The sequence below is a fragment of the Phascolarctos cinereus genome, unplaced genomic scaffold (assembly GCF_003287225.1).
Source record: "Phascolarctos cinereus isolate Bilbo 61053 unplaced genomic scaffold, phaCin_HiC Scaffold_2;HRSCAF=192, whole genome shotgun sequence".
NCBI classification, from domain to species: domain Eukaryota; kingdom Metazoa; phylum Chordata; class Mammalia; order Diprotodontia; family Phascolarctidae; genus Phascolarctos; species Phascolarctos cinereus.
In genome coordinates this window covers 316,374,466-316,446,554 of record NW_027555625.1, presented here as the reverse complement: position 1 = coordinate 316,446,554, position 72,089 = coordinate 316,374,466, and the positions used below count along the sequence as shown (strand labels likewise).

Here is a 72,089-nt window from a genome sequence, read left to right as displayed (position 1 = left end):
CTAATGAAGACAGACATCAGTTTCACTTCAAAGAAAAGTTTACTAAAAATTAAAGCCACCCTGCCTGTTCTAACTCAGGAGATGAGTCAATTAGTCAATAAACATTTATTAAGTACATACTATATTCCAGGCACTATACTAAGTGCTGGGAATGCAAGAGGGGTCAAAAGACAGTCCCTGCCCTCAAGGAGATCATAATCTAATAGGAGAGAAAACAAGCAAACACATATGTACAAACAAGGATGAATGGGAAATCACTAACAAAGAGAAGGCACTGGAATGAAGAGGAGTTAGGAAAGGCTTCCTGTAAAACTTGGGATTTTAGTTGGGGCTTAAAGGAAGCTGGGGAGTTAGTAGGTGGACTTGAGGAGGGAGAGAGCTCCAGGCATAAGGGACAACCAGAGAAAATGCTCAGAGATGGATTGGCTTGTTCATGGAACAGCAAAGAGGACAGGTTACTAGATGGAGAATATGCATCAACGAATAAAGGATAAGAAGATTGGAAAGGTAGGAGAAGGCTAGATTATGAAGGGCTTTGAATGCCAAACAAAGCATTTTGTATTTGATCTTGGAGGCAACAGGGAGTCACTGGAGTTTATTGAATAAGAAGGTGACATGGTCAGACCTGCACTTTTGGAAAAGCACTTTGGTTGCTGAATCACTTTGGCTGCTGAACAGAGGATGGATTGGAGTGGAGAGAGACTTGAGGCAGGCAGATGCACCATCAGCTACAGCAAAATCCAGGCTTGAGGTGATGAGGGCCTGCACTATGGTGGTGACAAGGTCAGAGGAGAAAAGGGGGCATATTTAAGAGATGTTGCGGAGGTAAAACCAACAGGTATTGGCAACGGATTGGATACTGAGGGTGAGAGATAGTGAGGGATCCTGGATGACTCCTAGATTGCAAGCATGAGGTATTGCTAAGAAGATGGTGTTGTCTTCTGCTCTAATTAAGGGAAGGTAGGAGGGTGTGGTTAGGGGGAAAGATAGTGAATTATGTTTTAGACATGTTGAATTTAAGATCTAATTTTAAGACATCTAGTTAGATGAAAGGCAGTTGGAGATGAGAGATAGGAGGTCAGCGGAGAGATTAAGGCAGGATATGTAAATTTGAGAATCAGCAGCATAGAGATGGTAATTAAATCCATGGGAGCTGATGAGATCACCAAGTGAAATAATATAGAGGGTTAAGAGAAGGGATCCCAAGACAGAATGCTGCGGAACACCTATGAGTAGAGGGCGTGGTCTGGATGAGAGGGCAGCAAAGGAGAAAAAAGAGTGGTCAAATGGGTAGGAGGAGAACCAGGAGACAGTAGTGTCCTGAAAACCTAGAGAGCGGAGAGTATCAAGATGGAGAGAGTGATGGACAGTGTCAAAGGCTGCAGAGAGGTCAAGAAGGTTAAGGACTGAGAAAAGGTAAGGAGTTCCCCATCACTGGAGGACAGGTTAGGGGGACACAAAAAGTCAATATTTCTATACTGCTCCTGGAACCAAGAATCATGATCATCTTCATCATCATCATCATCATCCATAATGATCATATTAGAGTATAATGTCCTCAAGGGAAAGAACTGTACATGTATTATAATTCTCATTTACATGGAAAGTGAGACTCAAAATGATTGACACAAGGTCATGTGGTTAGAGGCCATATTCATTTACATATTCTTTCATACAACAAATATGTATTTGTTATTTACTTACCTATGTGTGACTCCACACTAGATGGGGGAAATGCTGTTCCTTTTTTTCCTCTGAGTCGTCTGCCTTTAAATAGAGTCCAACTGTCTCTACTCCTTGCCTTGGTATTAGCTATTTCCCATGCCTGGAAGGCTCTCCTTCCCTTCTTCCAGCCCACAGCTCAGCTCAAGGTCCGTGTCCTCCAGGAGGTAGTTGAATGAATGAGTGAAGTTCTGGAGATGCCTAGGGTGGAGGAGCAGGTCCCTTTCCTTGCTCTCTTTTGAAATGATGGATGGTTTCTTGGATTGATAGGGTTTCTCCTTTAAAAGTCTATGTTGGCATTGAAAAACAAACAGTGCTTCTCCATGCCAGCAAAGGTCCCTCTCTTGACTAAGCGTGATACCAGTTCTACCTTGGATCTACCTTAATCTTACTACAGCTGCAGGAGGCCAGATTGGACCAAATCAAGGGACACTAGCTCCTAGAATCAGGCCATGGCAAATTCCTCATGGTATTCAATTCAATTAAACAAATGTTTAATAGGCACTAAGGATACAATCAATCAATTAACAAGCATTATTGAGCTCTTATTATATATAAGACACTGTGCTAAATTTGGGGGATGCAAAGGGAAAAAAACCCCAGTCCCTGCCCTCATGATGCTTACCTTCTAATAGGGGAGATAACAATTAAAATGTGACCGTACAAGGTAAATGCAGAGTAGCTAGAAGGCAGCCTTAGAAAGGATGACGTTAGAACTGGGATGGGAGTGGGGGAACCAGAAAAGACCTAACTGAGCTGAACATTGAAGAATACAAAGATGAAATCAGTCCTTGTCCCTGCCTTCATGGAGTTTAGAGTCTATGTGTCTCAAATTTGAAAAGGCACCTTGGTGTAGTGGAAAGATCAAAGGACTTAGAATCTAGAGGTGTGGGTTAAAGCTCAGTGCATTACCATGTATTCCCTGTGTGGCTATGGACAAGTCCTCCGGGGACCTCCTGGCTTCATCTAGGAAACAAGGATGTTAGATCATCATTTCTATGGTCCCTTCCACATAAGAGAATCTATCATCTCATGGTCCCAAGTCCTTTAAGTTTTTCTGGAAGGCTTCAGCTTCCACTGTGGTCATGGGCGTATTCACTTTTGCATTACTCATTTTACCAGATATATTTTGAGGTTGGTGCTTTTTAATGGTAAAGTGCTATTACATAAATGTGTGATTCCTCCCTCCCCTGCATAGTGAAAGTCAACTTGGATGGAATCGCTGGAATCGATTATTCCTTGATACAGCCTCCAAAATCCAGGGGCTACCACCTGGACATTCCTCTGAAGGTGAGTGTCAGTAAAAGCAGGAAGGTTTTCCTGCTCAACAGACTCCAGGGAGTGAGGATCTAAGGGACTGAGACTGGCTGCTTCTCTCAAAGCTGATTTTCTCTATGCATCTTTGGACTCAGATTCATGGGTTCTATTTGCAGCAGTGGGACAGGCCATGGTGTCTTTGTCTAGGTTTCATTTGTAAAATGAACAGAGCCCTAAATATCTTCTGAGAATTTAAAACTCAGTCTAAGTTGTGCTTTGGGATCTTACTCTACAAGCCATGAAAGAGATTCATAGACAAAGAGGTGTGTCTTCCTTTTCCACTGATTCCAATGATCAGGGAGCCTGCTGCAAAAAAGGAAATAGAAATGAGAGATGTAAGAGCTGGCATATAATCCCAACTCTGCTGGGTGGCCTTGGACAATCTCTAAGATGCCTCAGTTTGTATTTAGAGCATGAAAATATCTGCCCAGAGAATGGAGGCTCTCCCAAAAATGTAATTTCTGGGATGCTTTAACTCCATTTCTGATTGATCTTCAAAAGCGGTAGGCCCTAATATGTGAATTTGAATTTTCTCTTAAACCTCTCAGTTTCCTTCAGGTCAAGTAGTCAGTCAGTTACCTATAAATAAAACTTAACAGCAAGGATGTGGGGGGTTATTTTTTCCTTTTAAATGAAGTATGTGTTGGGGCAGCTAGGTGGTACAGTGGATAGAGCACCAGCCCTGGAGTCAGGAGGACCTGAGCTCAAATCTGGCCTCAGACACTTGACACTAGCTGTGTGACTCTGGGCAAGTCACTTAACCCCAAATGCTTCACAAAAAAAAAAAATGAAGTATGTGGATAAGTCCCTTTGCAATGTGAATAACTACCCGGAATTTGTTTCAAAAATCCAGAATTTTCTATTGTAAATGAACTTACTATGTAGTAGTAAAAAGAAGAGAGCACTTCTCCAGTAGTCAAAGGACCTGGGTCTGAATCCTAGCTCTACTTCCAAGTAGTTGTATGACCTTCATCTCTGTGGGCCTCAACTTCTCCCTTTGTAAAATGGGAAGATTGGACCAGATATTCTCTTAAAGTTCCCTTCTAACTCAAAATTCTGTGGTGTGATCACTGGATCAGTCAATAAATATCGATGAAACTCCTACTATGTGCCAGGCACTATGTTACATGCTGGGAATAGAAGGAAAAAGCAAAAACAGTCCCTGCCCTCAAGGAGCTTATATTCTAAGGAAGTGGTGGGGACAGAAAGTGAATGTAAATAGACACATTCAAGATACATAGAAGGAAGATAACCTTAGAGGCATAGGCACTAGTAGTAGGGGGGTGAGGTGTGTGTGTGTGTTTGGGAGGGGGAGACAGCTTACAGAGAGTAAAGGGATTAATAAAATCCTCCAGGAGGAAATGATGCTGGAGCTCATCTTGGTGATGTGGTATGGTGGAAAAAGCAATCAACTTGGAGCTCCAAGAAGGTGGACACTTACTTGGGCAGGGATAAAGTCTGTTAATATCTCTGAGTGTCTCTCTGAAATGAGGACAGTACCTGTGATGCCTTACTCACAGGCTTGTTCTAAGGGGTGTGTGTGTGTGTGTTACACACACACACACACACACACACACACACACACACACACATACCTTAAAACACTGTGAGTCAGATATTCTTGTAATTATAATTATTAGATTGAGCATCTTGGGTACTTTTCCCAGCCCTGCCACCAATGAGTTCTGTTACTTTGGACCAGTCACTTGGACAAGTCCACTCTCTAGACCGTGTGTTCTCAAGCTATAAAGCTATATAAATATATATTATATATGTTCATATTTATATAAATTAATATAACAACAATAAAATATATAATTATATAATAGTAATATAATTATATATTGTAATTTATATAAATATATATTTACATAGCTCACACTATATAAAATGAAGTACTAATCTCTACTGTGCCTAATAATGACCATAACCAATAACTTTTCTCTTTTGAAAAAAGAGCCCATGCGGGGGTGTGCTGGCAAATATTTTTTAACCAGCTTTCCCCCAAAAATGTATCTATGAGACACTTTTAAGTTTAATCTGCATTATTAACATTTTCTCCATCACTTTCTTAAGTCTAAACAGTCAACAAAACAATAAATGAAGCCCTGATTTGTAGCCTTTGTTGATTTCTGAGGTTTAAACATACACATCGAAAAATTTAACAATCGGTTTGGGAGAGGTTAAGAGTTGGCTTCAGCATGTCCCTGAGCCCATGCTTCCTTGCCAGAGCTCTTATGAAGATAAAACAAAATTCGGGCAGCTAGGTGACACAGTGAATAGAGCTCTGGCCTTGAAGTCAGGAGGACCTGAGTTCAAATCCAGCCTCAGACACTTAGCACTTACTAGCTGTGTGACCCTGGGCAAGTCACTTAACCCTGATCGCTTCACCTAAAAAAAAAAGATTAAACAAAATTCAGGATAAGAACAATCTTTGAAAAATATAAAGTAAGGCATTGTCATGCTCCCTTTTTAATTTCTGAAAAACAGGTATGATTCAGGTGTTAAGAGGGGGTAGGAAAAAGAGAGGGAAAATATTTAGCTAGTAGGGATTAGAAAGAAAAAAGAAAGCCAATTTTACTTAATCCCTTTTTTGGCTTTCCCTTCCTTCCTTCTTCAAGATGGACTGGGAGAGTTTCCTATAGTCCGGCCAACTGAATTTTCCATGGCATCCCTATGTTATCCAGCAGATTCTGGGCAGCCTGCCTTCAAACCAGCTAGTGTTTGCACAGAAAACACAATTCCTTTAGCATCTACCAAGAAAAGCATATGAAGTCAAAGTCACCTTACTTGGTGATTCAGAGAAATGTGGAATGTTAGAACTGGAAGAAACCTAAGAATGAAAAATGTGTGAGCTGGGAGAGACTATCTAGTCCTACCCTCTCAACAGAGGAAACTGAAGCCTAGAAAGAGGAATAGCCAGGTTCATATAGTTTGTAAATAAACTACAGTTATCTCTTCCACAAAGTGACTTTCTCCATCGTGGTTCTGATAGATCGCAGGTTGGTATAAGAAATTAAATAGGAATTTGGGAGGAGCTTTGTGGAAGACACAGACAATATGCAAAGGCCAGCAGATGACACAGAAAAAGGTTAGAAACTCAGAAACACACAAATGTATGTATGATATTTAGTAATATCAACATATTTTATCTTTTAATATAATAATGATTCAGACTTCTTCTCTGGTATAAAGGGAGGGCCAAAAAATTTTACTCAGATTTTTCCAGGTCATGCTCTTAAACCCCCACCACTTATGTGGAAGGCATAACTGTAATTTTAAAAAAACCCATAAATGAATTCTAGGGGCAAATAGAGAATTAGAATTTTCTTTTGTTTTGGGGTTGTTTATAACCCCCTGCCATTCCCCTACTCCCAGACCCTTAACATGGTAGTTACTCACTTTGCATTTTTTCTAATACATCATAAAAATGCTTTATAAAATTAACATTGAATATAAATACAACTAAACTTGCTTAGAACTATTTATAATTAAATTAATCCAGTACATAAATTATCATAACACCTTTTCAATCATAACCTCTAAGTCCTCACAAGGTTTTTTCGCAATTTATTCTTATCTAGCTTTCCTCATGTGTTTGTAGATTACATTTCATTTTGAGAATTCCCACTTTTTTCTTTCTTTGTTTTTTTTTTTTACTTTGCATTAATTTACAAATGCCTCTATAGTCTCTCCTAGTTCTAAAATCTATGATCCTAGAAGTCTTTCCAGATTTCTTTGTACTCCTCAGGTCAGTAATACTAGTATTGTAGTGGTCTATTACATTAATGAGTTATAATTCATTTAACCCTCTATTGTCAGATATTCAGATTGTTTAAAATTTTTTTGCAATTACGTATAATGTGGGTATGAAATTTCTGAACAGATAACTCTTTTTAAAAAATCAGGGTATAGTCTTAATAATGGAATTATTGGAATAAAGGTTAAGATCAAAGGGTTATGGTTATTTTTATATATTTTGCTGTGCACCACCAGACTGTTCTTTAAAGATTTTAAAAGTTAGCAATTCTACCAGCAATGTATGAGTGTACCTGTTGGTATATACCTTTACTTTTAATTATTTTTGCCAATTTGATCAGTGTAAGTTAGTGATTGAAATGTATTTCAATTCTCTTTGTTTATAAGTGGGTTGAATACTTTCCCCAGTGATTAGTAACCATATGTATTTCCTTTTTTGGGGGGTAGAGATTGATTGTACCTAAAAGTTGATTACTTTCTGTGGGAAGTCCTTGTCCTTGATTGTATTCTCTCTTGCATTCACTCCTAGGGCCAGTTTTTCAGCTTGACTCATCATACCTCATTCCCCTTTTCTCCTTCTGCTGTGAGTTTCCGTAGCAGCCAACTACAGATGGTCTATTTCGGAGTCTCACATTCCTTCTTCGATTCAGCCATACATGTTTACAAAAATGCTGGAATCAAATCCCTCCAAACGAATAGTTCCATGGTAAGGCAGAGCAGGTGGAATTAATTATAGCATCCCAGAGCTAGAGAGAAGCCCAAAGGTCATTTAGTGCAGCCTGTACCTAAACAAGAACCCCTTCTATCTCGTTGACACTCCCAGTAAAGGACAATCACTAGCCCTGAAGTCACTACTTCCATTTGATTTTTGGACAGCTCTTATTGTTAGGAAGTTTTTCCTTATGTGGATCCAAATCTCGTTCCTCTAGAACTTCTATCTGTTGGAGGGGGATGATTGGAATGAGTAAAGCCAAGATTCCTCGCCATTGCTCCCAATCAAGTTAAACCAAATGAGACTTTTATAAAATACCTAGCATGTGCTAGGCACTTCTGGAGGTATAAAGAAAAAGTGGCAAACAGCTATACAAAAAACAAGACATATGAAGGACAAACTGGAAGTAAACAACAGAGGGATGGTGCTAGAATTGAGGATGATCACGAATGGCTTTGATTAGAAGACGGGATTTTAGCTGAGACTTGAAAGAGTCCAGGGAAGCCAAGAGGCAGAGATGAAGAGGGAGGAAGTTTAAGGCAACGCCTAAAGACAGCCAGTGAAAATACTCTGAGTCAGGAAAAGGAGTGTGTTGGGGTTTCTCAGCATAGTGATAGTGATGGAGGGTTGAGGGAGAGTAGTATGCGGGCAGACAAGCTCTGAGTGCTGTAGCCTAAAGCCCTGGTGTCTTGAATATAGTTATCTCAGGAGCAGGTGGTATGTGTGGCTGGGATCACGGACTGTGCTGTTCTTAGTTTCTGGGAAGATGTGGCTGCTCAAAGGGGGTGTGTGGCTGAGCCATGTCTACTACCCAAAACAGAATTTTTGGCTCTCCCATACAGCCAGACTGCAAGTCTCAAGATTCCTTGCTTTTTCTTTTACTACAGGTTCCAAAGGACTCCAAATACACTTTGTCGACCGACTACTATGGAATTCTGATCCCTCAGGTAAGTTGTTCATCTCTTGTTGAAACAGTTCTTTGAACCAGCCTGGGAAGGAGGGGATTAGGTAAGCTACTAAAACCATCATGACATCAGGGTGGCAGATGCTAAGCTCATAGTGATTACAAGGGGGTACCAGGACAGGGTGGGCATGGATTGAGGCAACTCTCCCCCCTACCCACCTATTATTGAGAAACCACTTCAAAGTACATGGTAGGCCAATAGAATCATCTTTATCTATGAGATGTGACCAACAGGGCCCACTTGAGGTTCAGCTTATATTGACAGCCTCATATCAATGCAATGAGGTGCTGTTAAAAAGCTACAGAGACATCATTGAGCACATCCTGATGTCAGTGGAAACAACCTAGGTGCCTTCTCATAGTTCCTTCTTGGTCCCTCTGTTACTGACTTTGGAGAAGGGGGGAAACATTTATATGGTGCCTACTACGTGTAATTTTTTTTTTACAAATATTATCTCATTTGATCCTCACAACAACCCTGAGAGGTAGGTGCTATTATTATTCTCATTTTGCAATTGGGGAAACTGAGGCAGTCAGTGGTAAAATGACTTGCCCAGGGTTGCATAGTTAGTGAATGCTTCAGGTCGTATTTGAACTCAAGTCTTGCTGACTATAAGCCCAGAGCTTTATTCACTGATCCACCCGCTGCCTCTAAGCCATCTACCACGTCTGGAAACACTCTCTGCCTATAGAAACCCCTCCCTTCAAGGTCCCGCTGGAAGTGACCTCTCCTGACTTGAACCTTCTCTCCTTCTGCTCTGTATGAATAAATGAATGAATCAATGAGCATTTCTTAAGTGCTACCTATAAGCAAAACACTGTGCTAAGCACAGAGCGTATACCTCTAGAAAGGTAAGATGGTTCCTTGCTCCCAAGGAACTCATTCTGATGGGAGAGAGAACACACATGCACAGTTTTGGCTGCAGGGCAGATGGAAAGGTTCCATGGTCCTTGGTGGGCTATATGCTGGAGCCAACTCATACCAGTTCATGAGAGCCAATTATTAGATTTTCATTGTGAGCATTTATACTTTGGAAATGGCAAATACTACAAATCAGGGCTTGATTCATTGTTTTGTTGGTTATCTAGACTCAAGAAAGTGATGAAGAAAATGTTAATAATGCAAATTAAATATAAAACTGTGTCTTAATTACATCTTTTTCTGGAGAGCTGATTGGTAAACATTGACCAACATACCCTCATCCTTGGGGATCAGTAGCAAAGCTACTGCTAATGATGCTTATCCTGTAGTGTCATTTCCATTGACAAAAACAACATCTGATGCTGAGACATTTGACAATGCCAGGGACTTTGGTGAGAATTTTCTTTTCTGGTTAAAGCTGTGGCTTCAAGCCCCTTCTGGCAGGGACTGTAGCAGCCACAGAGGCACTGGGCAGACTGTGTCTCTACAAGGGTTGCTCCTCTGAAGGATGGTTGGGGACCATGGAGGCTGAAAGCAGAACTAGTGATTTGACTATGGCAGGGAGCTGCTCCTCCTGGGGCTCTGGGGTGCAGAGTCTTAGACTACCTGGGGTCTGAGGACTTGGTTGATGGGTTGGCTGGTTTCCCTGAACTGTTTTTTTTTTCCCCTCCCTCTTTTCTATTTTTCAAAAAATTATTATAAGGGATGATTTTTGGGAAGCAATGTAGGGACATATTGAAAAATGAAGGTGCTATAAAAACAAGTCCCCGATAAAAAAGTGAAATGTTTTTTGTCCTCAAGGGGGACATTCTACTTGTGGAAACAATGTATACACAGATAAGTAAATCTATTCAGAACAAATACAAAGTAATTATGGAGGAGCATTAAGAAATAAGACAGCAAGGAAGGCCTCTTGTAGGAGATAGCCCTAGAACTGAGCCTTCAAGGGTCTAGATGAAGAGAGAGAACCCTTCTAGACACAGAGGACAAACTGCAAAGGCCCAGAGATACAACCCAGCACGTAGGGAAAACAAAGGCAGTTTGACAGGATCTTGAGTGAATGAGACTGAATAGGGGGAAATCATCCAGGAAATATAGTTCAGAGACAGATTGTAAATGGCTTGACATTAGTTTTGAATGATTGGAATTGAACAGAGTAGGGAAAGTGTGTTGGAGAGGTGCCCAGCCACAGTCATTAGGATCCTACCAGCAATGGGGCTTATGTAAAAGTCTAGCCCAGAGGCAAGCGGGGGTGGGAGGAGGGTGGGGGGAAACCTGCAGCCTTGAGGTCACCAAACAAATCCCCTTCATAAAAGGATTTGTTCTGTAAAACTTGGATTCAGTCAAAAGGCCGCACCCAAGGACCTAGAGGGCCTCAAGGATGCAGGTTCCCCTCCCCTGGGCTAGCCCATCTCTTCAAGGATTTGTGAGAACCAAGGGCTTCATCTGCAGCCTCTTTTTTTTTTTTTTTTGTATTTGCAGCTGTCCAAGGACTTCCCTAGCATGGCAATGACAATCGACATTGACTTTCCCTCCTCCGCACCAACCATCTTCGTTGACTCTAGAATGAAACTGAGCCTCATGTCTTCACTTTCAACCCACGTCTTTGTGGTTTTCTCCAACTCTTCTCAGACCCCCCTCTTTACACTGAAACTGGTCAGTTTGGATTAGGCTGGGAAAACTCATGGGTGGTGGCACAGCCCAGCTGGGTGAGCTCTGGTCCGTCCTCATGTGTAGTGCCATGAAAACAAACAAAAACCAATAATCCAGAAGGCAGGACGTAGAGTCAGGGACCTTGGTTCTAGTCCAGGGATGGGGAGCCAGGCTGCAAGCCTGAAGGCCACAGGGTCTCCACCCCATTCCAGTCTTTGCTCTGACACAAGTATTGGATCTGGAGGCAGAGGGCCTGGCTTTAAATCCCACATACTATGACCTTGGGCAAGTCCCCTTCCTCTCTAGGCCCTTGTTTCTTCCTCTATAAAATGAAGAATGCCCTTGACTTCCTTTATGAACTTGGGCAATACACGTTGCTTCTCTGGACCTGTTTCTTCATTTGGATTGGGAAATAAAAAAATCACAAATTTACATCAGGAATATGGATTAAGAGCAGAGGAACCTTAAGGATTCTCAAGTCCACCTTCCTATCTCCTCTCTCCCTCCCATTTTGCAGATGAGAAAACTGATAAGTGGTTTAGTGACTTGCCCAGGATCACGCAATTAGTAAAGCATTTGAGGCAGAATTTGAACCCAGGTTTCCTAATTCTAAGTCTATTGCTAGATCCATTAAGCCAGAGGCTCTTTTCCTGAGGCCTGTGAATTTTTTTTTAATTTGAGAGCTATTTAAATGTAATTGATTTCCTTTACAATCCTACATATCTCACATATTTAAAAACGTTGTTCTGAAAATAGGTCCATAGGATTCACATGACTGATAAAGGGATTCAGGACACATAAAGAAATTAAGAACTATTTTAAACCATACTGCCTTTTGTCAGAGGAGCAGAGTTCAAATCCATGCTCTGCTGCTACCTATCAGTGAGGCTCTAAGCAAGTCACATGACCTCTCTGCATCGCAGTTTACTTATCTGCAAAATGAGAGTGTTTGTACTAGAAGACTTACAGGATCCTTTCTAATTCCAAATTCCTGAGCCAATGATCAAAATAATGAGGTAAATAATAACTGGCTCACTGGATCGATGTGTGGGTCAAATCAGATAATGTAATGAAAGCCCTTTTGACAGTGAAAAACACTATTCCCAAGAGGAAGCTGAGACCAATACTGAGGTGACCTCCTGGGTTTTTTTGGGCCAGGCATTGAGATGTGTAAATGATAACACTCTCATGCCACATTGACATTGTGCTTCATCACTTACAATGAGATTTACAGTCAATGTCTCACTGGATTCCCCCAACAGCCATGGGGAGAGAGGTAGAGAAAAAGTGACTGACTCTATCTTACAGCTGAAGAAACTTCACCCAAACTAGTGATGTGACTTGCCCCCAGTTATTCCCATAATGAGTGGCAAGGGCAGGATTGGAGCACAGGTCTTTGGATCAATAAGCCAATCAATGAATTAATAACCTACTATGTGGCAGGCACTGTGCATACAAAAAGAGGCAAAAGACAGGCCCAGTCTTCAGGGAGCTCAGAGTCTAATGATTCCAATGCTCTTCTGACTCCTCCTTAAAGGTTGGTCCCCAAGTCAGAAGGATTGAAGAGCTGGGGGAATGAAAAGTCAAGAATGACAAGCCATAATTCTTACTTGGGGTTGCTGGGGTGGGAGAGAATGACTATTTTTTTTCTTCAGGTTAGGAGGCCCTTAGTTCCTGAACGATATATATATATATATATATATATATATATATATATGTATGTATGTATGTATGTATATGTGTATATATGTATATATGTGTATGTATGTATATATGTACATGTATGTATATTTTCCTTTTAGACTAGACCTATGATTTTATTAGTATATGGAATACCCATTGAGCTAACTCCCTGTACTCATGTAAATCTGTATCTGCTCTGCATTTATAGTTTTAGAGAGTTGCCTGGGGGTGCTGAGAAGTTAAATTACTTGTCCAGGGTCACATAGCAAGCATGTGTCAGAGGGTTGATCAACCCTGAACTCAAGTTTCCCCTGACTCTGAGGTCAGCTCTCTCCTGAGCCCTATTTCCAAGATGATCCCCAGTATATCCTCAGTACTGCCTCAGACCCAACTATGCCACAAGAGAGGGGGCAGAATTCACTTTTCAGAATCTTTGGTAATGAGATGGAAGGAATCAATCAACATTTTCAAAGCATTTATTAAGTGCCTGATCTTGTGCTGCTGAGGAGAGAGAGAGAGAGAGAGAGAGAGAGAGAGAGAGAGAGAGAGAATAGTCCCTGCCCCCCAAGGAGATTCCATTCTAAATGAGGGAAGGGCTGGCACACCCCTAGTTGAGTTTGCTAATTAAACAACCTGCCCCATTCCCACCCCTTCCGGAGCTCTGTAGCCCTAGAATGGCTCAAAGGCAAGTTGGGGAGGAAAAATTTATTATTGTTTAATCAGTCTTTTAATTGCCCCAATCAGATTATCTCTAGTGCTCCCTTGAAGAAGGTTCTAATTTATTGACTATGCCAAGAAAGTGCTTTTCATGGGCTTTGCTGATTTTTCAAAGTCTTTTACAGGTCAAAAATTTCCTGATAATAGGAGCTAATATGACAATATCATTTGCTGTTTTCATTCTAGAAAACCACTGTTACCCTCTATATTGCAGTTAAGGATGGTACCATTTTGGGGCGCATGACATTGGAAAGGTAAGATGACCCAGGAGGGTTTTTGGAATCTAGGCTCTTCCTCCTCCTCACCCTACGAACTTGAACAATTCAGTGCTCCTTGAGGACTGCCAGTTCTCTTAAAAAAATATTTTTAACAGTCTTTTCTTTTAAAATTTTGAGTTTCAAATTCTCTCCCTCCTTCCCCCATCTCCCCCACCCACCAAGAAGACAAGCAATAAGATATCAATTATACAAGTGAAGTCATGCAAAACATTTTTCCGTATTAGCCATATTTCAAAAAGAAAGCAAGGAAAATAAACAGAAAATTATATTTCAGTTTGAACTCAGAGTTTATCAGTTCCCTCTCTGGAGGTAGACAGCACTTTTTTTTTTAGTCATGAATGCTTTGGAATTATCTTGGATTACTGCATTGATCAGAGTAGCCAAGTCTTTCACAGTTAATGATCATTACAACATTGCTATTACTGTGCACAATGATCACTTGGTTCTTCTCACTTCACTTTGCATCAGTTCATGTAGGTCTTGCCAGGTTTTTTTTCCCTGAAACTACTCCCCTTGTCATTTCTTATAGCACAATTGTATGCCATCACAATTATATGCCACAACTTGTTCAACTATTACACAATTGATGGGCATCCCCTATATTTCCAATTCTTTGCCACCACAAAAAGAGCTGCTATAAATATTTTTGTACATACGGGTCCTTTTCCTTTTTCTTTGCTCCATTTGGGATATAGACCTGGTAGAAATATTGCTGGGTCCAAGGACAGGCACAGTTTTATAGCCCTTTGAGCACCGTTCTAAATTGTTTTCCAAAATGGTTGGACCAGTTCACAACTCCACCAACAATTCATTAATGCACCTATTTTCCCTCATCCCCTCCAGCATTTATCATTTCTGATAGGTGTAAAGTGGTACCTCAGAGTTGTTTTAATTTGTATTTTTTTTAATCAATTGGGATTAAGAGCATTTTTTATATGACTATAAATAGCTTTGATTTCTTCTTCTAAAAACTGCCTGTTTATATCCTTTGATCATTTGCCAATTGGGGAATGGTTCTTATTTTTTAAAATTTGACTTGGTTAAATCTATACTCAGTATATATTTGAAAAATGTGGTCTTTCTCATAAAAAACTTTCTATAAAAATTTTTATATGGCTTCATTGTCTATGGTACCTGTTAGCAAAATGTAGTTTCCCTGACTGTCTCTTTTAATTAGGTCTATTTTTGCTTTTGCTTTGTCTTTGAGCTCATGATTGCTACCCCTGTCTTTTTTTTTTTACTTCAGCTGAAGCATATTAGATTCTGCTCCAACCCCTTATTTTAATTCTCTGTGTGTTTTTCTGTTTCAAGTGTGACTCTTGTAAGCAACATATTGTTGGACTCTGGTTTCTAATGCACTCTGCTATCTCCTTCTGTTTCGTGGGTGACCTTATCCCATTCACACTCATAGTTATGATTACTAACTGTATTTCCTTCCATCCAATTTTCTTCTGTTTATCCTTCTTTGAATCAATTCCAATGAGAGGTTCAAGCATTGCCTGCCAACCTCCAATACATTTTCCCATCCATTGTAAAAGCTCTTCTTTACATATCTCTTTTATGTGGGAAGATTTTTCCCTATTCTACTTCTTTCTTCTCCCTTTCATTTTTTTGTATCCCTTACCCTTTCATTTTTTTGGAGATCATTCCAATTTAATTGACCCATACTCATGCCTTCTGTCTATGTAAACTCCTTTTAACTGCCTTAATGATAAAGTTCTTAGAAGTTGCGTGTATCATCTTCCCACATAGGAATACAAACCGTATATGCTGAATCCCTCCAAGTAGAATGCAAATTACATGAAGACAAGAACCACTTCTTTTTTTACCTTTGTATCTCCAGGGCTCAACACTGTGTCTGACACATAGTTGATGCTTAATATATTTCTGATGAATAGAATTAAATGTGGTGAAGCCTTCATTCAGAACCTATTACTATTCTATTTCTTCCCAACATCATTTTGACAACATCATTTTGCTATGATGCATGGACTTAATATCCTTTGGGTTTTTCTTTGGCATAGTAGAGCTTGGGGTAAATATAGCTGTGAATCTGCTAAGCATAGAATATGTGGTGGCAAGGTCCCACATTTTTGAGAGAATAAACTACATCTTGAAACACCAATGTAAATGGGAGCTATTATTATTTTTACTATTCTTTCTTCAGATACAAGTGGTCCTTGAGGGGGAAGGAGGAAGGAATAGGGAGGCTCTTGATGACCACAGGTTTCCAGGATGGAGCAGGGAACTGGCCAGGCAGCTAGCTATACTTTCCTCCTTACTGAAAAGCATAGCAAATGATGGAGTTAGAGACTTGGTAGTGGAAATGAGCTTGAACCTTTATCAGCAAGAATAATAGTGGATATTCCTATGCTACGCTCAGGCCCTTGTAACTGGGCTGTGAGTTCAGTGGTGCAGTTATTACCCCTGTTTTATAGATAAGAAAAAAGTCTCAGCAATGGGAAGTGACTTGACTTAAATGGCAGAGCTGGGATGCTGGACTAAGTGTTTTGATATAAGTGCTATATCTCCAGTTTGGTTGGCTGATCCTACTCTATTAGGCAGGAACCCTTTATCTACAGGAGGCTTTATGAGAATTAAGTATTTCTAATTTCTCTCTTCTGCCCCTGCTTCTTTTCAGTTTGAACTCCAAACCAATTTGAACACTTTCCTCTAATTCCCAAAGTCTGCCCCTCTATGTATTCTGATACTTGAAAGATCTGGAATTCAACTATCTCCTTTTCTCCTCTCCCTGCTCTACCTTTTCTATAGCCTCAGCATGGAATTGAAGAAATCATATATTGGCCATTTCCAGGTGAGTCTAAGGGAGAATCAGCAGGTTTCTGGACTCAAGGCTGGGAGGGGAAAGCACCTTGTAAACTATTAAGTGCTGTAGAGATGTGAGCAGCTTTTGCTATTTCATGGTCTCCATGGGGACTGCTCTGAGGACCACATCCAGCTTTATGAAAAAAAAAAATTAGAATGGGGCATGGAGAGTAAGTGCATGGAGAGATTTCTTGGGAATACATGAACTTGGATTAGAAAAAAGAAAATCTCATTTTCATTTTCACTAACCTCTAACTGAAATTTGGCATTTCCTTCAATTATGAATTAAAAAAAAATTCTGAGGGGAAGCTAGGTGGCACAGTGGATACAGCACTGGCCCTGAATTCAGGAGGACCTGAGTTCAAATCCGGCCTCAGGCACATAACACTTACTAACTGTGTGACCCTGGGCAAGTTACTTCACCCCATTGCCTGTGCCCCACCCCCCAAAAAAAACCCAAAACCAAAAAAAAAAACCCAATAAAAATATTCTGGGAAGGTTTCATCAGAGTGAAACTTGTTCTTTCCCAGACTACCAGAGGAGTCCATGACATCCAAAAGCTTTAGAACCCCTGAATTAGTTAATCTTTAAATTCTTTTCCACTCTAAATACTACGGTTTTTGAGATTATAGACAAAATAATTGAGTGATTGAATTTTTCATTTCTTTTTACTGGGGTAAAATGGATTTAGGGAATCTTGGTGACATAGTGGATAGAGTACTAGGCCTGGGGTAAAGACCTCAGTTCAAATCCGGTTCAGACATTTACTAGCTGTGTGACCTTGGGTAAATCACTTAATCCTGTTTGCCTCAGTTTCCTCATCTGTAAAATGAACCAGAGAAGGAAATGGCAAACCACTCCAATATCTGCTAAGAAATACCCAAATGGAGTCGTGAAGAATAAGACACAACTGAAATGACTGAACAAAAACAACAGCAAAAATAGATTTAGAGCTGGAAGAGAAGTAAGAAGTGATCTAACACACTTTATTCTATAGATAAGGAACCTGAGGACCAGGGGCTTAAGTAACTGGCCCAAGGTCACACAGATAATAAGTCACAGAGGCAGGAGTTGAACCTAGATCTTGCAACCCAAACCAGAATACTATGGGGCCCCAGCAGTGCTTTGAACACCGAAGATATGTTCTTTTTTTTTTTTCTTCAGAATCAAGCACACATACTTATTTTACATATAATCTATATATTTTTAATTATGTGGATAACTGCATAATAAGTAGTCTAAGGCTGATTGTTTCTGTGGTTCACATTTGATGCTCATGAGACTGAGGTCATGGGCTTGATTGGATCTGCCCTGTGGCCACAGGCTACATCTTTGACTAGGCCAGTCTCCTCACAAATGTGTGACAGAACTGCCTGATCTAATCCAAACCAGCTCAGTAGCATTTATTATGTGGTTACTCTGTGCATAATCATGCTAGGCATTGGGGATACCTAAGAAAATGGAAAACAGTCTCTGTCCTCAAGGAGCTTATGTTCCATTGCCATGAATCACAAAGAGACACTGAGTGAGCGCACCACATTTCCACTGCATGGAAAACAGCTTGAAGTGCTGATGATGGGTCAGTAGAGTCCTCTCTCTAGCCAATGGACAACTCCGTGTTGAATTAGGGAGGTTACTCTATCATTGCTTGCATTTTCTTGACATTCCTGCTTGTCTTCAAATCCCAGATTTGGAAGGGAACCCAGAAGTGGTCTTATTTAAAGTTAGTTATCTCTACAGTATCTCAAACACATGGTTCCTTTTCTCCTGGGTTTAAGCCAATCAATTCATTGTAATTATAAATTGCTATAATATAAACCTTATAGCAATAGCATTTTCCATTTCACAAAGAAATTTACTCCTGACAGGCAGCTAGGTGACTCAATGGACGAAGTGCCAGGCCTGAAGTCAGGAAAACTCATCTTCCTGAGTTCAAATCTGGCCTCAGGCGCTTATTAGCTGTGTGGTCCTGAGCAAGTCACTTAACCCTATTTGCCTCAGTTTCTTCATTTGTAAAATAAGATGGAGAAGGAAATGATAAACTGCTCTATTATCTTTGCCAAGAAAACCCCAAAAGGGGTCATAAAGAGTTGGACATGACTGAAACAAGTGAACAACAAAAATTACTGGTGATAACTTGGTGAGGAAAGGGGTGAAAGTATTATTACCCTCATCCCACAGTTTTTGTAAATTTATAACTTGACTTCTCTCATTCAAATGTAAGCTCCTTGAAGGCAGCAGTGGTCTTTCTTTCTATTTTTATTTGTCTTCACAGAATTTTGTGGATAAGAGTTCTGGGCCTGGAGTCAGGAAGACCTGAGTTCAAATCCAACCTCAAACACTTCCTAACTGTGTGACCATGAGCAAGTCATTTAATCTCTGCTTGCCTCAGTTTCCTCATCTGGAAAATGAGGATAGTAAGACCATCTACTTCCCATGGTTGTTGTGAGGATAAAATGAGATAATAATTTCAAAGCACTTAGCACAGTGCCTGGCACATAGTAAGTGCTATAGAAACGTTAATTAGGATCATTATCATTGCACAGCGCCCAACACTGAGTAAATGATCAATAAATGCTTGTTAAATGATAGTTGGGAAAACTGGGAAAGAGAGTTGCCAAAGGTCACACAACCAGGAAGGGGAAGAACCAGGATTTAAACTAGGTCTCCTGTCTCATGGTGGTGGTGGGGGGTTCTTATGTACTCTACTGCTTTGTGCTCTAAGCTGAAAGTTCGGTTCTTCCCTTCATTTGATGGTATTGACCTGGGGGGTGGGGAGGCACAATCTGTAATCTCTTTTGGGACAGGGCTGAAGCTCTTGGGGAGAGGGGGAATGAGGAACAGAGGTACTAGAATTGCCTGGTTGGGGACTTTGGGCATTAACATCTCTTCTTTCTCCTTTCTCTTCCCAGGCATCTCTGCTGCAGGACCCTTTTACCTATTACATGTCCAAAGTTTGGCTCCCTATTATTAATGGTAAGGAGCATTGGAGAATTGGTTGGCCTTAGGTCCAAATGGACCCCATGGAAATAGTAGAATCCTCTACCTATCCTCCTCTTCCCCCAGTCTCTAGCTAATGATCCCTATTTCTACAGTTCTCTAATATTTATCAAGCACTTTCCTAACAACAACCCTGTGAGATAAGTGATACAAATATTATTATCCCCATTTTGTAAATCAATAGATCAATTACTAAGCCTTTATTAAGCATCTTCTATGTGCCAGGCATTGTGCTAAATTCTGGAGATGAAAAAGACAGACCCTGCCTTCAGGGAGCTTACATTCTATTGGGGAAGACAACACATGCACATAGAAGTTTAAACAAAATATATCCAATGGCACTGAAAGCTGGGGTAGAGGTGGGGAAAACATCCCCTTAAGGACACATGTGGCTTCCAGGTCCTTAAGGGTGGCATTTTTTTGGTCAAAAGGATGCCCTTGAGGACCTGGAAGCCACATATGGCATTAAGGCCAATTTTTTCCCACCCCTAAGCTGGGGGATGGTGGGAGAGTGGCAGAGGATCCTGAAAGGCCTTATATAGGAGGTGAGCTAAACTTAGAAATTCTAACAGGCAGAGAAAACTAAGAGAGGAGCAGTAAGTGGACTCAGTGAATTCCTGGTCCACTGGTTCAGTACCACTCTGAGCAGTACCACAATGAGAAGCTCACAACACTGGGCTTTCTTTGTTTTCACTGCTGTGCAGTTGCCAGAGGTTGTCCATCTGTGCTATGTGACATTGGATGGGTTAGTGAAAATAGGTCTGTCTACTCACAGTGCTAGGTACCAAAAACAGGTTTTATGCCTGGGTATTCATTCCTGGTGAAGATTTAGCTGATCACTTTAAGGTATTACATGCTACCTAGCTGGAAGGCCCAATTCAAGTGCTTCTTCTGTGATGACGCCGTCACTGATTTCCCCTCTCCGTTACTCACTCCCCAACCTCCTCAGTACAAAATATGCAGTACCATGCAGCAAAGCTATCTGTTATAACATATTACCCCAGTGAACTCCAAGAGGGCCAGGGCCTGGTTCTCAGCCAAGATCACACAATTAATAATTTTGTGCCTAGCATAGGGTTCTACATGCAGTAGGTGCTAGATGTTGGACGTCCAAAGTGCTAGGTTAGGAGTCAGAAGATTTGGGTTCAAATCCTGGTTCTTCTGCTCACTTCCTATATAACTTGGCAAGTTATTAACTTCACTAGACCTCAATTTCTTCCCAACTGTAAAATGATGGGGTTGGACTAGAACAGGGGTAGGGAACCTGTGGCCCTCTAGGTCCTCAAGTGTGGTCTTTTGACTGAATCCAAACTGGACTAGAAGTCACTCTCTGGTGCTAAATCTAGACTCCTAAGACATGAGTTGCCTCTAAGGGGTGTTAATAGAGGACTCCGGCAGACAAGAAAGATCTCCAGACTCAAAGGTGCATCCCTGCCTCCCTTTGCCTCCCCAGCTCCCGATGAGAAAATATTTCCTTTCAGGAGCTGCCAGCCTGGTAAAAAAAAATTAAGTCTGTAGAATCTGCTTGCAGCACCTCTTGCGGCACTGTTTCTTGTATCCTCTCCATCCTTCTCACTTTGTCCTCTATTTTCCTTTACAGGGAGGCTGGAGCAAGGCTATCCTTTACCTGTACCGGCTAATCTCCACTTCTCCGACTATATCGTATATCCTCATAAGGTTAGTAAATGCCCTTTGTAGACTCAGACAGTTATAACCATCCTAGAATAGCATATTAAAATGTAGGTTTCCATCAGTGGAAGACCTTAGAGGTTACCTCATCCTACCCTTTCTTTTAATTGAGGAGTCAATCAAGGGGAAAGGACTCAGCCAAGATCACGCAATTAATAAAAAATAGATGAGCTATGATTTGAACCCAGACCTAAAGTATTCTAAGGTCAGTGCTGTTTTTACCACAGTGTACCCACACTTATCTACATATAGTGACAATATAGCTCTTTTACTATTTAAAGGCAGTCAAAGAACAAGTTATAAAATATCTAAATTGAGAGTTCATCAACCTATACTTGGTAGGTATCACTCAGCCCTGAGATGGTAGAAGGTTAGATTGGGTGGAGGCAAACCTGATGCATAGATCTGTGCCCATGTAGAACTATTGATCCAGCTGGGGAGATAAGACGCACACCAAGTAAAAAGAATAATTTTAAAAAATCTAAATTATACAATTAAAACCTCTCTCCCCCTCACCCGCACAGCAACAAGGACAATAGACTGAAAGAAGAGAGACATCTCTTGGGGCAGTGTTGGTTGGCCAGGAGCTATTTTGTAGTTTGAAACCAGGTCTTTTGATGGGCAACATGGAATAGTAGAAAGAACCTTGAGTTCAACTTCCAGGTCTATCACTACCTGCATTGCATTGGGCAGGTCATTGAAACTTTCTGTGCCTCAGATCCTTCATCTGTGAAATGAAGGACTTCTAGAGATTGTATATCTAGAGCTGAAAGGGAACCCATCTAGTCCAATCCCTTCATTTTACGGATGAGAAAACTGAGACCCAGAGGTGTTAAGCAACTTGTGCAAAGTCACACCCGTTCTTTGACTCCAAATCTATCTCTCTTTCCATTACACCATGTTAGACTGGACGAGCTATAAAATTCCTTCTAGGACTTTTACATATGGTCCTAGGATTCCAAATTCAGTATGTTTCCCTATGGGACATGAAAGCATTGGCCACTTGGGAGGCCTTGGTGCTTATGATGAAGCAAGGGAAAAGAAGGCGTCCAAGAGGACTCTGAGGTTTTAGGTCCAGAAGAAAAATGGTAGAACCCTAAGGATGGTGGCAGGGGCCAGCTGGCTTAGGTAGATAGAGAGGAAGATTGATTTTCATAGGATTATGGGAGTGGTACTAGAGGAGAATTTAGATATCGTTAAAATGCTAGCTTCTCCTCCTCCCTCTTACTCTCCTCCAACAAAGAAGGAAGCTAAAGCTTCAAGAAGCTAAATTTTAGCCATCTAGAATTTGACATGACAAGTAGATTATCCAAGTGAAGTGCCCTTTAGGAAACAAAGGGACTATTGCAACTTGTCAAGACAAGAATGGTGACGTGTGAGCACACAATATAGCAGTACCTGAATGTTCCACGTTGTGCAAACAGATAGCCATTTATGTGTAGGTGAATGGCTGAGCAAAAAAGATGCTCATGCATGCCCTTCTTCCCTCTTCCCAAAATTCCTCCAAAGTTAGCCTGAGAATTCTCTACCTCAGAGCTGTTAACTGCGGTTTAAGGAAGTTCTGAGTGATGGAAAAGAAAAAGAGGGAAGGTTTTACCACCTTGACTAAAGCACAGATTCCTGTAAGGGCTGTCATAAGCAGAGATGAAAAATGGAGACCAGAACAATTAATCCCTAACACTCTAGGAAGAACAGTCACCTGCTAGGTTTGCAGCAAATCCACTATGACAAAAGACTACCCCAGCTCCCTGACCAATGTGGGCTCCTTCAGACCAGCCTGGCTTCCCAGCTGTAATTAGAGCCTTCATTTCCCATAGTCATTGGGATCCTGCTGTATCTTCTCCACTCCCAACACATGGGCTGATAGTATTTCTTCTATAAAAACAACGCATGACAATGAGAAAAAGAAAGATCTTTCCAGTGAACTGAATTTCCATCTCTCTTTAGCATTTCCTGGTGTTTGGGACAGATTTTATTTATTCTTGAGAGAGGCTGGCTGACTGCCGTGGTCATCCGCACATCATCTCCACCCTGGCTACCATTACTGACCATTACTCTGGAACTTGACCCACCAAGAGACACTTACAAAAGCCTCCGGATTTATAACTGGTGAATGAACTGGAGAAATGACAGTGAAAAGGGGACAATGTTCAGTGGGAGGGCTTTTGTTTTGTTAAAAAGCAAGTGAAAATTTTCATTGGGGTGGGAGGTTGGCAGGTTGGAGGGAATCCATTGAGGTTTTCTTAAGGCAATGTTTTTCATTATTATCTTAATATACCTTTTCCCAATAAACACAAAACCTTGACTCTCTCTTGTTAACACGCCCTGGTATATAGAAATCCTGAGCTCTACCGGCCAAGCCCTTTGGTGAAGTGTGAGGTTCTGTAATGCCTGTGTGTGGGTTGGGTGGGCATAATGGGGGAGGGATAAGGAATTGTACACAAATGGAATGGAAAAGCATTTATTAGGCACTTACTATATTTTAGGAGTGCGGCAGATAGATGGCACAGTGAAGAAAGTGCCAGGCCTGGAGTCAGAAAGCCTCAATTTTGTGAGTTCAAATCTAGGCTCAGACACTTACTAGCTAAGTTACCCTGGACAAGTCACTTAACCCTGTTTGCTTCAGTTTCCTCATCGGTAAAATGTGTTTGAGAAGGAAATGGCAAACCACCCTAATATTTTTTGTCAAGAAAACTCCGAATAGGGTCACAAAGAGTAAGATATGACTGAAACGACTGGACTGACAGAACAACTAAGATGTTATAGGAATTGTGCTAAATGCTTGCAATACAAATATAAGCAAGACAGTGCCTGCCCTCAGGCAGTTTACATTCTCATAAGGGAAGATGACACAAATGGGGGAGTGGTGGCCCTAGCGTTTTGATGGTGTTGATTTGATTACTGTTCTTACTAGAGAAGAAACAGAGGGGGTAGGGTATAGGAAGGGCACACATGTGGCAGCATGACATGAAGATAGCTAGGTGGTAGTATGGTGGTGCTGGGTCTATGGTATATGTTCACCAATCAGAAACCTAGAGTCCCAGGGCAGGAACTTAGAGTGCCCTTTTGGAAGCAGAGGCTGGAGCAAAGGAAGATGGCAGCTTGAGGATGGCTAGGCTATCATGAGCAGCTTCAACAGGCACTAGAAAACATGGTATCCTCTTATGAGCTACTCATCCATAGTCCTCTATAGTTCCTCCATAGAGGATCAGCTGAATGAGTTGGACATCTTCTAGATCTGTTTACATTTTTGGTTACTGGTGTTCAGCCTATCTAGTCTAACCCTCTCATTTTATAGAGGGGAAAACTAAGGTGTAAGAGAGGTTAAGTAAGTGACTTGCCCAAGGTTCCTTGTCTTCAAATCCAGTTCTCTTGGTCCATCAATTATTCCTTCCTGTGGATATGATATTTGCCCACCTCCTTAATCTTGATGTTACACCTCAGTCATTCTATCTGTCAATTTATGAAATAACTACCATGTGCCAAGAGCTGGGGAATCAAAGATGAAAAATGAATTAATTTTTGCATTCAAGGAGCTTATATCCTATTTGAAGAAGGAACAGGTACATAAATACATACAAAATAAATATAAGATGATGGAGGAACAAGAAAGGCCTCCTATAGAAGGTAGTGTTTAGATTAAAGTTTGAAGGAAACTAGGGATTCTAAGAGGCAGAGGTGAGGAGGAAGATCATTGTAGGCATGGAGGACATCCAATGGTACAAAGTTAAGGGCCATGAAATGAAGCGCCATGTGTAAGGAGCAGCCATTTTGGCTGAACTGTATAATGTGGAAGGAGGGGGGAGAGGAGAATGGACAGTGTCTCAATGTATCCCTTGTCACATTTTGTGTGTAGGTCTTTGGAAACATGTTGTGCCCACCATGCTTCTCTCCACTGCACATATAACATTAAAGAACATTACAAGGCAGCCATATGAGAGATGATTTACAAGCATCTGAAAACCTGTCACATCAAAGAGGGATTAGACTTGTTCTATTTCATTCTAGAAAGCAAGAGTAGGATGGGTGGCTGAAGATGCAGAAGGGCTGATATTGGCTCAATATAAGGAGATAAGACAAATAAAGAAGCGAACAAACACACATTTTCTCACAGAGCTCTCTAAAGGGAAGAGGGAGTTGGAGTGAGTGGCCTTTCACTGGAGGTTGTCCATCAGAGGGTATATGAACACTTGTCAGGGACATCATAAAGGGGGTTCTCGTTGTGGGTAGAGGTTGGGTTAGATCACCTTAGAAGTCGCCAGCAACTCTAAGATTCGGAGTCATAAGATAATACATTTGAACACAGGAGTTAGAGCTGAAGGAACCTCCTTAGTGATCTAAGATTCTAGATGTAGAGCTGGAAGGGACCTCAGAGGCCATCTAGTTCTATCCCCTTATTGGACAGATGGAGAAACTGAGGCTTTGTGTGTGACTTACCTGGGGTCACACAGGGAACAAGTAACAGAGCTAGGATTTGATCCCAAATCCAATGCTTTTCCCACAATCCTATGTTACCTTCATAAGCTATGTCAAATGAGGGCTATAGGAACTTGGGGGATGGAGAGATCTCTCAGGGTTCAAATGATTAAGGAAAGGTATTAGAAAGTGCTTTGAACCTAGCTCTACATCTAAATCAATTATAGAATATTAAAGGGATGAGTAAGGACATTTCAGTATGTTCCTGGGCCCTGGCACCCCTTGATCCTTGATAGCTATCTTATGACTGTCATTGGTTACAGAGGGAAGGGAGTGGGGAAAATGAATGTTGATGACTCAGTGTTGTTCATCTCCACTTCTGGGAACACAACTCATTTTTATGCTCTTGAGAATACATTGACTCTCCACTACATCTTAGCTCCAAAGCCAATTTCACTCTTGCGGAATCTGGCTCTTAAAGCCAGGGCCAACCTGCTTCTTCCTAAATGAATGAGCTCTCATGTCCTGTGGAAGCTGCTTGTCATGTATCCCAAACTGTCCTTTCCTTTTCTTTTCCCTGTCCTATAGTGCTGGCCCGTAAGGCCAGACAACAGCAAATAGAAGCTTAACCTTTGCCTTCTCCTGCCTACTCTCCATAATGAAGGGAAATCTCCCTGCCTCTCCTCTCTCTAGACACACAAACAGCTAATGGGAATCACAACTCTGAAAAGGTTGGTGACCGTTAGTTTAAATAATAATGTTTTCTTTAAACACAAACACACGTGTTCTTAGGGGAATTACTATAATTTACAAAATTATCCTGAGAGTAATAGGCTAATCGATTTTTTTGGAGAGGGCAGAGCAATCAGGATTAAGTAACTTGGCCATGGTCACACAGCTAGTAAATGACTGAGGTCACATTTGACCTTGGGTCCTCCTGACTCCAGGGTGGTGCTGTGTCCACTGTGCCACCTAGCTTCCCCAGACTAATTGATTTTTAAAGGAATACTGAAACTTATAGTTCATGTAGTTTGAACCCTGCCTCTACTTCACATTTTGCAGAGGAGGCCAGTGAGGCACAAAGGGGGAAAATGACTTGCCTAGGATCATAGAACTAGTAAATAGTATAGATCCACAATTCTTTTTTTTAATCTTTCTCCTCTTTATCTTTATCTTTCTCATTCTCTACTTACTTTCTTTATGAGGCAGTATAACGTATAGTGGAAAAAACAAACAAACAAACAAACATTAGATTTGAAGTCTGAAGACCAGAGATCTAATGAGAACTCTGCTTATCCTTATACTTATCCTCTTTGATACTTACTAGCGGAGAGACCTTGGGCAAGTCACTTCCTGTAGATTTCAGTTTCCTCATTGAATGAAATGAGGTTGGATTAGAAATCTTAGGTCCCTTCCAGCCCCAAATTCTTTGATCCTTCCTTGCCTACTTTATGGGCTTCCTGTTTGATTATGATGGGAATAGCTGAATCAGGCTTGACTGAGAGTTGAATAGGTTGCCTGGTTCTGAGTTGAAGGTGTAATCGATGGAGACACTGTAAGCAAAAATAGTAATAAACTCACATTTTTAGCTATAAGATTTACAAATGCTTCCCTCAAAACCATCTGTGATGTGGGTAGTATCAATATTATTGTCCCCATAGAATCATAGACAGAGCTGGAAGGGACTTGGACTTTAGAAGCCATCTAGCCCAAGCTTCTGATTTTACAGATGAGGAAACTAAGGCTGGGAGAGCTTAAGTGACTTAAGTCACACAGCTAGTAAATCTGTGAGGTAGGATATGAACCCAGGTGTTCCTGATTATTAGACAAGTCTAATGCTATATACTATGCCTCACAAAAACTAAGTCATTCAAGTGAAGTGACTTGCCCACAGTCACATAGCTAACCAGTGTCAAAAGCAGGTTACAAACCTTGGTTTCCTGACTGCAAAATCTGTCCTCTTTCCATTCTTCCAGACTGTCTGTGTTGGGGAGCGTACAGGGCTAGGAGGCAGCAGGAGGGGATTTGAGTTTGGTTTTTGCTACATTGATTGTGGTTCATGGATCAAATCCCAAAGCTTCTGTGTGCTTCTTCTGTAGAATGGGCATGATAAAAACCTGTCCTAACCACCTCACTGCAGGGTTCAACGTAGCCTTGTAGAGACTTGCTCACTGTAATAGGAAATGCCTACGGAAAATGTAGAGGGATAACATATCATCCACCTCCAGAGCAAATTTCCTGTGAAAGGCTGTCAGACTGATGCTAGTTTTCCATAACAATGATTATAGTTGAACTTTGCCTTTGTGGGAGTTGATCAGACACAGCTGATCAATTGATTTTATAGAATAAGATCATAGATTTATAGTTGGAAGGGACCATGGAGGCCATTAAGCCCAACCCCCTCATTTGACACATGAAGAAACTGACTCTTCTATTCTCCAACCTTCAACCCCTCTTAATGTGACATGATCTCAAGGTCTTGCACCATCTGGGTGTATTTCTTTGGATGTCCTCCAGCTTATGAATGTTCTTTCTAAAATGTGCCAGAGCTGGATACAGTACCTTAAATGTGGTCTGAGGAGGGCAAATCAAAGAAGGCTATTATTATTATTTGTATTTATTTAATATTAATACTTAATATTAATATTTAAATAGTTATTGACCTCTTTAGTTTTTATATTATCTATATTTTCCAGTGTATCCCCTGCTCTCAGAGATCCATTCTTATAATAAAAGGGGAAAAAGTGAAAAAAGAAAAAAGAGTTCAGCAAAACTAATCAATGTATTGAAAGAGTTTGATATCACATGAATGTTCCACACCAACAGTCCCCCACCTCTGCAAAGAGGCAAAGGGAGGTGCCTTCTTAAATACCTACTTTGGGTCCAAGCCTGGTCATTATAATGTCACAACACTCAGTTTCTATAATTTTGTGGGGGTTATTCTTTCCTTTTCCATTGTCATTGTTGTTTTGTATATCATTTTCTTGGCTCCACTTACTTTCACTTTTCATTAATTCATGCATCTTCCTATACTTCTCTATAGTTACCATTTTCAGAATTTCTCACGGCACAGTAACATTCTATTACATTCACATCGCACAATTTGTTTAGCCGGTGGGCACCTACTTTGTTTCTAGTTCTTTGCTTCCTCAAAAAGGGCCAGTATAAGTACTTTGGAGTAAAGGGTGACTTTCTTTTTTGTAATTGACCTCTTTGGAGCACATGCCAGACAGCTGGAATCTCTGCGTTAAAGTAACACTTTAGTTCCTCTTCCTGTTATTCCAAATTGCTTTCCAGAAGGTTATTACCCACTGTATTCTAGATACCACAACCCTCTTGGTGCTACCCATGATTTCATTAGCCTTTTTGGCCCTAGTCACACTTATGACTCACACTGAGCCTACAGTCCAATAACCTCCAGGCCTGATGTTCTATTTCTCTGTCCTAAGAATATCCTTAACATTCTACTTCTCTTCCAGTTCTGACATTTTGGGTTCTATCTTCTAAGTGCTCTTCCCACTCTGATCTCTATTTTCCAAGGTTCATTTCAGCTTTAACATTGTGTGTTTAAACCTAGAGTTCTAACTGAAAATTCACCTAGGGCAAAACATGTTGAGGAAGGCAATACCAGGTATCCCAAAGGACTATCTCAGGAGAGATGAGTACAGTCTTACCAGAAAAGGGGCTAATTCATCCCCAGAGAATGTGGTGCTCATGCTGTACTTACGAAAGAAGGAAGGCCTGGGAGAGAGGTATGTTAGTTCTAGGTCACTAAGTCTGTACAGATGCTATGGGGATGGGAGACTGGGGGAGGAAGAACAGTTTCTCTTCACTGCTTCTCTTCCCCGCTCCTAGTATCTTAGCATTTCTTTAGTTAGATTGGAATACAGGCATATTGGATAGCATGCTTTTTGTACCTGAGCCTGGACCCTATCCTTCCTAATTGAGCAGGAGTGGCTTTGTGATCTGGGATGTTTTGTCTCTCCTCTGAACCCCTAACCTTTCCACACCCTGTGAAGTACTTTGAACTGGCAGTGATTAGGGCAAAATAGATAGCCTTAGTTGAAGGAGAAGTAAGGCAAAGCAGAAAGGAGCAGCCAGCAGCTTAGTGTAATGGATAGAGCACTGGTCTTAAATTTGGGAGATCCAGAGTCCAGTCCTATCTCTGCTGCTGACTTGCTGTGTCAAGGAAAGTCACTTTATTTTTTGGACAGGCAGTTGGGGTTAAGTGACTTGCCTAGGGTCACACAGCTAGTAAGTGTCAAGTATCTGATCTGAGACAAGATTTGAACTCAGATCCTCCTGACTTCAGGGCCAGTGCTCTATCCACTGCACCACCTAGCTGCCCTGGGAAGTAATTTCTAATATATGACATTTCCTTTCCTCATCTGCAAAATGAGGGGAATGGACAAGATTAGGGCATCTCTGATGGTTCTTCTAGCTCTAGAATTCTAAATTTTGAGGTCCCTTCTAGCTCTGATGTTCTATGCTCTACACTCTAATGTCCTTCCCAGCACTGACATCTTATATCCTATGAGTATAGACTTGGACTCATCCTGTGAGCCTTACAAGACCTGAAAATAGGAGCAATTAGCCTAAGATCAACTATAAAAACTAGGAGCAACTATAAATACTAATGAAAATAAAAGACTGATTTCAAGAAAAGGTATGAAAAGATTGCCTGACTCCCTAAGCACCAGCTGGGGCCAAATAAAAGGCCCTCAAGACTCTAGGAGATGTGAGCATTGTCTTAGAAGTGTCCTCAGTAGATGTTTGGCCAGCTCCTTAGTCAGCCTGGGCAAATCAAATCGAGGTCACAGGTTCTATCCCTTGGTTTCAGCCCTGTTCAGAGGCCAAAGACTATTCCCCTGCCTCTGGCCAGGCCCAGACAGGTACCATGTGTGACTATCAGGGTTTGGGCAGGGGGGCTTGACGGTTCTAAGAATCCATTTCCACTACTGAAAAACCACTCAAAGCAGGCATGGGGGATGGGACTCAACCGGAGTCAGTAAACTTGCAAAGACCTCCCTTCCTGCATAGGTTTACAAAAGACTTAATGTCTCTCAGATTCTGTTTCCTGATCTGTAAAATGGGGATAATAGCATCTATATCAAAGAATTGTTGTGAGGACCAAAAAAGATAACAGATCTAAAGTGTTTTGCAAACCTTAAAATTCTATAAAGCTGGCTATTATTGTTATCTTTTTGGAAGGCAGTCTGGTGTAGCAAAAACAGTCCTGGATTTGAACCGTGGCTCTGACACTCACTAGCCAGACGACAACCTCTTTGAACCTCAGTTCTCTTAATCTTTAAAGCAGACATAACACTATTTTTAATTAGCAAAGATAATCAATCATAATAATATAAAATGGTATTTTTATCATTATTTTTGTCAGTCAACTAATATTTATTTGGTACCTACTATATCAACATTATGTTAAGCATTAAGGATACAAAGAAAGGCAAAAAAAAGCTTCTGTTCTTAAGGGCCTCACAATCTAATGGGAAAGACAACTTGCAAACAATTAGATACAAATAAGATCTATACTCATGATAAACTGGGGGTAATCTCAGAGGGAAAGCACTAAGTTTGAAGATAACTGAGAAAGACTTCTTGATGTAGCTGGGATTTTAGCTGAGACTTGAAGAAATCCAGGGAATCTAGGAGGGGGGAGATGATAAGGAAGAACATTCCAAACATGGGAAAGAGCCAATGAAGACCCCCCGAGTTGGGAAATGGAATGTGTTGTTAGAGGAACAGTGAAGGCAGCACTCGAGTGTGAGCGGAATGTAGAATATGTGGAAATAATTAAGGTGTAAGAAGACTGCAAAGGCCAAACAGAGGATTTTATATTTGATCCTGGAGCTAATAGGGAACTCTAATAGGAGACATTTCACCTAGCAGGGAGCATTCCCAGAGTCAAGGCAGGAGACAGCTCTGAGATGTGGGACCTCTCCCTTGCGTGAGTCAAGGGGAGAGACAGCTCTGGCCATCAGAGTGGACCTACAGAGAAGAAGAGGCCCTGAGAGCTGAGCTAAGGGACCTTCCCACAGACAGGCAGTTCCCAGGAGAAGCAGCATGAGGAGAAAGAATGACGAAAGAGTATTGGGGTCTTACAGTGATAGAGAGATGTGGATTACCTTGAGTTACATGTGTTCCCCAAGTATGTACTTCTGTGCTGTGATACTCTAAGGGTTCGCCTTCTCTTTTCCACTGATTCTGTGTGTATTTGTGGGACAGCATGCCCTGGTTTATGGGTGGTGGGGTGGGGTATGTTCAGTTTCTAATTATTCTTATGGTGCTAGCTCAGTAAATTCCTTTGCTTTGGGCTGTGTTCACTGGCTGACTATTAAAAGGTAATTAATTGGTAGAAGCTTCTGAGCTAGAGTACCTTGAATCCCAGGCAGTTACCTCTCTGGAGACTCAGCCTTTGAGTGAAAGTTGGGGAGGGGGATAGTACCAGGGAGGAGGAGGTTACAGGTAACAGCGAGATCTGTCCTGCAGCAGAATGAGTGAGGGTCCTTGGAAGTTGGTCGATGGTCCCCCTCACTAAAGGTTTTCAAGGAGGGGCTGGATGACCACTTGTTACAGTGTAATAGAGGGCTCTCTTGTTCTGGTGCAGTTTGGATAGGGTTTATCTGGATTTTAGTAAAGCTTTTACAAGAAATGTTTATCTTATTCTTATGGACAAGATCAAGAGATATATAATAATACAGCCTGGTGGATTTGGAACTGGATGAATAGCTACATCTAAAGTCCTAGCCTCAGATGCATAATAATTGCTTTATGACCCTAGGCAAGTCACTTAACTTCTCCCTGCCTCACTTTCTTCATCTGTAAAATGGAAATTATGATATCATTTACCTCCCAGGACCATTGTGAGGATCCAATGAGATGACACGTATGGTGCTTTGCCCACCTTAAAGTCCCATATAAATGCTGTTATTATTACAGATGATATGATGATATAGTTAGAGAACTCTTGAGAATCAACAAAAATTAATTGAAATAATAACTTCAGCAAAGTTGTAAGATATAAAATAAATCCATATAAATCATCAGCATTCCTATATAAAGCTAATAAAACCCAGCAGGAAGACCTAGAAAAAGAAATCCCATTACAAATAGCTATAGAAGCTATAAAGTATTTGAGAGTGGATCCACACGGATCAATTAAGAACAACATGAATCTAACTATAAAACGCTCCACAAAATATGAAGAAATAACTAAATGGTGAAACAGCAATTGCTAAAGCCAATATAATGAAAATGACAATACTATCTAAATTAATTTACTTATTTGGTGTCATGCCAAACTGCCAAAACAGTTTAAACAATTAAAACAAAATTTTATAGAACTAGAAAAAATAATAAAACCCATGTGGAGGAACAAAAACTCAAGAATCTCTAGAGTAATGATGTTAGCAATTACTATTATTATTGAGGCAGTTAGGTGGCAAAGTTCTAAGAGTGCTGTCCTTTGAGTCAAAAAGACCTGAGTTCAAATACCCCTCAGACATTTGCTTTGTGGATAACCCTGGAAAAGTCACTTAATCTCTTTCAGCCTCATTTTCCTCAACTATAAGATAAGGACAGGAATAGTACCTTATTTGCAGAGTTGTAAGCATCAAAGCAGCTGACCCACATAAAGCACTTTGCAGAACTTAAAAGTTTTAATAGCTCTGTAAATTAGTTATCATTACTAACTTATTATTATTGTTGTTGTTATTGCTATCCAGAAGAGTACAAACACAATGGTGAAGGACCCAGAGTCCATGCCAAATGAGAAACAGCTGAAGGAACTGGGGTTTGTTAGCTTGGCTAACAAATGTTCAAGGATTTTGAAGGCCCTTTGCATGGAAGAATTGTTCAGCTTGGCCACAGTTTAGAACTAGGAACAGTGGATATGTGAGTGGTGGTGGTAGGGAGAAGGGAGGGTTTCAAGTTAGGCTTCAAGCCTTCAAGGTTGTGTGACCCTGAGCAAATCACTTAACCTATCTCCCTCAGTTTACTCAACTGTAAAATGGGGATAATAATAGCACCTAACTCCCAGGGTTGTGGGGAGGAAGCAAAGAGATTATATTTGTACATATGAATGCTAACAATAGTATTTATGTAGTACTTTAAGGTTAGCAAGGTACCGTACATGGTATCTCATTGGAGACTCACAACAGTTGTGTTTATTATTTCCATTTTATAGGAGATGGGAAAGAGGGAGGGAGGAGACAGATATAGATTTCATGGAGACAAGAATAAAATCTTACAAATTAAAGCTATTTAAGTACATTGGACTACCACAGGTTTCTGGAAATGAGTTCCCCATTGCTGGAGGCCTTCAGGCAAAAACTGCAGGACAGATTTGCCAGTTACTCTGTTGAGGGGATTCGGGCTGGTTTCCACTACAAGAGATGGCCTCTGAGGTCCCTTCCAACTTTGAGATTCTGAGATTCCAGTTCTGACGCAGGGAGCCCGGGCTGGAGTTCTGACAGTCTCTGATGCTTGCAGGGAACTTTTGAATTTCACTCCTCTGTTCTCCAGTTTCCCTCCCAGCTGCTAACGGGAAATTGCCCAAAGACAGGAGAATTACGGGAACTATTTTTGCCAAAGCAAACACAGCCTCTGGCCTCAGGGCCAAACTAGCAAGGTGCTAAGTAAACTCCCAAAGCACAAATACACTTTCCCTTTATTTCCCCCTTATTCTCCCTTCTCTTTTCACCCTTTCCCTTTTATTTCAGAACCTTGGAACTCCCAGAGCAATTCGGGAAGGCCCTCCCTCCTCTGCCCTGCTATAAATGACGGTCCTCTCCTGCTTCCCCTTACACTGAGGGAGGCACCAGCAGTCTCTTAACTTCTTTACCATAAGGAACGACCTTGAAATGATGATGAGGGCCCAGAGCTGGGTGTTGGTGTCTTTACTGCTGCTCTTGGAGGTTCTGTGTTCTAGGGTGGATGCCAGCAATCCAGGAATCGTGGTCAGGATCACCCAGAAGGGCCTGAATTATGGTAAGGAACTGGAGCATCTTTCAGGGCTTCCCACATCTAACTTGCACAGGTAACCCCATCAAGGGATGTGGTAGGGTTGGCATCAGGAGGCCTGAGTTCTGGTCCCAGCTTTGCCACTTACCAGCTTGATTAAAGTAGGCCACCTGCCTTCTCAGAACCTCAGTTTCTTCATCTGTAAAATGGAAGTTATAATACCTGTCCCTACAAGGTTGCTATAGAAATAGATGATAAATTTCTGGGGCTACTTCACTGGACAAATTATCAGGAGAAGCTGGTTCCAGTCTCTTTGACTGAGTGTGTGACCCTAGTCCTCTTATTAGCCCTCCTGGGTCATTTAGTGCCTTACCTAGCACAGCTAGGTGGTGCAATGGACAGAACAAAGGGCTGTGGTCAGGAAGTCCTGAGTTCAAATTGGGCCTCAAGCTCTCACTAGCTATGTGACTCTGGAGATGATAATAGCACATAACTCCCAGGGTTGTTGTGAGGGTCCAATAAGATGACATCCGTAAAGCATGGAACACCCTGCCTGGCACATAGTAAGCTCTTAATAAATTCTTGTTCCTTTTCCTACTTAACTCAGAATACTTAGCCAGCACTTTAAGAAGGCAGCATGAGAAATTAGACTGAGACCTAACTCTGGAGTCAGGGAGCTGGATTTGAATCCTGGCTCTTCCACTCACTTGCTTGCTGTATTATCTTTACTGGTTCCCTGACTCTCTTTCTGGCATGCAGTTTCCTCATCCGTAATGTGAGAAGGCTGGTTTAGATGATCTCTGAAGGCCCTTCCAGCTCTAAATCTCATGGTCATTTCTGAGTTTCTCCTGTCCAATAAAGATTGATAATCTGTGCACTGACATCGTGAGAGAGGGGGAAAAGGAGAGGGATCTAAGAACTCAAAGGAAGCCATTGTGTCAGGTTTAGACCACTGGATGAATAAAATGAGATAACATGTAAAACACTTTGCAGACCTTAAAGGGCTATTTAAATACTAGCAATTTTCATCAACTGCTTTGCGATGGAAGCTAACGGGAGGGATAGAAAATCCAGGATTAATCCTCCCAGAGACTTTTGTTGAAATAAAGGAATGACTAGGTGAAGGTAGAGAAAAAGAGAAGAGTCTGGAGAGAAAGACAGGAAGAGACAGAGAAGGAGGAGGAAGAAGAGGAGGAGAAGGAAGAGGAGAAGGCAGTGTCCCAAGGCAGTAGTTGGACAGCATCCCAGCAATGACCTGGCTTCTCCCAATTGCTAGCTAGTAGTTTGCCTCTCCCACCTTAGAATACAGATTGCCAGAGCTTGAGGGGATGTCAGAGATCACCGTAGTCTAATTCTTTAGTTTTACAGAAGAGGAAACTTTGCCTCGGAGAGGGGAAGAGATTTGTCCAAAATCACACATTGACTTAGTGTCAGAGGTAGAATTAGAACCCAGATTCTCTTACTTCTAGCCCTAAGCTCTGAATGGATGTGAATTTAGACAGTCAAAGGTACAGAATACTTTGGACTACAGCTTTAGGATACAAAATGGGTGAGGGTTGAGCACGGAAGGCAGTTAAATGTTAGCCTCGTTGGGCAGCAATCCTGATGGTGAAAGGGGCAGGGTGAAATTTGCTCAAGCATCAGCTAGGACAGAGCCGAACACAGAGGTCCCCTCCCCCACACCACTATTATGAGGTCTTTTCCTTTTCTTCTGTCCTTTCTCCTTCCTGATGGGGGGGCAGCATGTCCACATTTGCAGGATGGATAAAGTGATTGGGTTACTTGCTCAGAATCATCTTAAAGTACTGTATAAAAGTAAGGTATTATTATTGTTATCACAGCAGTCACATTAGCTCACATTTCCATAGCCCTTTACAGTTTTCCAAATGTAAGGAAGGTAGTATAAGTATCATTATTTAATCCCATTTTAAAGATGGGAAAACTGAGGCATAGAGAAGTCAAGTTTATATAACTAGTGAATGGCAGAGCCTGGACTAGAAACCCAGGTTTCCTGACCCTTAGGCCTATGATATTTTCATTACTAGAATTTCCCCTGAGAGTATGTAAAAGCCTTGAGAACAAGGACTGCTGTGTTTTTGTCATTGTATCCCTAGTACCCAGCACTGTTCCTAGCACATATTAAATGCTTGTTGGTAGCAGACTGATTCCAAATTTCTTATTTATCTCCTCAGACCTTTTCTGAACTCTAGGGTAAATCTGAATTGAATCCTCAGTTTAATGCAACGCAGTCAATGTTTATTTAGTGCTTAGCCTGTGCAAAATATCGTGCTGGATCCTGGGGATACAAACACAGAAGAGAAGCAGTCTCTGCCCCCAAGGAGCTTACATTCTACTGAAAGGAAACCACCCACACATACACAATTAAATGCAAAGCAAATATAAAGTAATTTCCCTTGTGGGGAGAGGGAACTGGCTCTATCTATCTATCTACTTATCTTTCTAATCCAGAATAGGGCTTGATATATCCAGCCCTATGTATTATATGTATATATAATATGATATCTGTATATATATTATATATGTGTACATATATACATGTAGGTACATACTTGTGCATGTTTATATAAACATATATGGACATATATGTATATGTATAATATATATACATATATGGACATATATGTATATGTATAATACATATAGCCCTACCTAGTTTCTCTCTCTATGGATAATATTATATACATACATATATGTACATATACATATACATTCATGCATACGTATATGTCTCCAGCTCTAGTCTTTATGTCTTTCTCTAAAACCTTTCCTGTTACTGCTCAAGGCACCACCATCCTTCCAGTCATCTGGATCTGTAACTTCCTCACTCTCCCACATCCTTCCTATCCAGTCAGATAACCGAGTTCCCCTCCATGTCAAATATGTCCCCTTCCCTCTGCTCTGGTAGTCACCACACACATTCAGATCCTCATCACCTTTGTGGTAACCTTCTAATCATTCTCCCTACCTCAAGTCTACCCTGATTCCAAAACATCTTGCACGTAGCTGCAAAAGTGATTTTCCTAAAGCTCAGTTAGGTCTGAGGATGTCATTTATACACATATGCTCACACCCCACCCTTACTCAATAAACTCCAATGGCTCACTATTACCTCTAGACTCAAATACACATCCCTCTGTTTGGCACTTAGAGTCCTTTACAACTCCTCTCTACCCACCCTCCTGTACCACTCAACTCTTTCTCTGTTTCTGCAGCTTGTGCCAAGTCAGTGATCACCTTGGAAAAGAAACTGTTGACAATCACTCTACCTGATTTCCAAGGGGATTTTAAGATTAAACATTTTGGACGTGGGGATTATCATTTCAAGAGGTGAGATGGGAAGTTTGGAGCCCAGAGGTGTGAGTACAGACCAGTGGGATGGTATTGGACAGCCATAGGAAGCCATGGGAAGAGAGAGCACTAAAGATCCTGCCCTGTTGGGTTTGGGAGCACTCTAGAGTCACTGTCTGAATATAGGGTTTAGAAGAAGCTTTAGAAACATGCTTATCTTTCCACAATAACTAATGCCCAACTCAGGGAGATTGGGGCCTAGAAAGCAGTGTCATCCTCAATTGCGGTGAAGGAGGGTAATCATCTGTCCTCATCTTGGGGAATCTTACTGGTGGCAGGATAGAGACTTAGAAGAGGCAGCTAATGAGGGGTAAGAAGAATCTAAAAAAATGAATGGAGGGGTTTTATAAAAAATATTCAGTTCACAAGCCTCCTACTAATTATAGGCCCAGCATCACCAGAGTTAATGAAATGGGACTATTCCCTTTTCCTTATACTCAACAGGACTACCATTTTAAGGAAAGTACTTTGTAGTATTAGAGTATGAATGTGAATGTGAACTGTTCTCATTAATGTTATGAATTATTTTCTTGTTTATTCCCATTCAGACCTGATTTCAAAGTAATAGCAATGGAGGCAAGGGAGTGGGAAATGATGTACATAAGAGATGCTTGGATAATAGAGTTGAGGGTCAGCATGGATCAGGTACTGGCCTTGGATTCAGTTGGTCTGGGCTCATATCTTGGCTCTGGCCTTCATTGTCATTCTGGGCAAGTCATTTCCCATCACCTAGTCTCACTTTCCTCATCGGTAAAATGGGAATGATAATGCTAGTACCATCTAAGATAAAGTTCATTTCATAAACTTTAAAGCTCTAAAAAAAATTTGAGTTATTAACATACTGTGCAAGCTATTAACAATATGACTCCACTGAGGCTCTGCAACCCCTTGAGGAAAGCCCTTTAAGAAGGAAGAACATCAGAATGAGATTCCAGAGACTAATTCAGGATCCTGGTATCCCTGCTCAGGTCTCACTCCCAGGTGCCTTGGTTTCCCTTGACTTCACCATTTGTGTTTTTCTTTTCTAGTCTTAATATACAAAGTGTTGAGCTAAAGAACTCCAAACTGGACCTGGTGCCTGGTGAAGGCTTAGAGGCATCTATTTCCAATGCCTTTATCCGTGTGGACGGGGATTGGAAAGCACGCAAGTCTTTTGTGTAAGTTGGGTGTTGTTGCAGGCTTCTAGTTTCACGGTGGTTTCTCTATTTTAGTGACCCTTTCTTTCTTCTCTGAGGTGAGGATTCAGAGTCACAGAATTCTAAACTGTCAGAGCTTGTAAGGACCTCAGAAAATAGAACAAAGAATAACAGAGTTGGAAGGGATCTAAGAACAGAATGTCAGAACTGGAAGTGACTTTTGAGCTCATCTAGTCCAGTACCCTCATTTTTCAGATAAAGAAATGGATGCAAAAAAAACCCTCTCTAAGTTCCCACAGCTCAATAGCTGCAGAGCTTGGACCAGAAACCGGGACTCTTGACTCTGTGTACCATACTAATTCATCTTCTCAGGATAGAGGAAGAAGCAAAGAAAATATCACATGAGAACTTCTCATGGCCCCAGCTCTGAAAAGGCTCAGGCCCACCATCATTTCCTGGGATTAGTCAACCTTCCTGAGTAGGACCCATCATTCTTAATGGGGTGTTATGGCTGCAGGGCCCCAGGTTCCAGCTAGGGCCTACCTGCAGCAAAGCCATAAAATTGGTCTTCAGTATGCTCCTTTCTCTTCCATCTTATTTTCCTCCTAGCCCTGGAGATTACCTACACTTTACCATTTATCACTCTAGGTCTTTGCTTCAGGCCTGGCATCTTGATGCTTCTCCTAGACCCTCCTAATACTCATTAACAGAGTTTATCTAAGTCACCAACTCACACTTTCTGTGTCTCCAAGACCAGTTCTCTCCTTTTCTTTCCCCCACCTTCCCATTACCCTTGGCTCTTCCAAACCAAATAAAAGAGGGAAAGGAATTATTGTAGGCTGATGAGTTAGGGAAGCTTATGGAACCCCTAGATTTTATGATAACCATATTTTCTGAAACAAAAATTGGGAAACACAGTCTAACAAAGACTCCGTAACCAGGAATTCTTGGCACCTCAGCCAAATTTGTCTTGGAGGGGCAGAGAATGGAGAAGAGCAGAAGCCTTAAAGCACCCCAAGGCTAGCATGCCCCACCATCATCAATGTTCCCAAGGCAGAGATGCACTGACATGGCAATGGGGAAAGGTGATCGTGGAAGATAATGGTGGTAAGACCCGTAGAATTAGGGAAGCTGAAGGTGGTGGCTCAGGAACAATATGTTTCTTCCTCATGCAGGCCTTTTATTAATCATCACTGTACTGCTTAGCATGTGTACAGCAGAGAAGAATCATGTCCTCTCTCTTTGATGATGCCCTGGGCAGAGGGCCAGTGGGTCCATTATAGTTATGTCCCTGGCAATATTTCCAGCCTGCAAGATATCACTACAATGGACCATCCCTCTACTAATGAAGATACCAATCCCTCCATACATAAAATAATCCCATGGTGACCAAACTGGCAAAGAGCACCCCCAAACTTAGTCTGGCTCTCAAATGATGACAAAAGATCATTGCTGGGCTTGCACTCAAAGTTTTTCTAGCTTGATCAATCCTGCCAGAGGTCTTCCCAGTACTTGCCTGGTATGGCTTTTGAAAATCCAGGAGTCATTTCCATGCCCTGCAAAATTCAGTAAAATTTTGCTTTAAAAAGGAATTTTCTTTTCTTGAGCAATACTCAAAACACATTGTACATGACCACACCCTCCCTCTCTGGGCAAAACCATGCCTGGTTCCAATCTGTCGCTCTTCTTTTTTCTCTACTAGGAAAGTAAGTGGTTCCTTTGATCTGCAAGTTAAAGGTATTTCCATTTCAGTATCTCTGAGATTGAGCAGTGATAGTTCTGGGAGACCCACAGTCACCAGCAAACAATGTAGCAGCCACATTGCTGATGTTGATCTCGACATTTCAGGAAAAATTGGGTAGGTAACTTTTTTTTTAAATTTAGGCAGTTGGGGTTAAGTGACTTGCCCAGGGTCACACAGTTAGTAAGCATTATATGTCTGAGGTCGAATTTGAACTCAGGTCCCCCCTGACTTCAGGGTCGGTGCTCTATCCACTGCACCACTTACCTGCCCCAGTAGGTAACCCATAAGAGTCTCCAGAATCATTCCTTGGGTCAATGTCGTGGTCTATCCACCTCACAATTCTGCTTATAATGAGAGCACAAAGGTCAGCTATGATTGTCCTCTCCGATGTTGGTGGCTAAGATAATAGATGATAGTTAGAATCCAAAAAAGTCTTGATAGGGTAGAATATTGAACCTATTTTAATATGATAAAATGGAGATAAGTGTAAAGTATTAAATTTGGGTTCAAAAAAATCAACCTCATGTGTACAAGCATGGCTAGACAGTAGTTTCTTTGAAAAAGGACTAGAGTTTTTGACAGACTAGAAGCTCTAAAAGACAGGAAAGTAAATTGATTGCATTAACAGAGGCAAAGCTTCTGGGCATGATAACCCCTTTGTACTCTGCCCTAGTCAGATTATATCTGGAGTACTATGCTGTGTTCTGATCATGCTATTTTGGTAATATTGCTAGGCTGAAAAGGAGGGCAACTGGGATGATTAAAATTGCAATGAGGCAAATTGAAATTGAATATCTGGAAAAAAAAAAGCCCAACAAAAACCAAAACCTCTTAAGAGCTGTCCAAAAGTAGACTAGCAGCTTTGTGAGGTGGCAGATTATCCCCTCACTTGAGGTGTTCACACCTTCACCTTCCTTGAAGGTTTGTGGGAGTTGGATTGGTAGGCAATCAATCCACAGACTTGTATCTCATCTCCTCAAAAAAAAAATGAGAATGAATTTTTTAAGTCAGTCATTCTACAACCATCTAGTGGAAAGAATGCTAGATTTGGAGTCAGAGGGCCTGGGTGGGAACCCTATGGACACTGCAACTTGATGCCTATGTTTATCTCCCCCTATACGCTACTTCTCCTCTGTGGGCCTCAGTTTCCTTTTAAGTAAAATAAGAAGGTTGGATTAGATGATCTGTAAGATCCCTTCTGCCTCTAAATCCTATGTGGATCCATAGTATTAAGCTGGGTACCTGTGGCAATCAATGTAGTTTCTGTCTGGGCCAAGGTTGGGATCTCACAGTCACTTTGGACTTTTCCAGAGAAAGTCATTGAGAAGATTTTCAGGGCCACAAGGGCCCGTCTCTGGCCTATACTCCCTAGTTTTAGTGCCTTCTTATTACCCTGTTCCAAGGCTTGCACATGTAGAACTGTGGCCCCTTCCCCTCCTCCTCCTCCTCTTCCCCAGGTATTACATCCTAATTCAGCTGCCACTGCTATCCACTGTATGAGGCACTGAATACTTGTCAGATTTGGGAAAACCCCTTTGGATGCCCTTTCCCTTTAGATAGGGCTAGGGGATGATTTGGGTTCCTCCCCCCCACACACACCCAGGCAGCACCAGTCAAGGTAGGTCTTTCTGGTCTGTGTTTGACCTGGTTTCCTTGTGTTTATCCCTCAGGTGGTTGCTGAACCTCTTCCGAAACCATATTGAGTCGAAGTTTAGAAGGATCTTGCAAGATGAGGTAACAGGAAGTGGGAGCTCTAGACCACAATTAGGCTCTTTCAAACCCTTTCCTCCACAAAGGATTATTGCAATTCCAAAATTGCACCCCAGGGCACTATAATCACAAATGAGTGCTAAGATTTATCCTGTCTCCCTCATTGTCTCTTGGAAACAATTTGCACTTATATATAGTACTTTAAGGTTTACAAAGCACCTCAGACAATGCTGGGAGGTAGGTGCTATTTTCCCCAATTTATAGTTGAGGAAATTGAGGCAGAGGATAAGTGACTTGCCCAAGGTCACAAAGTATCTGAGGTGGCATTTGAACCCAGATCTTCCTGATTCTAGGCCCAGCTACCTAGTAAGGCTGCTTGTATGGTAGAAAGAGCACAGGACAGCAGAACTGGGCTGAAGTTCTACCTGAGCCATGAACTGTTTATGAGTGTAGGAAAGTCACTTCCTTTCTCTGGGCAGCACTTTGCTCATCTATCAAATGGGAATAATAATTCCCATGCTGCCTCCCTTGTAGTCTTCTTCTAAGGAGAGCTCTTTGCAAGCCTTAAAACGCTAAGTAAAATATACATTATTATTATTCCTTCTCAACCTCACTCACTTCTCTACAGACTGGTAATAATCATGCTTGTACTACCTACTTCCCAGCATAACTTGTAATGTTTCAAGTGCTATAGATATGTGAGCTGTTATGCTCTTTGATCCTCTGTAGCCTAGGTCATTTATGGGAAGGAGTTGGAATCTTTCCCCATTGTCCCATTGCTCGGCCTTCCCTACTAGGGTGAGCCATGTAAAGTCAACAATCTTTCATTAAATATTTACTTATGTACCAGACGGGCAGCTACTTGGTGCAGTGGATACAGTGCCAGGTCTGGAGTCTTTCAGCCTCAGACACTTACTAGCTGTGTGACACTGGGCAAGTCATTTAACCTTGTTTGTCTCAGTTTCCTCACCTGCAAGAGCTAGAGAAGAACATGGCAAACCACTTCAGCATATTTATCAAGAAAATCCCAAAATGGGTCATGAAGAGTTGGACACAACCGAAATGACCACACAATAAGATGTGCCAGATGTTGTTCTTAAGTGCTGAGATTAGAAAGAAAAGTGAGGATTGTTCCTTCTTTCAAGGAGCTTACAATCTAATGGGGGAGACAGCCTAAAACAACTAGGTATGAACGAAATAGGAACAAGATAAACTGGAGATAGCCAACAGAGGGAAGGCATTGGCATGAAGGGATATCAGGAAAGGCTTCTTATAAAAGGTGGGATTTTAGCAGGAAATGGAAGGAAGTGAGGAGGCAGCATTAAGGAGGCAGAGACATCTAAGTTTGTACAATATTTTTTTACTAATATTATCTCTTTTTATCCTCACAACAATTTTGGGAATGAGATGCTATTATTAGCCCCATTTTATAGATAAGGAGACAGAGGCAGAGGTGAAGTGGGTTGCTCAGGGTCATACAATTAGAAAATGTCTGAGGCTAGATTTGAACTCAGGTCTTCTCAATTCCATGTACAATGCTCTATCCATGGTGCCACCTACCTGCTTCTATTTAACCTTAGGACAATCTCCTTCATGATGTATTTTCCAGGAACACACCATGTTAAAAGAGCAGGGACTCTTTATCCTGCTGTCCATGTGACTTGGGATGACCCAAACAGTGACCAGGATGGGATGGCAAAGTACCAAGGTCATGGGATCACAGACGTAGTGCAGGAAGGGACCTCAGGTGTCATTTTGTCTAAGTCTTCATTTGCAGATGGAAAGACTTGCCCAAAATTGTCCAGGTAGTAAACATCAGAGGTGGGATTTGAATGTAGGTCTCCCGACACCAGAGTCAATGCTCTTTCCCCTGTACTATGCTTCCTCTTGATGGCGCTGCTGACCTTTGTATCCCCTTCCCTCACAGTTGCCACATGCTCTCCTCTCCACCGCTGCCTCTTAGTAAAGGACAGAGATGGGCAGGGATAGAACTAGTAGGCTCGGGCTAGAATTCTTTATTCCACTCATTAGAACTGGAGGCCAATACTTCCATCACTGTCTCTGAGCATTGCTCTAAGAAAATAACCAAAATTTTTAAAAAAAGAATGTTAAAAATTATCTTTACCTATACTTGAGAAAAATAAAATACTCTTTTAAAAAAAGAAAGAAAATGCTATTAGAGAGGGCAAAGGGCTGAAAAGGATGGATCAGAGTTGTAGTAGGAAGAATTCTGTGAAAGGAGTAAGAAGATTTGGATTCCAGTCCCAGTTATACAGATAACATGCTATGGGAATGAACTTGGGCAAATTACTTTCGTTTTTTTTTAGGCAATTGGGGTTAAGGGACTTGCCCAGGGTCACACAGCTAAGTGTCAAGTGTTTGGCCTGAGGTCGGATTTGAACTCAGGTCCTCCTGACTTCAGGGCCTGTACCACCTAGCTGCCCAAAATTACTTTCCTTTGCCAGGCCTCAATTACCCCATTTGTAGAGTGAGGGAGTTGAACCCTAAAGTCCCTTCAGATTCTAATCATCTCTGGCTCTCTGATAGAATTTGGATCTATGATTTCATTGTTATAGGGAACTCCCAGATGAAGAAAGTCCCTCTAATCATGCAGGCTGGCCCCTTCTCTTCAACTCACAGTAAGCACTGAGAGGTTGCATAACTTACCCAGAGTTACACAGTCAATATGTGTCAAGGGCAGGCCTTGAGTCCTAGCCTCTTACTCCCAGGACAGGTCTGTAGATGCGTCCCCACAGCTGCTTCTGACTCTGTCGCCTGTTTCACTTTCCTTAGATCTGTGAGATAGTCAAGAAATCAGTTGCTTCAGACCTCCAACCCTATCTTCAGAGTCTCCCAGGTATGGATCACGCTTGGTTCCACAGACCACTTTTGGATTCCATGCAAGAAGTAGAAGCTACAGTGCCACGCTCCAACTTGTCCTTGATGGAGGCTGGGGAACAGATGAAACACAAAGCTTATTTATAATGTATTTGGGAATTAAAGCACACCAGATTTCTCTTCCTATTTGTGTTTGGCTTAAACAATGAACTCAATTCTCCTGCTCATTGATTGGAGACTCATTGATTATAATATCTCTTGTAAACCTGGGCAGGAAGGGAGGTCCTTTCAAAAGGTTATATGTCATGGGATCTAGGACTTTGTGATAGAGACAAGAACTGGATCTGTGATTTCATTGATATAGGAGACTTCTGAATAAGGAAACTCCCTCTATCAGTGCAGGTCAGCACCTTCTTTAAAACTTAGGGTCTTAGAGAGTTGCCCAGATCACTAAGAGGTTAAGTGACTTGTTTGCAGTCATGCAGCCAGTCCGTGTAAGAGGCAAGATTCACACCTAGACTTTCCTGGCTTCAGGACTAGATCTCTATCAATTATTATATATGTCTTCTCTGCACATAGGTAAATATACACAAATTTAAAAAGAAAAAGAGACAAAAAAAAGAAAAAAAGTTTGGCAAAATTGACCAGAGCATCAATCATATTTGAGAGTATATGCAATATTCCATACCCATAATCCCCTACTGCTTCATTGAAGGGAAGGAAGGGCCTGCCATCAACTCTGATAGAAAGGTTGCTTTCCCCAAGAGAAGTCAGGCAAGGCTTCAAGGAGGAATTAGCACCTAGCTATTCCTAAACAGAAGTGGTCAGTGAAGACTCTTCTCCGTCATATGGCTTCAGACAGAGCCATCATATCCTGAGCAGCTAGGCCTGGAAGATCAGGTGACTAGGATAGACAGCTGACACATTTGTCTATGATGCTATAAAGTTTCCAGGGATGATATACAGAATGGAGGACTGGAGTGTTGATGATGCAATGACCACTTCTGACCCAACAGGGAACATCTAAGCTCTGTGTGGGACACACTAGAACACTGAGAGGTGAGAGGTAGACCCTAATTATGTTTCTCTTTCTTGGTTTCTAGTCATAGCCAAGATTGACAACATTGCCAGCATGGATTATGCCCTGGTTGGGCCACCCCAGGCCACATCTTACAGTTTGGACACACCCTTTAAGGTGAGGAGCCCTTTCTCAAAGCAGACTTTGAGAAGCTAAGGTGGTATGAGAATCCTCTTGACTATTGGACCTGTCCTCCTCAAAAAGCATGGCTGGAGAAAATCATTGTCCCAGTAACCAGACCGCCTTGCTATCCATCCCTCAGTCTGAATCATTGACTGAGGACCTGCAGTATGCAGAGTCTGGAACTAGGGGAGACATGAGACACGGTCTTTATGCCTTACTTCCTATCCTTTTCAAGATCCCCTTAGTGTTTCCCACTTTCCAAAATTGAGTTTTCTTATGCTCTTTTTTTACATCTTGGTTATTTACCAAAGATTCTCCAAAAATGATGATGATGATGGTGATAGCATTTATATAGTACTTTAAGGTTTATAAAACACTGTAATATGCTATCTCATTTAATCTTTGTAATAACCAGGGAAAGTAGGTGCTGTTATTATCCCTATTTTATAGATGAAGAAACTAAATCAGACAGAGATAAATGAATCGTCCAGTGTTGCACAATGAGCAACGAAAGGGAACAAACACCTTCTCTGTGCCAGACTCTATGCTATGCCCTTTACAAATATTGCTACTTTACTACATAGATAATAAGGGGAGGCTGGATTTGAACTCAGATCTTCTTGACTCCAGGTCCAGCATTCCAGGTCCAGCTGCTTCAAAAATCCCTTCTCATAATAAATAAGCATGGTTGCCATGTCTTTAGGAGTATCCCTCATTCTATAACCATAATATGTTCCCTCTTTGCCAAGAGGGTCAGACATGTTTCACTGTGAGTGTTCTGAAGTTATGACCCAGCATACTTCCTAGAGAGCACATACAGATAACTGCTGCTAGCCTAGTGGTGCCCAGTCAGAGCGGGCACAGCCAGGTGTAGGGGAACTCCCAGGATGTGAGTTAGGCCTGGAAATCTGGCAGCCACCCCAAGGCCTTGAATAGCAGGGAGATGAGACATGTTTAACCAGAATACATCAGGATGTGATTGTGTACATAGGAAAGGTCAAACCAGGTGAGTTAGGGAAGAGGTAACATCTGCACTGAGTCTAGAAAGATAATAAGGACAATCAAGAAATCAGGGAGGATAGCAGGGTGGTGGTAGTAGAGGGAGAATCTGCTCAAGGCATGGGGAAACATTCTAGGAGCCAATAAGTGACTTGCCCAAGGTCATACAACTAATAGGTTATATATAGCTAGAACTCAAACTGAGTTCTAATTTTCTCGGGGTTTTTTCTCTAATTTTCTGCCAATAGGCAGACAGTGGTGTCTGATTTGGGTAGCATAGCATCTATATGTATTGGATTCAGAGTAAAAAAAGAAACAAAAAGCAAAGTTTGAATTTTATCCTTTATCCCCTCTTGCTATTTGACCACAGGCAAGTCACTTAATTGCTCTATTTCCTCATCTGTAAAATGAGCATAATAGTACCTGTACTATAGTGCCTCCCTTTTAGGATTGTGGTAAGGCTCAAATGAGATAATGCGTATGAAACATTTTGAAAATATATGAATGCCAGCTATGGATATTTTTTGTTTTCCTAGATGTGAATAGAGAGATGAATCAGTAATGTCTTTGTCTATACAATAGAACCATTTTAAAGATAGTGATTGAAATATTGATTTAATAAAATTACAATGTAAAGAAGCCTGACTCTGAAGTCAGAGGTTCTGGGTTCACATCCCTCCTCTGATGCTTCCTAGCTGTGTGACCTTGGGCAAAGCACTTAACTTCCCTGGGTCTGTTTCCTGATCTGTAAAATGAAGGCGTTAGCCTGGATTACTTCTGGGGTCACTTCTGGTTCAAGATCTATGATCCCACACTAAATATAAATTCTTTAACTTGATATTTATAATCTCCTGAAATCTGAAATCTAGACACAAACTGACATTCCAGACTTACTTGATATTATTCTCCTTCATGCATTCTACGCTTTAGCCAAACTGAACTCTTGGTTACTGCCCAAACCTAACACCCCATCTTCTCCCCCCATGTACTGACATAAGCCGTCCTTTCTGCTTGTAATACCTCCCCTCTTTTATTGTTGCTGTTCTAAATCATAGAATCTTCCTTAGAGTGGAAGCCCAGGTGTCTCTTTGTGTGCGTAAAGCCTCCCTTAATCTACCTGGCCCTTGGTGTGCTCAGATATTCTGAGTACTCTTGGTCTCATCAATATCTTGTTATTGTTCAGGCATTTCAGTTATGTCTGACTCTCTGTGACTCCATTTTTGGGGTTTTCTTGGAAAAGATACTGGAGTGGTTTGCCATTTCCTTCTCCGGCTCATTTTATAGATGAGAAACCGAGGCAAACAGAGTTAAGTAGTCACTTAACTACTTGCTTAGGGTCACACAGCTAGTAAGTGTCTGAGGCCTCATTTGAACTCATAAAGATGCCAAGGCCAGTATTCTATCCTCTGTGCCACCTAGCTGCCCTCTTCAATTCCTACCCCTTAACATATTTACCTGTGTCTACATTTGCATCCTTTCTCCCTCATCCCCAACAAAAAAAATAGATTCCTTGGAAGGAGGGACTGATAAGTTTTGATTTATCCCCAATACTTCACATGGAATCTTGCACACAAGTATTTGTGAATTGAAATTTACGTGTTTACAATGAACTTTAAATGTTTGTTGAATTGATTTTATATGTTTACATATTAACTTTAAGGAAAAAATGTCAATTTACATATTAACTTTAAGAAAAAGAAGCAAGACAAAAAGAATAGAACAAGTTATGTGCATCATATATCTGTTAAGAATGATGAAGATGGGATTCATGATTTAGGTACGAGATGGACTAGGAGACTTCTAAGGCCATTCCATCTTTAGGTGCTCTCCTCCCTGGGACACTCTATCTCTCATCAGGTCTGCCCCAGGGCACATCATAACCTTTGAGGTATGCAGCCACCCTGGGAGCTGTGAGACATGGGAGACCTGGGTTATAGACTTCCTTACTTGCTCACTGACTTGTTCTGTGTTCATGGGACCAGAGAAGGTCAAGATCCTTGGTGGCCTCTCAGATATCACTTATAACCCCAGGTTCTTCCCATCTTCAGGGTCCCAGGAGCTGAGGTATGGTGGAAATGGCACTGGAAGTGATGTCAGAAGACTTTGGTCCTATCTTAGCTCCAGAACTTACTAGCTATGTGATGAGCAAGGCAATTGACTTTTGTCAGCCTCAGTTTCCTCATCTGTAAAAGGTTCTAGCATACTTACCTTGTAGGGTTGTTAGGAAGAAAAGGCTTTGTAAGTCTCAAAGCACCATATAAATGAATTATTTTCCACGCAGTTCTGACCTTACGAGTATGAGAAGTATCTACCTGTATGCTGTGATTAGGTGTATAATGATCTCTAGGGATAGTTGCATTTATTCAGGACATATCAATAATAATAACTCACATTTCTGTAGCACTTTAAGATTTATGAAATATTTTCCTCACTGCCACCCTGTGTGGTGGACAGTTCAAATTCTATTTTATAGAAGAGAAAACTGAAGCACTGAAACAGCAAATCTACGCTTCCGCGTAAAGGAATGGATTTCTAATGGTTGGAGTTCTAGGCCACTAGGAGGGAGAGTGTGCAGAGTTTGCCAGTCATTTAAGGCAACCTTCACAGCACACAATATGGGTGACTACCTACTCTGTGTATTCGTATGGCCTTAGAAAGCTAATCCCTAGGCTTGATTTGGGTACATTCTGTTTTAAGGCGAGAGCCCTTGGCTAATGATATTTCTGTCTTTGCAGGGTGAGTTTTTCAGGCGAAGTCATCGATCCCCTGTTCCCTTTGAACTTCCTGCCATGAACCTCCCTGAAGACCACGACCTCATGGTTTACTTTGGAATTTCTGATAGTGTCTTCAATACTGCTAGCCAAGTTTACTGGGAGGCAGGCACCATGAACTACACCATCACAGATGACATGGTAAGGAAGGAGGTTTGAAGGAAGTGACCTCTGAAGGCAGAAGGTACAACCAGAGCTTGATTGTATTGGAACTAAAGTCCTGCTATCCTTCCATCAGCACCAAGGAACAGCATTTATAGAATTCCTAGAATTACAGATCTGGAAGGAACAAAGATAGATAAGGCATTGGCTCCAGAGCACTTTACATTCTTAGTTTTTGGGGTTTTTTTCCTATCTCCAGTTATCAGGAATTTATATTTTCTCCCACCCACCTGTCCCCCTTTTCTGACTCAAGGAAAACAGGTTTCTGTCTTGGCCATGAACAACAACGACAACAATATGTCTCCTTCTTTCTCTTGAGTCCATCCCCTGTGTGTCAGACGGTGCATCACTGGTCCTCTGGGATCATGACTTGTCATTGCTTATCTACTATTCTTAAGTCTTGCAAAATTACTCATTTTTACAGTATTAATGGTATAGTGTAAATTGTTCAAGAAGCTTAGAGTTCAAGGGGGAAGGGAAAGTACAAAAATCAATTGGGTCAATGACCATTTATTAAGCATTTACTATGAGGCATTTTCCTAAGTATTGGAGAGACAGAGAAAGGAAAAAAACAGTCCCTCACCATGGAGGGCTCACATTCTAATGGGGAATACAGTCAGTCCATGGTTCCTATGTTGTAGATGAATTGGATCTTCACTCCTGCATACTATCTGGGGATAAGAGAGAGAGAGAGAGAGAGAGAGAGAGAGAGAGAGAGAGAGAGAGAGAGAGAGAGAGAGAGAGAGAGAGAGAGAGAGAGAGAATGCTATATATACATAAATGCATGTATCAGGCAAGGGTTAAACTAGATGAAATTCCTTTATATCTTTGAGGTTCTAGGATTCTGTGATCACTATGGCTTGGGGTAAGAAGGTGAATTTATGGTCTCTGGGAAATTATTCCTGACATTTTCCTGAGAAAGAGGTAGTAGCATAGGGGCCTTATATTTTTTTCACAGAGAAAATATCACCTTATCCAGCAGCCTAAGAATGGGGTAGAGGATGATAGGGAAGCTGAGGGAGAAGGCCTCTGGTGTCTTGTCTTTAGGGCTTCTCAGAAGGAGTGTCTGATAAAGACTTCCTCACAATATTGCTCACAATAAACTCCAGGGCCGTATATCAACTACAAAGAAAGTTGCCTATATACTCATGGAAATACCTCTTTCTCTACACTATCTAACTCCTTTAAGAAAGTCAACCAGAAGGCCAAGGTGGGGGTTGGGAACATGTTGGATTTTGGTGGTGAGTCCCTTGCCTTACCTTAATTTCAGTGCTGTTCCCCAGTTGCCACAGCAACACTCACTGGTTGCAGGGAGAAAGGAAGGCTGCTAACCATCAGCCCATTTCAAGTCCTTCCACTCTAGCCAACTGACAGTCTTGCCTTCTTAGCAGGAGTGCTGAGCTCTCCACTGGTTCTAACTTCTATTATGCTTCTTTTGGTCCAGATCCCATCCAGTTTCCGCATCCGACTGATCACCTCCTCTTTCCGAGCTCTGGTCCCTCAGGTAAGATCCTCCCTCTACCAATTTTCAAAAGGAATAAGACAAATCCATGTAATCTCAAAACAATTCCATTTCCTTTCAAACCTTTGGTGGTCCCAGAAAGAAAGAAAGTACTTTAGCTTCCTTCAGGTCGGTTGTTTTTCAGTCATATCTGACTCTTCAGATCCCCGTTTGGGGTTTTCTTAGCAAAGATACTGGCATGGTTTGCCATTTCCTTTTCCAGTCCATTTTACAGATGAGGAACTGAGGCAAACAGGGTTAAATGACTTGCTCAGGGTCACACACCTAGTAAGCATCTGAGGTCATATTTGAACTCAGAAAGATGAGTCTTCCTGACTCCAGGCCCATTACTCCATCCACTGCCTCCTGGGCAACCATAGGCTATTGTTGAAAAAAATTCATTTCCAGCAAAGCACTTTACAGATATAGGAGCTAGAAACCACCTTTGAGTTCATTCAGTCTAATCCCCTCATTTTATAGATGAGGAAACTAAGGTCCTGAGAAATTAAGTGGATTACCTAAGGTCACTCATATGGTAAGTAGTAAAGTTGGCATCTGGATGCAGGTCCTCGGACAAGAGCATACTCTACTAAATTCTCTTGACTAATGTGACCAAGGTTGACTTTAGGAGTAGACACAACAGATAGTCATCAATAGGAAGATACGAATCCTTACTCTAAATTTTTTTCCTTGTCTACTGCTAAGAACTAGCAGCTAGGTGGTATAGTAGATAAAGAGCTGGGCTTGGAGTCAGGAAGATCTGAGTTCAAATCCAGCTGGGTGACCCTTGGCAAGTCATTCACTGTCTGCCTCAGTTTCCTCAACTGCAAAATGGGGAAAATAACAGTACCTACCTTGCAGGGATATATTGAGATAACATTTATAAAGCATTTAGTATAGTGCCTGGCACAAAGCAGTCACTATATAAATTCTAATTCACTTTTTCCTTACCTTCCCATTACTAGTAACTTAATCTTGGGATATGGGCTGATATGGTCAAAGGTGTGATATTATTATTTTGCTTCAAAAGATTATGAAAATTGAAAACTTACTTGTCTAGAGAATTTGTGGGGATGACTTTGTCTGAGACATGCAGTGCATCCCTTTCCTTTTACTCTTGTCCTTGACTGCCCTTAATGTGTCCTCCTATCTCTGTAGTTGGGCAAGCTATATCCCAATATGCCAATGGAACTTCAAGTAACGACGTCTTCTCCTCCTGCCATGGTCTTCAGTCCAGGAAATGTGACCCTCACACCAGTGATGGACCTGCAGGCCTTTGTCGTCCAACCCAATTCCCTCCGGGTGCCTCTCTTCTTGCTCAGTGTGGTCAGTCTGGGGCTAGCCAATATGGGAAGGGCTGGTTCACAAATCCTTTAGGTGTAGGGCATCCCTCAATGGTAGTGACATTTGCTGTCACTGATTCAGGTTTGCAAAGTTTCTGGAATTATTTTCTTCGAGGCATCATTCCTGTTGTTTGGGCAAGCTGCTACCAAGTAGACTGGGGTACCTAATTTTTGCCTTTCTTGTTTGAATTACCTGGATTCCATACATATGGTTAATTTCAAAGTCAGAGCATGCTTGCCTCCTTAATTATGATTTTGTTGAAAGCCACCCCCTCCACAATACTGCTGTATTAAAAAGAGTTCTGCATAAAAATTATTAATCTGTAGATAGCATGATAGAGAAAAAAGACATTGGTCTGATGTACATAGGATCATGGGATTTAGAGGAGTTTTTGTTTGTTTTGAGATTGGCTCTTCTTATCTCAGGCTGAGAGTGTAGTAGCCACTTATGGGACAGTACCACTGTTGATTGGCGTGGAACCTTTAACCTGCTCATCTTTGACCTGGGCTGGTTTGACCCGCCTTTTGTACGCAGTCTCCTCTGTTCGCCATATTAGCAACAGACTTAGTGTGGACATCCTGTCAATTTTAGCCCCACTGAAGCTCAGAACTCCCCAGCTTGTATGATTCCCCAGCCTTAGCCTCCCTCAACAGCAGAGATGACGGGTGCAAGACCTCTGCTGGCAGGATTTAGAGTTTTAAGGGATCTTATAAATCATCTAATTCAGCACTCCTATTTTACAGATGAGGACATTGAAGTCCACCAAAGTCAAGTGATTTGTCCAAGATCATATAGGAAGTTGTCAAACCAGTATGGAAATCCATTTCCCATCATTCCAAATCTAGTGATTCTAACTTAGGTTTTAGTCCAGGCTTCAACACTAATTTACTGAGACCTCAGGCAAGGCAGTCCCTGAACATATTGTAAAATGTGTTGTAAAATGAACATATTGAAAATATAAAAACACTAGATTGGGTGTTCTTAACTTCTTTTGTGCTATGGACCCCTCTGGCATTCTGGTGAGGGCTGTGGACCCCTTTCTCAGAATCATGCTTTTTTCAAAATTAGCAATTGAAGAAAATACCAAATTTCAGTTAAAGGTTAGTGAAAATACGTAAAAAGTTAGTCCTGTGTTCTTATATTCTTTTCAGCCCTGACTTGCTATGTTCTAAGATTTGATCCATTTTTCTGTATGTCTACATCATTTATATCTATATAGCTATTTATTTCCATCCGTATCTATGTTATATTCTAAGGTTCCTTTCAGTTCTAACCTTTTAGGATTATATAGATGCTACTTTACTATCTGCCCCACTCCCTTCTCACTGATTTTCTAATTTCCATTCCCAGAGGATTCACCAGATCCCTGTGCTGGCTTTCTTATCACGGCTAAGTGTAGGTGCTAATGATATTGTTCCTTATTCCTAGACAACCACTGTCTGGGCCACCGTGGGTGTGAATGGCAGCAGAATTGTGTCCTCTATAACCCCCGGAAGGTAAGAGGCAATGGGAGGTTTTTCTCATGGTCCTCTTGTTTTATTCCCTAACCATGTAATTTCAATTTTCCACAGTTTGATGTGGAAAATTGTGGCTGATCCCTTAAGAGTGGAGACTTGACCATGTAAATAGTTCCATTATATTACTGCTATCAACACACTGTGGGAAAGAAAAGTTGTGTCTTTCTGATCTCACCATGAGTGTTATCTTCCTCCCTTATGTCTCAGAGCTCTGTGCTCTTTCTGGGGTTTTCTAGCTCAATGTCTTCTAGGAGCGATGGGATTGGTGGACAGTGAGGGCAGGGTTTGGCAGTCAGACACTCTGGATTTTCTTGGATGGTCCCTATTTCAAGAAAAGAAAGTGTGTTTTCAATAAGACTTCATAACTGGTGAAATTTCCTCTAAAGGAACGGACAAGTTCAGTGCCATCAAAAACTTAAGGAAATGTAAGCTCTTTGGGCTCGTTCCACCACTCTAGGTCCTAATCTTGGAATTTCAGTGTATAAGGAACCTCCCACAGCATTCAGTCTAAGCTGTACCTGAACAGGAATCCCTTTATAGTATCCCTGATAAGTGCACACTTGGCCTTCTTTTGAAGACCCCTAGCAAGGGGAAACCAATCAAATAATCAATGATCAATGAATGTTTATTAAGTGCTTACTATATCTTCCCCTCGTAGAGCAATTTTTTTGACTAGGTAAAAAGGCAATTGTCTACCTCATTTCTTATTAAGCTTTAATCACCGAATGGGCATTGCCTCAGTCAGACCAAGGCCTGTTAAAGACCTTCTCTAAGCAAAGCCACTTTTCTAAGTAAATATTAATTTTACTTGAAGCACATCTAACTTTGTTCCATCCTCAGATATTGATGCCTTTTCCTAAGTCCAGACTCTTCAGGGAATGCAGGAACTAACACGAGCAAGAAAGTTTCATTCCTGGAACTCCAAGCACTCTGTTCTGACAATGCCAGACACGTCCTTACCAGGCACTCTGCAGGCGGGGCTGGGGTGCAGGCAGGGAGGTTACCCATATACTGCATAGCTAGTCCATGTAGTAGCAAACCCTACACCGTGGGGTAAGTCATATCCTCCTCTCTTTCTTCTCATAGTTCACTTACCATGGAACTAAAACACTCAGACATTGGCCCAATCAATGTAAGTTATATTCTTTCTTTGTCATTCATTCTACACATCTTTGTTGAGCTCCTTTCAGGGTGCACTTCTGTTCTGGATTATGGTATGGGGAATGCAGGAGGAAGAGATCTACTCTTTCTTTTTGGGCCAAGGCTTCACAGTCTAATTGGGAAGATAGGGAACGCAAGCAGGAAGAAGTTACGTAGCAACATAAATTCGTATAGGATAAATAGTTAAAAATGAATACATGAGCACATATATTCATTTATTCAGCATATATGTATTAAATGCTTGCTGTATGCAGAGTAATATAAAAGGAGGGGGAGGGCACGAGTTTAGAAAAGACATGGTTGGTCCCTGCCCTCAGTGAGCTACAGAGTTTAGGAGGGAGCAAAATATAAATAAGGAGAACTATAATATACAGCAGTACTGGTAAATGTTAGAAAGGTGGAAACAAAGAATTGTGGGAGATCTGGGGTTGGAAGGAGGAGATCATTGCTGAGTAAGGAGACCAGCAAAGGCCTTGTGAAGGAGCAGATAATCAGTGTCTTGGGAGCTCTGAGTCAATTAGGATGTGGTGGAGGGATTTGAGAAGGCTTCCTGGAGAGGGCAGGGCTTGTATCTGAGGCCAGATTTAAACTCAGGAACTAGAGAAACAAAAGAAGAAGAAAAAAACAGTTCAGCAAAGTTAACCAACACATCGATTGAGTTTGTGTTTCATATCACAGTCCCTCACTTCTGTAATAGAGGGAGGCACATTCTGTCATTCCTTCTTCAGGACCAAATTTAGTCATAATCACATAGTGTTCCATTTCAGGGTTGTTGTTTTGTTTTGTTTTATTTTGTTTTTGTCTATTTATGTTATCATTATCAATATTATTTTCCTCACTGTTTTGTTCCCTTCGGCTCAGTTCACACATTATGTGTATGCTCATTCTGTATCTCCTGCCTCCCCCAGGTACCCTTAATCCAGGCAATTCTGAATTACTATGCTCTGAGCACCCTGTTACCTGCTGTCAATGGTAAGAGGCAGCTGGGAAGACTTCTTTAGTCTGTCCGATTTGGGTTGGGAAAGTGGAAAGGGAATTGATCAGGGAGTCAAGGGACCTCAGTTCTAGTCCCTGTTCTGCTTCTCACTTTACCTTAAGCAAATCATTAGTCTCTTCATCTGTGAAATGGGTTTAGGAAGCCCTCCTCCCTTGCTTTCTTCTCAGAACATTTGTGGTATTCATGGAGATTATGAATGTGAATGCTTTTGAGAAGTACCAGGTGCCTCATGGGGAGTGAGGAAGGATTTGGGAAAAATCTGATGCCTTCCTTGGGTGTGTTGAGTATCCACTGGGCTCTCAAAAGCTGGGGAAGCTGAACACAGGCTCTTCCATGTCCAGCCAAGGTAGAAAGGCTTTGAGTATGGGCCCAGTGGCCAACTTAGCTAAATGTGGGGAAAATCATCACCTGGAGGGGTTGTAATCAGCATTGGTGGAGGGACTAACCCCTACTTTTAAAAATCTTACAACTTCTGAAATATTGAAGTATGGAAGTGGATAGGAGGTGGGCTCTATTTACCTTATAGAACAAATGTAACACTTGGTATTCCCTCTACCCTTCTTCTATTCTCTATGTAACAGCTCTCTCTGTTCTGTGGTAATTTTCAGAAAATCTGGAGATAGGTTTTCCTCTCCCTTTGCCAAGAAATATTCAACTGCAAGACCTCCTTGTTCAAACTTATCAGGTCAGTGAGAAGATGCTGGAAGGAAAAGTGTGTAGGGGTATGGTTGATGGGCCCTTTTCAGGGGCCATGAGCAACAGTGGAGGATGGGATGGGGTGTGTGTGTGTGTGTGTGTGTGTGTGTGTGTGTAGGGAATGGCAGCACAAGACATCTCAAGGAAAAATTAAGTTCAGATGTTTAGGCTGCTGTTAAAAGGGAGATTAGGGGACAGATCTGAATGCATTTGCATAGTGGTGTCCCATGATGCTATCTGCCTGTCTTCTGGCAGGGCTGCACCGGCTTTGGCCCCACCAAGTGGCTCAGATTCAGAGGCATATTCTCCCTGGGCTCCCATAGGTAACCAGAATTACGAAGTGGAAATTCTGGACTGGTAAAAGAACCTTAAACTGAATTGGGACCCAGGAAGTGGGGATAGGGATAGAGCTTGAAATCCCTTCTGAAATCCATTGTAAACCAGGGTCCTTGGACTTTTAAAAAGTATTAGCACCTTTTTTGTTTCTGTTGTTAACATAAACTATGTTTCCCAGTGTTTCCTTCCCTCATCCCTCTCCTGGTGAACCATCCCTTATAATAAAGAATAAATAAGGAGGCGATGGGGAGAAAGGTCAGCAAAGTTAAGCACCATCAGTTAAGTTTGACATCATATGCAATATTCCATATTCCTAGTCCATTCTGTCGACAAAGGTACAGAGGAGGTACCCAGGAGTCAAACAAAATGTTTATGGATATCTTTTATTTTCACCTTTATTTCTAATAATATTCCTCCCCTATCCAACAAGCCATCCATTGTAACAAATGACAAAGGAAAGAAAGAGAAGTTCAGCAAACCAAACACATAACTTGAATCTGACCTCTCAGCTCTGCAAAGAAGGGAGGGAGATGCATTTTCTCAGCTCTTTTGGACTCTTCTACTGACAGAATGAACAGGAAGTGATATGAGGAATGTGGGACACATAAATAGCCAGTCCACATAACTCAATTTCAAAAGAGAATTAAAAAACTGATCAATGCTCGATGCTATGTAGCCATTATCGAACTAATCTGACCCACTGGATGGAGAAATGGCAATATGAGCTCGGTACCCAAAGGAAATTCAGCAGATACATTCTCACTTCTTACTTGCAAAAATCAGGTAACCCTGGTATTATTCAGTTGTGTTGGGAACACTATTTGGAAGGATGTAAGTAATAGGAACTTAGGATGAAGACTCACGGTAGTGATGATATCAAGCTGAAGAGACCTTGGAGATCAATTAGTCCAGTGCCCTCATTTTACAGATGAGGAAGCTGGGCCCCCAGGGAGGTTTTCACTCTTCTGATAGACTACAAGGTACTTGGGAGCCAAGATTATTGCATGTTTTCTCTTTATGTCTCCAGCACCTCACCTAGTTGCATAATTGGCCTTTGATAAATGCTTGTTGATTGGTTGTCCAAAGTCATACAGCTACTAAGCATCAGAAGCTGAATTTATACCAAGGTTCTCTGACTCTAGAGCCAAAATTCTTTCCATAGTCCCAAACTGCCACGATGATGATGATGATGATGATGAAGCTGATGAAGCTGAAAATGGTCTCCTTTTGCTATTATCCAACGGTGAACAACAGCTGACATTGCCTTGAGTTTTTGAAATAGATTCTCTTTGGTGTGAAGGGAAATGAATCAGGGGGCAGGAGTGTAATGCCAGGCAGCTCACATCATTGCTGTTGTATGCTTGGGAGAGAAAATTTAGGTGACAGAAAGCGACATTTATGCTGGTCCTCCAGAAAGGCATCCGTTTGTAAAATGACAGATAAATAGGGAAGAAGCTGACAGAGGCTGTGTTTTTACTAAGATCATAAGGTCTGGGGAGTATTTATGACCTCTGTGGGTTGATTTCATTTTAGTTAGAATGGGACTTTCCATTTCCCAAGGGTTCCCAAGGGAAATGACTTGTCTCTTCTTAAATTAAAGTATCTCTTCTGGAAGCAGAGGATGATCTTTCTCACCTGTCTTTTCTGTACTTTTATCTCTAGGACTTTCTGCTTTTGGGAGCCAATGTCCTGTACACTAAACACTGAAGAGGGAGAGGACTGACAACTAGGAGTCACAGATGGAGATGGGAAGGTTAATTTTCTGCAGGCAAGGCTTCATTTGTGGTAAAGAACTGAAAGCCACAGCTGGGCTCCTTCTCCCATTGTCTGGGTCCCTCTAGTTCTGTTCTGTGGCATGGATCTGCTGAAGATAAATGTGTCACTTCAGAGCTCAGCCTGTGGATTCCAAGCTCTGGTCTCCCTTAGCACTGCCATGCCCTTCTCCATTTGAATTGGCTTTTTCTCCATGACTACCAGCTTCTCCTGGAGTTTGCCTACTGTTGTTTACATTTTGGTTCCACTCCTCTCTCTCCTCCCAGCCCTGTGTACTCTTCCTTTTTTCCTTGTGGATATCCAATAAATCCTCCACCTACTCACAAATGACTCCATAAAAGACTGAATGACTGTGTCATCCTTGTTCTGACCCACATTGTCCTCAGACAATGTTCACACATTTCAGGTATGCCTATCTTTTGTTTTGATGTATCTAGAGAGAGTATTATGTTTGGAGTTGGAGGACCCTCCATTCGAATCCTAGCTCTGTTACTTGATACCCTTGTGACCTGGGCCAACCTCTTTGAGCTTCTGTTCCAAAATGAGCCCCGGTATAGCCCCAGGTGATGTGTGGTCAATCAAACAGAAGGTAGGGAGATGGAGGACATCCTTCACTCCTGGTGATTTGTGGGGTTTGTTGAGAACATAACTATGATTCTCTTTCTTCCATCTTTGGCTGACATTTCCCCACTCCTCCCTCTCCTGCTGTACAAACTCCCAATCTCCCTTCTTCTGCACAGAGGAGTGTTGGCCCTTCAGGGAAATGATAAGGAAATCCTTGCTTCTATCTAGAAAAACAAAATCAAAACAATTCCTACCCATCCCCTTTTCTCTGCATAGCCACCACCCTCGTTTGGGCCTCTTTCCTCTCCATCTTGGGAAGCCCAGACAAGCTCTATATCACACACTCCAGAGAGAAAGAAAGAAAACAAGAGTAGGATTTGTTCTTCCATTTTAAATTCAGCGGGCTAAAGTGTACAGCTCTTTCTGCCTGAGTGGCCACCCCTTTTATGGATACATCTCCTTGTAGCCATAGAGACTAAGGGGTGGCTTCATCCTCCCAAAACTCTATTTCTTCATCATTAATTTCATGCCTCCCTGGAAGTGGCCAGGGTGCATGCTTCATGAGGTATTCTAATTCAACAAAATTATCATTTACACATTTTCATTACCCTCAGGACATACATAAGAATTTTTTAAAAAATAATGAACATGTTCAATCACATTGCTTTCACTTAAAAATATTTTTGATGAGAGGAAAAAGGTTTTCTATGCTGGTAGTAAGTAAATTATTTAAAAAAAAATTTAATCTTTATCTGACCCTTTTGAAATTTCCATGCTTTATGTAGTTTTTATAATACAATGCGATATTAGATGGCAGAACACATGCAGATATTCTAGAAATAAGTAAATAGGTATATATTAGAAGTTTGTGCTCAGAAAGTTTTTATTGATAAGGGTATACGATCAAAAAAGTTGGGAGACCATTGGACTAGATGACCTAATTTTCAGCTCTTTATCTATGGTCACATGATTTGAGTCTGCTCCCACATCATTAGAATATATAGGTAGGCCACTGGATTGGGTGCTGTGAAAATTGACTTCACTGTTCTGAAACCACTCATATTAGCAGTATTAACATATTTATATTCTAGGTACAGATTTACCTTGATGCCATCTTTCTCGCACACCTGTCTCCTGCAATCAATCCTGCAGTCTTTTTTTGTTTCTCATGTGAAAAATAATGGGATTTCAAAATTGTTCCAGTCAATTAGTTGCAACAATTATTCATTTTCAATTGTTACAACAATTAGTTCATTTTCAACTTAGCCTTAGAGGGTGACATAATGGCTTCTAAGATTGATATAGTTCCCTCCTCTCTTGCTTTAAGGAGTTTATTTCAGACAAAAAAAAATATGAATTTGATTATGATTGCTCCAAGCCCTGAGTTAGGGAAATTCCTTACATCTAGTCCAATGGTTCTTACTTTTTTGTGTGTGATGGACACCTTTGGCAGTCTAGTGAGGCCTGCAGACTCCTCAAAATAATAGTTTATTGCCTCCCTTTGTAACTGAAGGAAATTTCATGCTAGATTTCAGTTTGAGATTAGTAAACATAAATATTTTTTAACCATCCACGTTCATGGATCTCCTGAAATCCATTCACAGACCCCTGGATAAGAAATCCTGATTTTTGACAAAGGTTGAGCTCTCTGCCTCATTTTGCAATCATGTATATCCATGATTGGCCTCTTTGTGATTGAGACAAAATTCAGATTACTGGAAATATATGGATAAGAAAACAGTAGATTATAGTATTACATCCATGGATAGACCAGGAAGGGAAATTTGGAAAAGAGCCCAACCTTTTCTTGGGACCTCTCTCAGTTCAGGTCTTCTGCTCTGAGATTCCTATAGAGCAGATGACCCTCCTTGATTTTTCCCCGCTCTGCCACAACTCAGTTCTACCTTCTTGGTTTTTCAGTGGTTGCCTCAGGGCTGCCTGTTCCTGGCTTAGTTCTATATGATAGTCTGCTTCCTTTCTGCTTCCAGGCCTCAGAATCTCTATCTTGGTTCTTCCTGATTTATGTATCAGATGTCAATCTGATACACAAATCCCATGGTCTATGATAAAGTCTTTTACACACTGTTTTTGATTGATAAAAGAAAGTGTGCAAGCCCTGTTCATGGATGGCTCTGAGTTACTGATTCAATCTGGAAGTGTTCTTACCCAACAAAGGTAATTACTTTTAAGTTGGTGGGATAAATAACAATCACACTTCATGTCTTTTTCATCACTGAGCCCAGAATGCTAAATGCCTTTATGGGAATGGCAATCAGACTCAGACCTTACTACCTCCAGGATAAAATATAAAATCCTCTGGTTTTTAAACTTTCCACAGCTTGGCTTCTTCCTGCCTTTCTAGTTTATTTGGCTCCTTTCCACATACCCTACAATCCCTTGACATGGGCCTTATTGTTGTTCTTTGCACAAGATCCACTGTTTCCTGGCTCTAAGAATTCCCACTGGCTGTTTCTCGTACCTGCTATGCTTGCCCTCTTCACCTCCATCTCCTGGATTCTTTGGCTTCCTTCAAGTCTCAGCTAAAATCCCGCCTCCTGCCAGAAGCCTTTTCTAGTCCACCTCAGTTCTAGTGCCTCACCTTTGAAACTACCTCCAACTTACCTGTGTAGATTAGCCTCTATATATCTTGTATGTTCATAATTGTTTGCATATTGTCTCCTTTATTAGATTTCGAACTTCTTGAGGGCAGGGACTGTTTTACATTTCTTTGTAGCTCCAGCTTAGCACAAAACCTGAAATATAGTAAGTAATTAATAAATACTTGTTTACTGATTGACTAACTTGACCTACACTCAATTTTGCTGGCTAGCTGGCAAATTAAAGCATGCTTTTCTTTGGAAGCATCTTAACCTCACTCTGCTTATCTTCTCTAAAGGAAGGTTTTTCCTAGGGGCACACCCAATATTCTAAGGGATCCTGAGACTCACCCCCAAAATTTCCAGAGACCCCCAAGATACATCTACAATCCACTTGTAGACTTTTAGTATTTACTTGCTAATTTAGTATTTACTTACCAATCATCTCTCATAATCATATCAATAGCTTTTAATATCATTTTTATAAACACTGAGTAATAATTTCCTCTCTTCCTCCACCCACTTAATTCAGTAATTACCATCAACCAGCACTAGGAGAACAGTTAATATGCTTTCTTTTCTTTTCTTTTTTTTTTTTTGAGGGTGAGAAGGAAGAGGGAGAGAATTAACAATTGCTGGCAAAAAGCAAGACATTTTTGAAAGTTACATGTTGAATTTATTATATACTTGAAAAGAAAAATAGTCTCTACTTAATAGAGATTCACAGTTTCATGCACAGTCTTCCTGTGTTCTACAATGTATATGGAAATTCTCATTTTAGGAGTGTTTTTTTAAGTTCAGAGTTAAAAAAAAATTAAAAATTGCTACCAGCTTTGAGACCACTTCTCCTTAGGCAAAGCATCTGGCCTTTAGACTATCGCAAAGCCTTCCAAGTCATGTGACCAACAAGATATAGGGCTAGACATTTTCTCCAATCTTCATGATCTCTCAGACTTCTCCAAAGTAAAAATTGTGAGCAAGAGGTAAAGCAATTACAGCTATCTCCACCTTCTAAGACACCGAGAATCCTGATGAGTATTTGATTAACTATTTGGTTAGTATTTTACTATTTGATGAACTAATATCAGATAAATCAAATCCCTAATCCATAATGAGATCATTCAGACCCTTCCCTACCATCCTCCATGCTTTGGCAGAATGGCACAACCTGACTCACAAACTTGTGCTTTGGGAACCTATTTTACCATTCTGAAGCAACAAGCAACTGAACTCAATTTTGCCCCTTTCCTCCAACCTGTGCCAAGGAGGTAGAGATACAGAAAAGTGGAAAGTTTGCTCTACTTAGGTCAGCAGCATCCCTTCTTCAGTACAGCCGTGCTCAGCCAAGAGAACTAAGGAACAAAGGAAACTGGGAAAGGGCAACCGTGTGTGGGACTCCACCAAATATGAAGGAAAGAGGACTGGTCTCCAGCTGAAGCTGAATTCTGTCCCCCTGCAACTCACTTGGGGAAGAGATTGAAACTCATTAAAAGGGAATACCCCAGCCTGAGAGGAAGCCAAGACAGTTTTAAGTACAGCCCTCAATAAAACTACCATCAAAGAGGAAGATGGAACATGGTATTAGAGAAATATAGGAGAAAAAGATTGAAAGCATCAAGCATCTCAGGAAAAAGAAAACTCAGTTAAAAACTTTGAACACAAACAAACAAACAAACAGGGAAGATATTAAAAACAAAAGAGAATATAGCCTTCGGATCATCGAAACAAATCTAACCATCTCCGAATAAATATGGTAAGACAAAGGAAAATGAGTCAATACCTGATGAGACACAAGACCCTGTGAATTCCACAAGAGAGCATGAAACCATACAGGGATGTTTCTGAATGTTTTAAGAGAGAATCAAGAAGGGGCAGTGAGGTGGTGCAGTGGATAGAGCACTGGCCTTTGAGTCAGGAGGACCTGAGTTCAAATCTGACCTCAGACTAGCTGTGTGACACTGGGCAAGATACTTAACCTTGATTGCCTAAAAAAAAATAGAAAGGAAAAAAAGAGAGAAAGAATTAAGAATTGTGAAAATGGAATTTATGACCTGAAAACCAGAAATAATCAACAGAATAGAAAAACTTGAATCCATAGTAGCAAATTTCATTAAAGAAACAATAGAGAAAACTACTGATTGGGAATACAAATATGTAGAAGCAAAGGACAATTTTGAAGAAGAATAGCAAAGAGTAAAATCATTAAAAGAAAACATGATCTTCATAGAAGCCAAGCAAGTCACCAAGACAAAATACATAGAGGCAATTTAAGAAGAACACAAGAAGTAAAAAACCCTGAAGATCATAATGTATGAAATAATGTGAAAAAATTCTCTAGAACTTTTGAAAACAGAAAACAAAGTGTCAATGGAAAGAATTCTCATGGGGGTAGGGAATAAAAACAAACTACATACTGGAAACTCCAAGTCGTATAGTTGCTAAAGTGAACAATTCTAATGACAAACAAATTCTGCAAGTGACCAGAAGAAAGATCTTTAACTATAAAGGAAAGGATATTAGAATAACACAATGAGGAAAGAAAAGGGAAAATCTTGATTCAGTAGTAGGAGGTCCCATGGGGGAAGCTCTAGGATAGGGACTATTGCCTGATGCCTTTTGTATTTCTAGTGCCCAGAATGGTGCCTGGCATATAGATGGCACTGAAAAAATTTGCTAAATAGAAAGTAGAGGAGAGAAGAAAGGTATGGAGGAGACTAAAAGGAAAGTCAGAGACCAAGCTTAGCCCCAGTGTGAGTTATTGCTTGTACTGATTGATATGCTGCTTAGTTTTGCTAAACTGCTTTTGTTTTTTTCCTTTCTTTTTTATTAATTACTCTTTATGATCATGTAGGAGAGCATACAGGAAGAATTTATAAATAAAATTGATATAAAAACAAAAACTGTTTTAAAACATTTTAAGTGGGGATAAGGGGAAGACAATGAAGGAAAGAAAAAGAAAAATGGTAAGAGGAGAGATCAAAGGGTACAGAGTGCAAAGATAAGAAAAGGAGCAACATTAAGACAAAAAAATGAACATTAAGGCTTAACTTTTTGGTTTCCCGCATCTCGGGCTTCTCTAAAAATTTGTGTCAGTCTACTTTGCCTCATCTCCTGCAGCAGATAGAGAAGATAGAAATATAGTCCCATAGCTGAAATTTTCCCATGTGCCTGCTCATTACTATCCTCTGCCTTCCCAAGGTAATTTTTTCCCCATTTCCCATAAAATCTCTCTGGATCTATGCCTTCTCATTCTTCTGATTATCAGTTACCCTCAGGGGCTCTGATTCCCCTTCTCTTGTCCATGGAGGCACAACATACTCATAGAGGAAGTGGTCTCTTTAAATACCAAATCCCTATAGAATATGCCAATTAGAAGGTCTTCATCTTTCATTATAGAATTTCTTTCTTCCCCCATGGGACAGATATACAGATAAGTATAATACAATAATACCAAGGAGGTAATACTCACAATCAAAACAAACATCCTGATCTTGACAAGAAAATTAAAAGTGGGGATGAGGGAAGCAAAAATAAGAGAATTAGAAACTAAGTTGATGCCTTATACTACCCCTTAGATGATTAGGGAATGGCTGAACAAATTGTGGTATGTGAATATAATATTATTTCACCATAAGAAATGACAAAAGAAATAATTTCAAAGAATCCTGGATAGATGAATTGAAACAGAGTGAAGAGTGCAGAACCATGGGAACAATTTATACATGGACAGAAACATGGTAAAAAAACTAGCTTTGATCAACTTAAGAATTCCTTTTTTTAAAAAAAAAATTTTATTAAATTTCTTTTTAGTTTTCAACATTTACTTCCACAAGATTTTGAGTTCCAAATTTTCTCCCCATCTTGCCCCTTCCCCCACCCCAAGATGGCATGCATCATGAATACCCCTTCCCCTGGTCTGCCTTCTCTTCTATCTCTCCCCCCTCCCTTCGCTTATCCCCTCCCCCTTCTATTTTCCTGTAGAGCAGGATAGACTTCTGTACCCCATTTCCTGTATTTCTTATTTCCCAGTTGCATGTGAGAACATTTTTTTAAAACATGTGTTTTTAAAACTTTGAGTTCCAAATTTTCTCCCTTCCTCCCTCCCCACCCACCCTCATTGAAAAGACAAGCAACTCAATATAGGTTTTACATGTGCATTTACACAAAACACTTCCTTAGTAGACATGTTGTCAAAAACTAACTCTATTTCCCTTAATCCTATCCTGCCCTCCCATTTATTCTATTCTTTCTTTTGACCCTGTCCCTCCTCAGAAGTATTTGCTTCTGATTACCCTTCCCAATCTGCCCTCCTCTCTATCACCCCCTGCTCTCTTGTCCCCTTCTCCCCCTATTTTCCTGTAGGGTAAGACAGATTTCCATACCCAATTGAATGTGTATGTTATTCTCCTTAAGCCAAATCCTATGAGAATAAGATTCCTCATTCCCTCTCACCTTCCCCTGTTTCCCCTCCACTGAGAGACTTTTCTTTTCTGTTTTTTTTGTGAGATAATTTACCCCATTCTACCTCTCCCTTTCTTCTCTGAGTATCATCCTCTCTCATCCCTTAATTTTATTCTCCAGATATGACCCCTTAATCTTCAACTCACCCTGTGCCCTCTATCTATCTATATATACATACATACAATTTTTTTTCCTTCAACTACCCTAATACTGACAAAGTTCTCATGAGTTACAAATATCATCTTTCCATGCAGGAATGTAAACAGTTCAATCTTAATAAGTCTCTTATGATTTCTCTTTCCTGTTTACCTCTTCATGTTCCACTGAGTCCTGTATTTGAAAGTCAAATTTTCTTTAGCTCTGGTCTTTTCATCAAGAATGCTTGAAAGTCCTCTATTTCACTGAATGACCATTTTTCCCCTGAAGGATTATACTCAGTTTTGCTGGGTAGGTGATTCTTGGTTGTAATCCTATCTCCTTTGCCCTCCGGAATATTATATTCCATGCCCTGCGGTCCTTTAATGTAGAAGCTGCTAAATCTTGTGTTATCCTGATTGTGTTTCCACAGTACTTGAATTGTTTCCTTCTGGCAGCTTGTAATATTTTCTCCTTGACCTGGGAACTCTGGAATTTGGCTACAATATTCCTAGGAGTTTTCCTTTGGGGATCTCTTTCAGGAGGAGATCTGTGGATTCTTTCAATTTCTATTTTGCCCTCTGGTTTTATATATCAGGGCAGTTTTCCTTGATAATTTCTTGAAAGATGATGTCTAGGCTCTTTTTTTGATCATGGCTTTCAGATAGTCCAATAATTTTTAAATTCTCTCTCCTGGATCTATTTTCCAGGTCAGTTGTTTTTCCAATGAGATATTTCACATTGTTTTCTAATTTTTCATTCTTTTGGATTTGTTTACTGTGTCTTGATTTCTCATAAAGTCACTATCTTCCAATTGCTCTATTCTAATTTTTAAGGAAGTATTTTCTTCAGTAATCTTTTGGACTTCCTTTTCCATTTGGCCAATTTTTCTTTTTAGGGCATTCTTCTCCTCATTGGCTTTTTGGACCTCTTTTGCCATTTGGGTTAGGCTTTTTTTAAGGTGTTATTTTCTTCAGTTTTTTTTGGGTCTCCTTTAGCAAGCTGTTGACTTTTTTCATGATTTTCTTGCATCACTCTCATTTTCTTCCCAGTTTTTCCTCTACTTCCTTACTTGCTTCTCAAAATACTTTTTGAGCTCTTCAGAGGCTTGGTACTGATTCATATTTTTCTTGGAGGCTTTGGATGTAGGAGCTTTAACTTTGTTATCTTCTTCTGGTTATATATTTTGATCTTCTTTGTCACCAAATTAAGATAATATAGTCTGACTCTTTTTGCCCTGCTTGCTCGTGATCCTGGCCAATTACTTGAGTTTTAAACTCTTTATTAAGGTAAGAATCTGCTTCCAATGTGGCGAATGTAACGTCCCAAGCTTAGGGGGTTTGTACAGCTGTTTTCAGAGATACTTGTAGGGACCTGTGAATTTTCAGTTCTTCCAAGGTGGTATGATAAGGAGCGAGGTGTTTACTCCTTTCCTGGCCTGTGCTCTGGTCTATTAGTGACCACAAGCACTCCTTTCTGTTCTGGAACTGTGAGGAGGGCTTCGTCTGTACAGCCACTATAAGCTCCACCACACCAGCATTCCTCTTCACCCCAGGACCACTGCCCAGAACTGTGACTCAGATCCAACCACGGGCAAAGCAAGAGATTCCTGCCTCAGCACTGCAGTCCTCCTCTGATCAGCCCCTTGAGTCCCCCTCAATCTGTGGTCTGGAAGCTCAGGAGGCAGCTGCTCCCCTGCCCCCACAGGGCCACACTCTTGGGGAATGGATCTGAGACCCCACGCTCCTCTCTCAGCACCGCAGAAACAGACTTTTCCCACTGACCTTCTAAGTTGTCTGTGGTGTTCATGGGTTGAGAAGTCTGGAAACTGGGACAGCTGCCTGCAGTTCAGTCCTCAGGGGCCTGCTCCAGGTTTGCTGCAGCCTCGCTGTACTCCTCTTCTGGTTGTCTTGGGCTGGAAATTTGTTTCACTCTGTCTTTTTGTGGGTTCTGCTGCTTTAGAATTTGTTTAGAGCCCTTTTTTATAGGTATTTGGAGGGGTTTGGGGGGAGAGCTCACTCAAGTCACTGCTTTCACTCCACCATCTTGGCTCCACCCCCCTCAACTTAAGAATTCTGATCAAAGCACTGATTAGAGAACTTATGATGAAGCATGTTACCTACCTCCTAACAAAGTGGTAATGGACACCAGGTGCAGAAGGAATCATAAATCTTTGGTAATGACCACAGAATGGATTCATTTTGCTTTACTATGCTTATTTATTTGAAGATGTTATTTCCTGTACTTTCTCCTGTTAATTGAGGATTCTTTGTGGAGGTGGGAAGAAAGGTATTAAAAAAATTCAACAGGTGCAGCTAGGTGGCGCAGTGGATAGATCTCTGGCCTTGGAGTCAGGAGAACCTGAGTTTCAAATCTGGCCTCAGACACTTGACACCCAAGGCAAGTCACTTAACCCCAATTGCCTCACCAAAAAGCCAAAAAGAAAAAGAGTCAACATTTTTTAAAATGAGGAAAGAAAACAGAAGGAAGTTCAGAAGGAAGCACAGACCAACAGGGCAGTTTTGAAAGTAGAAATAGAATTTATCATATACTTTTTAAAAAAGCAACTGATGTGAAATGGAGATTTTGATTTTTTAAAGAATCTGCTTTTTATCTTCTGCTCTGTATATGGAAATACTCTTTTTTGGAAAATACTAAAAAATCTTAAATGAGGAAGGCATTCATTCCTAGTATGGAGGGGTGGCTTGTAATCATGTACAGATGCAAGAGATGGCATGTGGAATTGGGACAATAGCAAGTAGCTGAGTTTGGTGGGCATATAGTGTTGAGGGCTTGCACTGATGGGTTTGAGGATTTAGGTCAGGCCAGGTTGTTCCTGTTGCTGTCCATTATCTAAGAGCCACCTAGGTCAGAATGTAGGCTCTCCGACCTCTCCTAGGTGCTGTCTGTCCCTTGAGAAGATGAAGGATTTTCAACAAACCTTGAAAGATAACCAGGAAGCGAGGAGACGACTCCAAGGGGACTTCCCCCAGTTACTGTTACCATTAGAAAAATTATCGTTGAAACTTGGCTTTTTCCACTGTGGGTTCTGTTCCCACGAATGGGGTATAAAAACCCTAGCCCTCAGATCAATAAACGGAACTGGTTCTGGACCTGTTACCCACCTGGCCCACGTATCTGTTTATCTCTCTCATACTCGCCAGAAAATAACACTGTCAGGGACACAGGTGCCCACAATAATATAGAGTGCAGAAAGATTTAAGGGCACACAAGAGAAAAATGTAAAATAAGACAGGAATGAGAGATTGTTTGAGACCCAAGGAATAGGCACACTACTGAAAGGGAAAAAAAAAAAAACTAGGTACAAATTTCAAGACTGTAAAATAGCCTCAATTAGTCACCCACCCTTTTACTGATGTTATAAAACAAAATTAGCTCAGTTCCTTAAGGGTACAAGTGTGAAATTGATTGGCTAGATGTCATGATTAAGTATTAAAGTCTTTTAGTTCTAACACTGTGATAAAATTTAACACAACCTCATAGGTCATCTAATCTGACTTCAAAATAAAAGGAAATATTAGGCTAGACAAGTGAAGTGATTTTCCTTAGGAGCCGATGCTAGCTAGTCATTTGAGCAATGATCTCCCATCCACCACATTGTTATACCTACCTTTAATGGTTACTAAGTTTGCACAGCACTCTGCTACTATTGAAAAAAAGGCAACCAAAGACTAGAAAACTTCTTCTGAGAATATGAACTCCTTGAGGGGAGGTACGGTTTTGTTACTTCAATTCAACCCGTTACTTTGAGTATTATAAATATTCAAATAATCTACAAAGGACCTATGAAAGAAGATGAGGGAAGGATCTCCAGAGAAAGAACTGATAAACAGAGCTATGTATAGTAGAGTTATATATCTATACCTATATATGATATATTTATATATGTCTGTATGTCTATCTATCTGTCTATCTATCTATCTATCTATGTCAAATGGTGGCCTCCTTTAGAGCTGAGTGGAGACAGAGGGAGGAAGACTGTTCAGAACTTAAAATTCAACAACAAAAAATAAAGTTTAAAAAAAATAAGCAAACAGTGGTGTGAATTATGTAACAGATACTGTGTGCTAAGTACATGGGACACAAAGACAAGAATGAAATAGTCTGGCCTTCGAGAAGCTTTTTTGTTAATGTAAAATCCTAATAAAACAAACTAAATTGCATGCAATCTTCATTTTTGGTCTTTGCCTTTGAATTCCTAGCACCCAGCAGTGTGATTTCGAAGATGAAGAAAATTACGAGTTAGTTATGCCCTCTCCCAATGCGAATTTCAGTATATCTAAAACAGCCCAAAATGTTCATTTGCAGGGCTGAGCTACGAACCCTCCAGCATGTACTTAAAATATTTATTGCTACATCTTTGCACAGAAGTAGGAGGCCTACTAATTTACTCTAGCTAATGCAGGGTTTGAAGTCTAATTT

The 72,089-nt window shown here is 41.0% G+C and overlaps 2 protein-coding genes across 2 annotated transcripts in view; both read left to right on the top strand.

Annotated features, from left to right (window-relative positions):
* LOC110211301 (bactericidal permeability-increasing protein-like) overlaps positions 1-23,484 on the top strand; it is a 24,255-nt gene extending 771 nt beyond the window's left edge. The window contains exons 2-10 of the mRNA XM_020990537.2: positions 2,921-3,012; positions 7,328-7,504; positions 8,398-8,457; positions 10,879-11,052; positions 13,636-13,703; positions 16,500-16,542; positions 19,466-19,529; positions 21,154-21,230; positions 23,190-23,484. Of these exons, the coding sequence (XP_020846196.2) occupies positions 2,921-3,012; positions 7,328-7,504; positions 8,398-8,457; positions 10,879-11,052; positions 13,636-13,703; positions 16,500-16,542; positions 19,466-19,529; positions 21,154-21,230; positions 23,190-23,228 (794 nt within the window). The 3' untranslated portion in view covers positions 23,229-23,484. The remainder of the gene's footprint in view (positions 1-2,920; positions 3,013-7,327; positions 7,505-8,397; positions 8,458-10,878; positions 11,053-13,635; positions 13,704-16,499; positions 16,543-19,465; positions 19,530-21,153; positions 21,231-23,189) is intronic.
* Positions 23,485-34,366: 10,882 nt separating this feature from the next.
* LOC110211440 (lipopolysaccharide-binding protein-like) lies at positions 34,367-60,219 on the top strand. The gene is made up of 15 exons (XM_020990750.2): positions 34,367-34,661; positions 37,868-37,982; positions 39,032-39,160; positions 40,842-40,997; positions 42,554-42,617; positions 45,387-45,450; positions 46,535-46,626; positions 50,367-50,543; positions 52,009-52,068; positions 53,224-53,391; positions 54,838-54,905; positions 56,013-56,058; positions 56,996-57,059; positions 57,693-57,769; positions 59,779-60,219. Exons 1-15 carry the CDS (start codon positions 34,535-34,537, stop codon positions 59,821-59,823), a joined length of 1,452 nt encoding a protein of 483 aa, XP_020846409.1. The 5' UTR covers positions 34,367-34,534; the 3' UTR covers positions 59,824-60,219.
* Positions 60,220-72,089: the final 11,870 nt, after the last annotated feature.

Excerpts from the sequence above, each read along its gene's own strand:
- LOC110211440 (XM_020990750.2), top strand. The coding sequence starts at position 34,535 with ATGATGATGAGGGCCCAGAGCTGGGTGTTGGTGTCTTTACTGCTGCTC. Across the intron at positions 50,544-52,008 it reads ACACCATCACAGATGACATG|ATCCCATCCAGTTTCCGCAT; the intron begins GTAAGGAAGGAG and ends CTTTTGGTCCAG. Across the intron at positions 52,069-53,223 it reads TCCGAGCTCTGGTCCCTCAG|TTGGGCAAGCTATATCCCAA; the intron begins GTAAGATCCTCC and ends CTATCTCTGTAG.